At 61.7% G+C, this 68739-nt stretch overlaps 1 protein-coding gene and 1 pseudogene across 1 annotated transcript; both read left to right on the plus strand.

The window, feature by feature from the left end:
* Positions 1 to 19389: 19389 nt before the first annotated feature.
* TRIM29 (tripartite motif containing 29) lies at positions 19390 to 45972 on the plus strand. The gene is made up of 10 exons (XM_008150069.3): positions 19390 to 19532; positions 19964 to 20869; positions 28655 to 28750; positions 29451 to 29684; positions 31180 to 31378; positions 34157 to 34258; positions 36951 to 37043; positions 39014 to 39115; positions 42334 to 42410; positions 45016 to 45972. The coding sequence occupies exons 2-10, from the start codon at positions 20069 to 20071 to the stop codon at positions 45076 to 45078; spliced, it is 1767 nt and encodes a 588-aa protein (XP_008148291.2). The 5' UTR covers positions 19390 to 19532; positions 19964 to 20068; the 3' UTR covers positions 45079 to 45972.
* On the plus strand, positions 26491 to 26573 carry LOC114234638 (U6 spliceosomal RNA; annotated as a pseudogene).
* Positions 45973 to 68739: the final 22767 nt, after the last annotated feature.

Here is a 68739-nt window from a genome sequence, read left to right on the forward strand (position 1 = left end):
GCCCCATGCCCTGTGCCCACTGCTGGCTCGGAATCAGCGGGTCAGCAGCAGGAGGCTGGGGGCTGGGGGGCTCTGGGGGGGGGCATTGTCTTGAAGCTGTGACCACACAGCAGCACTGCTTTGGAGGGGCCTGGGAAGGCTCTGCTTCTGGCCTTTGTCCTCGTCTGGGCGCCCCAGCTCTGGGCGCCGCCTCCCTCGCCCCGGAGGCGGGCCGCTGCTGGCGAGGGCCAGCTCTGCGCTCCTGCCCTGACATGTCTCCCCGGCTGGCTGCCCTGGAAATGCCGATTGCAGGAAAGTGAGGCAGGGCCCAGCCCTGCACCAAACCCTCCTTGTTGGCGCCGTCCTGCCCACCTCCCTCCATCTGGGTGTCGTCAGCCTCGCAGCCCTTGAACCCTGACCTGTTCTTGCCAAGACCGAGCTGGGCACCTGACAGTGTCTGGGAACCCTGGGCTTGGGGGCAGGACCCACGAGATGCCAACAGCCCCCTCTTTTGTTCTGTTGTGACCATCCATCCACTCAACAGATATTCATCGAGCACCCACTGTGTGCCTGGCATGACCCGGCACGCTGTGGCCACAGAGAGGAGCAGACATGTGGGCTCGGGTGGGTGTGGAGTAACAGGCAGCTATGACGCAGTGCGACCAGGGCCCAGGGGACCTGGGAAGGATGGGTGGGGGCAGGGAGGGCCACCCAGCCTGGATTGATTCTTGGAAGAAGTGCCAACTACGCTGAGACCCACGGTGGGTGGGGTGGCGAAGGCGCAGCCTGTGAACAGCCCGGGGCGGGCAGCGCTGGCAGGCCCGCTGGGAGCGGCAGGCCGCACTGGCTGGGCTCTGGGCGTGAGGGCGAGTCTGGCCAGGAGGTGAGGCCCGGAGAGCCCACGCTCCCTGCCCGGCTGCCATGCCCAGTCTCCCGCCCACCCCCCGGGCGCTGCTCCTCGGAGCCTCGGGTGCGCTTGCCAATCAGGGTGACCCCAGTGTGGGTGCCCCTCCTCCTGGAGCAGCAGGGCCCGGCCCCTCGTTGCCCCGGTCCTCCTTCCTAAAGCCCTCGGGCGGGCAGTGACTCAGGCAGGACTGGCCTCCTCTCCTTCCCTGTGACCCACTCTGCCTCCGTGGGCGGGCAGCATCCGGCCCCTCGGCCTTTCAGGGTGCTCTGGGTCTGGCTCTGGCTCTGGGTCTGGCTCTGGGTCTGGCTCTGGCTCTGGCTCTGGCTCTGGGTCTGGCTCTGGCTCTGGATCTGGCTCTGGCTCTGGGTCTGGCTCTGGCTCTGGGTCTGGCTCTGGGTCTGGGTCTGGGACTGGGTCTGGGTCTGGGTCTGGGTCTGGTTCGTGGTCTGGCTCTGGGTCTGGCTCTGGGTCTGGGTCTGGCTCGTGGTCTGGCTCTGGCTCTGGCTCTGGCTCTGGGTCTGACTCTGGTTCTGGTTTGTGGTCTGGCTCTGCCTGTGGCTGTGAGTGTGTCTCTGATCCAGGTTTTGGGCTCAGCTGTGCTCACAGGTGAGACCACACACCTGGGAAGCCGGGGTGGGGGCGGGGGGGTGGCCTTCGCAGCCTCCTCCGGGAGGGCCTCGCCGTCCGCGCTGGGATGGGGTGAGGCAGTCATGGGGGGAGGGGGAGACAGGCTGGGATGAAATTCCCGGGATAGAGACAGGAACACATGGAAGCATTTGTAGAGGTCACAAAGGTCACTGTCAGGCTATGAAGTCAGCATGCTTGACTCTGAGTTTAAGAAACTAGGAGACTTCGTTTTCTTTTTCCAATTTTTATTTATTTATGTTAAAAATATTTTTTATTGCTTTCAGAGAGGAAGGGAGAGGGGGACAGAGATAGAAACATCAGTGATGAGAGAGAATCATTGACCGGCTGCCTCCTGCACGCCCCCCACTGGGGATGGAGCCTGCAACCCGGGGCTGTGCCCTGACCGGGAATCAAACCGTGACCTCCTGCTTCGTAGGTCGACACTCAGCCCCTGAGCCACATCGGCTGGGCTTCTTTAAAAAACCCAACGTATTTATTGAATGATTTTAGAGAGAGTGAGGGGCTGGAGAGAGGAGCCTCGATTTGCTGTTGCACTTTTTTATGCATCCGTTGGTTACTTCTTGCATGCACCCTGACCAGGGTCGAACCCGCAACCTTGGCGTACTGGGACAACGCTCTCACCGCCAGAATTACCGCCAGGGCTGGAAGGAGACTTCTTGAGTCTGGTTATGTCGTGTTCAAAACCCCAGGTGCTGCTTACTAATCCTGTGACCTCGGGCCCGCCACGCAGCCTCTGTGCCTCGGGTTCTCCTCTGAAACGCGGGAGGGGAGCACTTGCCTCCTAGGACCTGGGAGGGCTGAGGGGTCGCCCGGGCCTGGCAGTGCGAACCGAAGGCACCTCTGTCCTGTCCCTGCGTTGCGGGCCGAGTGGCTCTTCACAGGGACCTCTTCCTTCCCAGGGAGCGCTGTGGGAGGAGGGGGCACCCTCCGTCGCTCTCGCTCTCATTCTGGGGACGTGTTGAGACTTGGGAGCGGGCATAGCTGCCTCACTGGCTAGTAGTTGAGTGACTGGGCGTGTTGCCCAATGCAGTCTTCATTTCCTCATCAGTGAGATGGAAGTGGTGCTACCTCGTTGGTTAGTGGTGCGGCGTGCCCGGCACAGATGGAGCCCCAGGTCTGCTGTGTGGCCTGGGACAGTGGCTTCCCTCTCTGGGCCTCTTGTCCTGTTTGCCCAGCTGTGCACGTTCCGGGAAGAGCTGTGGATTTAGGTGTCAGCTATGTATGGTGTGGGGCGGAGGCTCTACCCTCAGTGCCAAACAGTGGTTGCTATTGTTATCCGATGAGGACGGTGATGATGAGGATGGTGTGATGAGGATGGTGTGATGAGGATGGTGTGATGAGGACGGTGATGGTGAGGATGGTGTGGTGAGGACGGTGATGATGAGGATGGTGTGATGAGGACGGTGATGATGAGGATGGTGTGATGAGGACGGTGATGGTGAGGATGGTGTGGTGAGGATGGTGATGTTGAGGATGGTGTGATGAGGACGGTGTGGTGAGGACGGTGATGATGAGGACGGTGATGATGAGGATGGTGTGATGAGGACGGTGTGGTGAGGACGGTGTGGTGAGGACGGTGTGGTGAGGACGGTGATGATGAGGATGGTGTGATGAGGACGGTGATGGTGAGGACGGTGATGATGAGGACGGTGATGATGAGGACGGTGTGGTGAGGACGGTGTGGTGAGGACGGTGTGATGAGGACGGTGTGGTGAGGACGGTGTGATGAGGACGGTGTGGTGAGGACGGTAATGATGAGGACGGTGGTGGTGAGGATGGTGTGGTGAGGATGGTGTGATGAGGACGGTGATGGTGAGGATGGTGTGGTGAGGACGGTGATGGTGAGGATGGTGTGGTGAGGACGGTGATGGTGAGGATGGTGTGGTGAGGACGGTGATGATGAGGATGGTGTGATGAGGACGGTGTGGTGAGGATGGTGTGATGAGGACGGTGTGGTGAGGACGGTGATGGTGAGGATGGTGATGGTGAGGACGGTGTGGTGAGGATGCTGTGATGAGGACGGTGATGGTGAGGATGGTGATGGTGAGGACGGTGATGGTGAGGACAGTGTGATGAGGACGGTGATGGTGAGGACAGTGTGGTGAGGACGGTGTGGTGAGGACGGTGATGGTGAGGATGGTGTGATGAGGACGGTGTGGTGAGGACGGTGATGGTGAGGATGGTGTGATGAGGACGGTGTGGTGAGGACGGTGATGGTGAGGACAGTGTGGTGAGGACGGTGTGGTGAGGATGGTGATGGTGAGGACGGTGTGGTGAGGATGGTGTGATGAGGACGGTGTGGTGAGGACGGTGATGGTGAGGATGGTGTGATGAGGACGGTGTGGTGAGGACGGTGATGGTGAGGATGGTGTGATGAGGACGGTGTGGTGAGGACGGTGATGGTGAGGACAGTGTGGTGAGGACGGTGTGGTGAGGACGGTGATGGTGAGGACAGTGTGGTGAGGACGGTGTGGTGAGGATGGTGTGGTGAGGATGGTGTGATGAGGACGGTGTGGTGAGGACGGTGATGGTGAGGATGGTGATGGTGAGGACGGTGTGGTGAGGACGGTGTGATGAGGACGGTGTGGTGAGGACGGTGATGGTGAGGATGGTGTGGTGAGGACGGTGATGATGAGGATGGTGTGATAAGGACGGTGTGATGAGGACGGTGTGGTGAGGACGGTGTGATGAGGACGGTGTGATGAGGACGGTGATGGTGAGGATGGTGTGATGAGGATGGTGATGGTGAGGACGGTGATGATGAGGATGGTGTGATGAGGACGGTGTGGTGAGGACGGTTGGTGAGGACGGTGATGGTGAGGACGGTGTGATGAGGACGGTGATGGTGAGGACGGTGTGATGAGGATGGTGTGATGAGGACGGTGTGGTGAGGATGGTGTGATGAGGACGGTGTGGTGAGGACGGTGATGGTGAGGACGGTGATGATGAGGACGGTGTGGTGAGGATGGTGTGATGAGGACGGTGATGGTGAGGACGGTGTGATGAGGATGGTGTGATGAGGACGGTGATGATGAGGATGGTGTGATGAGGACGGTGTGCTGAGGACGGTGATGGTGAGGACGGTGATGATGAGGACTGTGTGGTGAGGATGGTGTGATGAGGACGGTGATGGTGAGGATGGTGTAGTGAGGATGGTGTGATGAGGACGGTGATGGTGAGGACGGTGTGATGAGGATGGTGTGATGAGGACGGTGATGATGATGATGGTGTGGTGAGGATGGTGTGATGAGGACGGTGATGGTGAGGACGGTGTGATGAGGATGGTGTGATGAGGACGGTGTGGTGAGGACGGTGTGATTAGGACGGTGTGGTGAGGACGATGATGATGAGGACGGTGTGATGAGGACGGTGTGATGAGGATGGTGTGATGAGGACGGTGATGATGAGGACGGTGTGATGAGGACGGTGTGATGAGGATGGTGTGATGAGGACGGTGTGATTAGGACGGTGTGGTGAGGACGATGATGATGAGGACGGTGTGATGAGGACGGTGTGATGAGGATGGTGTGATGAGGACGGTGATGATGAGGACGGTGTGATGAGGATGGTGTGATGAGGACGGTGATGATGAGGATGGTGTGATGAGGACGGTGATGGTGAGGACGGTGATGGTGAGGACGGTGATGGTGAGGACGGTGTGATGAGGATGGTGTGATGAGGATGGTGTGATGAGGACGGTGATGGTGAGGACGGTGATGATGAGGACGGTGTGATGAGGATGGTGTGATGAGGACGGTGTGATGAGGATGGTGTGATGAGGACGGTGTGATTAGGACGGTGTGGTGAGGACGATGATGATGAGGATGGTGTGATGAGGACGGTGTGATGAGGACGGTGTGATGAGGATGGTGTGATGAGGACGGTGATGATGAGGACGGTGTGATGAGGACGGTGTGATGAGGATGGTGTGATGAGGACGGTGATGGTGAGGACGGTGATGGTGAGGACGGTGATGGTGAGGACGGTGTGATGAGGATGGTGTGATGAGGATGGTGATGGTGAGGACGGTGATGGTGAGGACGGTGATGATGAGGACGGTGATGATGAGGACGGTGTGATGAGGACGGTGTGGTGAGGACAGGAAGCTGGTCAGGAGTCCGAGAGAGACGGGCCCTCTGCCTGTTCCTGGGAGAGAGCTTCCCGCCGCCGCCTCTGGACGTGACACCATCTTCTTTGTCCTAGCGTCTCCCTGAGCGGCTAGCACCGCCAGATCTGGCCGAGTTCCTGGCCTGTCTGGGGGGCGGGGAGGTGCCTGCTGAGGCTTTAGGAGCAAGGGCTGCTCTCCACAGTGCACCCCCCACACCTGCTCCCCGTGGCTCGAGCTCACTGACCCCTCAGGCCCCTGCTGACCTCCGCTGGGCTGGGGCAGGCCTGGAGCCTGCCGGGCCGCCCGCCACCCTGTCCATCTGCTCTCCATGTCTTTCCCTTCCCTCCTATTTTTTAAAATATATTTTTAAAATAGATTTCAGAGAGGAAGGGAGAGGGAGAGAGAGAGAAACATCAGTGATGAGAGAATCACTGACCGGCTGCTTCCTGCACGCCCCACGCAACCCGGGCCTGTGCCCTGACCGGGAATCGAACCTTGACCTCCTGGTTCATAGGCCACTGAGCCACACTGCCAGGCGCTTTCCTCCTATTTTCATAGTCCTGGGGAAAATTGGGCTCTAGAATTCGAACAGCGAGAGGAAGCCGGGGTGGCCTAGTCCACACCCTACCGCTGGCGGGCCGTGACCCCGCATGCTCTCTGAAGGAGGGGCGTTCTCAGACGAGGCCCACGCTGGCCGCTCTGGGCCTGGGCCTCTCGCTGGGCCTCCCTCCCGCTTTGCCCTGGAGGGAGGGGGAGAAGCAGGCAGCCTTCCCTGCAATAGGGTGCCATTGAGCCGCCCTGCCCCAGGCCAAGCAATCCCAGGCTCCAGCTCCTCCCGGAGGTTTGTGTCCGAGCCTCTAACGGCGATGCCCGGCTTCTCCGGGGCTGCAGCCTCTGGTCAGGGTGTGTCCGCGCTGGAGGCACTGGGAGGGCGGAGGTGCAGGGTACAGCCCAGCCCACCAGCCCGAGGGGGCAGCCCTGTTCCCCTTCGGCACTCACACCCTCCCAGGAGGAGAGCCTGCTTATCCTTCTTAATAAGGTGACCGGATTTTAACATTGGTAAAGCGGGACACCATTGACCACGGGGGGGGGGGGGGGGGGGGGTGGTTCTTGATTAAAAATTTGGTCTATATTGTAATCGCTTTTGGTTTTTTTAATAAAAGGAAATTCACTTCTTAGATCATCGCTGAATTTGCATCCTCTTTTCTTACTCATTATGAAGAGTTGTAAAATCATAAAAGCCAGCATTTCAGTAAGGGCCTGAGGTCAGTTGAAGACAAGGTCAGTTGAAGACAATTAGAATAAGTCAGCCAAGAACTTTGAGATAGAAACCAGATAGCCATCTATGGCTGGGGGGAACCCGATACCAAGAGCTTGTGTATACCTAAAGAAAAATGTTTGTATGTCAACAGACTTAATTGTCTTAATTGTTCCAGGAAGCAGAAAACCACAGTGGAAAGTTACCGGGTTGTAAAATGGAAAGACCCTACCCCCTAAAGTGTATTTAACCTGTGTTCAAACCCTGCTTCGGGGCCCACAACCTCTGCTCTGTATTCAGAGTATGTTGTGGGACCGGGCATGCCTGTACCAATAAACCCTTTGCTTTTTGCATGAGAGGCGTCTCTTGGTGCTTTGTGAGTGCGGCCAGCGTTCCGGGCGTTACATTTATGTTAAAAATCTAAAAAAATAATTTAAAATTATATTATAGCCGAAACCTGTTTGGCTCAGTGGATAGAGCGTTGGCCTGCGGACTCAGGGGTCCCGGGTTCGATTCTGGTCAAGGGCATCTGCCTTGGTTGTGGGCACGTCCCCAGTGGGGGGTGTGCAGGAGGCGACTGGTCGATGTTTCTCTCTCATCGATGTTTCTAACTCTCTATCCCTCTCTCTTCCTCTCTGTAAAAAATCAATAAAATATATTACAAAAAAATTAAAAATTAAAATAAAATAAAATTATATTATAAATTATTATATACGTATTGCTTAAAAACACAGTAAGTAGGTACATAATTGCATGAACATATTTTATTGTTAGTTTATAAATTAAATTAATTTGATTGTTATAAAGTAACTATATTTTAAAAATTATTTTAATTTTAATCCTATATTTCTTTTTAAATAATAACAATACTAACTTGTATTATTTTTCCTCTGAATTTGCCGTAACGTAAGTCGTAAGTGTCACTTTCAAGGCCGGCGCTACACTTTTTGCCGCCACTATAAAATATAAATAATATGAGTACACTCTGCTAAATTCAAGAAAATGTATGTATTTATGAAATAAATAAATAAATCACTTACCTAAATTATCTGAACAGCTGATTTGTAATGACATCACTTGTTTAACTAGCTCACTAGCACGCAGTACGATGTGTATCGTCTGAGAGACAGTGACAAAATGTTTTCGTCGTTGCCAATCCCCAAAAATGCCATTGTTCATTCAGTCCAAACAATGGTGGTCGAATTCTAACAACTGATCAACAATGCGAACTTTGATAAGCAGTTCTCGATAATCAGTTCTCAACAATTATTGGTTATTATTAAAGTTTAACATGATAAAATTAACAAAAATAATATAAAACTCATATCCTGGCTAAATAGCCACATGGCCGCCGAAAACCGTCTATTCCCTTCCCATTCTCCCGCCGTTCCCTAGCTTGTCGTGCATTCTTTCCAAAAATCGGGACTTTTTTAAAACACCGCGGGCCCGGGACAAATTGTTAAAAATCGGGACGTCTGGTCGCCTTATTCTTAAAGGACACAGACAAACCCTCCCGGGCAGGTCCTGGGCCACGGCTGTCTGTCTCGGTGAATGCTATGGGCTGTGGCTCAGCTCCTCTTGGGCGAGGAAGCGGGGCCCAGCGATGGAACTTGCCCCAATTCACACACCAAGCAAGCTCCCCTCGCTGCTGCTCTCACCCGCCTCCAGCGGCCCCCCCGGAGCCCAGAGCCTGCGGGGCTGTTGGCCCTCCCGGCGGGCGGGGGCTGGGGAGCAGTCAGGGTGCCGAGCAGTAGCCCGATTTTTTACAGAGAGGAAGAGAGAGGGATAGAGAGTTAGAAACATCGATGAGAGAGAGGCGGCTGTCACGTCCAGGGTCCGCCCCGGAAGCGCTCCGTGGTGCAGCTGGCGCTGGAACTGGGGCCCGGCTGGGTGGGGGTTCAGGCAGGAGGGGCTGGTACAGTTTGAGGCAGATTTTCCTTTCTCCAGGAAAACTCCGGGTTTCCTCTTCAGGCCTTTCCACGGACCCGACGGGCCCAGCCGCCTGGAGGAGGTGCCTCCTTCACTCACCGACCCGCCACACCTTCCACTGGCCCCGGCCCGGCCCGCCCGTCTGTGTGCGTCCATGCTGAGGGGCGGGCGCCCTCCTCATGGGGCCCGGCCCTGGGTCAGAGGCCTCGGTCAGGGTCAGGAAAGTGCCAACAGGGGGCAGGGCCCGGGCTGGCCGTGGCTGCCTCTGGGGGAGGCTGTGCTGCCACCTGGGTGGCTGCCACGCTTGCCAGGCGTGGGACCCTTAGCAAAAGGTGTAGAGCACCACGGCCACTGTGTGTCTGGTGTCTGTGGGCCACGGAGAGGGTAGGAAGACCACAGTGCAGGCAAGGCCGGCGGGGCAGCCGCTGGAACACGGGCCAGGCAGGCGAACGGGGTGGGGCCGGTCTCAGGCAGCCCACAGGGAGCCCCAGATTTGGTGCCTGCACTGTGGGGGAGGGCTGTGTGGGGGAGGGCTGTGGGAGGAGGGCTGTGTGGGGGAGGGCTGTGTGGGAGGAGGGCTGTGTGGGGGAGGGCTGTGGGAGGAGGGCTGTGTGGGGGAGGGCTGTGTGGGGGGAGGGCAGTGTGGGGAAGGGCTGTGGGAGAGGAGGGCTGTGTGGGGGAGGGCTGTGTTTGGGAGGGCTGTGTGTGGGGAGGGCTGTGAGGGGAGGGCTGTGTGGGGGAGGGGGAGGGCTGTGGGAGGAGGGCTGTGTGGGGGAGGGCTGTGGGAGGAGGGCTGTGTGTGGGAGGGCTGTGTGGGGGAGGGCTGTGTGGGGGGAGGGCTGTGTGGGGAAGGGCTGTGTGGGGGAGGGCTGTGTGGGGGAGGGCTGTGTGTGGGAGGGCTGTGTGGGGGAGGGCTGTGTGGGGGAGGGCTGTGGGGGGGGAGGGCTGTGTGTGGGAGGGCTGTGTGGGGGAGGGCTGTGTGTGGGAGGGCTGTGTGGGGGAGGGCTGTGTGGGGGGAGGGCTGTGTGGGGGAGGGCTGTGTGTGGGAGGGCTGTGTGGGGGAGGGCTGTGTGGGGGAGGGCTGTGGGGGGGAGGGCTGTGTGTGGGAGGGCTGTGTGGGGGAGGGCTGTGTGTGGGAGGGCTGTGGGAGGAGGGCTGTGTGGGGGGAGGGCTGTGTGGGGGAGGGCTGTGTGGGGGAGGGCTGTGTGGGGGAGGGCTGTGTGTGGGAGGGCTGTGGGGGAGGGCTGTGTGGGGGAGGGCTGTGTGGGGGGAGGGCTGTGTGAGGGAGGGCTGTGGGAGGAGGGCTGTGGGGGAGGGCTGTGTTGGGGAGGGCTGTGTGGAGGAGGGCTATGTGAGGGAGGGCTGTGGGAGGAGGGCTGTGTGGGAGGAGGGCTGTGGGAGGGCTGTGGGAGGAGGGCTGTGTGGGGGAGGGCTGTGTGTGGGAGGGCTGTGTGGGAGGGCTGTGTGAGGGAGGGCTGTGGGAGGAGGGCTGTGGGGGAGGGCTGTGTGGGGGAGGGCTATGTGAGGGAGGGCTGTGGGAGGAGGGCTGTGTGTGGGAGGGCTGTGTGTGGGAGGGCTGTGTGGGGGAGGGCTATGTGAGGGAGGGCTGTGGGAGGAGGGCTGTGGGGGAGGGCTGTGTGGGGGAGGGCTATGTGGGGGAGGGCTGTGGGGGAGGGCTGTGTGTGGGAGGGCTGTGTGGGGGAGGGCTATGTGAGGGAGGGCTGTGGGAGGAGGGCTGTGGGGGGAGGGCTGTGTGGGGGAGGGCTATGTGAGGGAGGGCTGTGGGAGGAGGGCTGTGGGGGAGGGCTGTGTGGGGGGAGGGCTATGTGAGGGAGGGCTGTGGGGGAGGGCTGTGTGGGGGAGGGCTATGTGAGGGAGGGCTGTGGGAGGAGGGCTGTGGGGGAGGGCTGTGTGGGGGAGGGCTATGTGAGGGAGGGCTGTGGGGGAGGGCTGTGTGTGGGAGGGCTGTGTGTGGGAGGGCTGTGTGTGGGAGGGCTGTGTGGGAGGGCTATGTGAGGGAGGGCTGTGGGAGGAGGGCTGTGGGGGAGGGCTGTGTGGGGGAGGGCTATGTGAGGGAGGGCTGTGGGAGGAGGGCTGTGGGGGAGGGCTGTGTTGGGGAGGGCTGTGTGGGGGAGGGCTGTGGGAGGAGGGCTGTGGGAGGGCTGTGGGAGGAGGGCTGTGGGAGGGCTGTGGGAGGAGGGCTGTGGGAGGGAGGGCTATGTGAGGGAGGGCTGTGGGGGAGGGCTGTGTGTGGGAGGGCTGTGGGAGGAGGGCTGTGTGTGGGAGGGCTGTGTGTGGGAGGGCTGTGTGGGGGAGGGCTGTGGGAGGAGGGCTGTGGGGGAGGGCTGTGTGTGGGAGGGCTATGTGAGGGAGGGCTGTGGGAGGAGGGCTGTGGGGGAGGGCTGTGTGGGGGAGGGCTATGTGAGGGAGGGCTGTGGGAGGAGGGCTGTGGGGGAGGGCTGTGTGGGGGAGGGCTATGTGAGGGAGGGCTGTGGGGGAGGGCTGTGTGTGGGAGGGCTGTGGGAGGAGGGCTGTGTGTGGGAGGGCTGTGTGTGGGAGGGCTGTGGGAGGAGGGCTGTGTGTGGGAGGGCTGTGTGTGGGAGGGCTGTGTGGGGGAGGGCTATGTGAGGGAGGGCTATGTGAGGGAGGGCTGTGGGAGGAGGGCTGTGGGGGAGGGCTGTGTGGGGGAGGGCTATGTGAGGGAGGGCTGTGGGGGAGGGCTGTGTGTGGGAGGGCTATGTGAGGGAGGGCTGTGGGAGGAGGGCTGTGGGGGAGGGCTGTGTGGGGGAGGGCTATGTGAGGGAGGGCTGTGGGAGGAGGGCTGTGGGGGAGGGCTGTGTGGGGGAGGGCTATGTGAGGGAGGGCTGTGGGAGGAGGGCTGTGGGGGAGGGCTGTGTGGGGGAGGGCTATGTGAGGGAGGGCTGTGGGGGAGGGCTGTGTGTGGGAGGGCTGTGGGAGGAGGGCTGTGTGTGGGAGGGCTGTGTGTGGGAGGGCTGTGTGGGGGAGGGCTATGTGAGGGAGGGCTGTGGGAGGAGGGCTGTGGGGGAGGGCTGTGTGGGGGAGGGCTATGTGAGGGAGGGCTGTGGGAGGAGGGCTGTGGGGGAGGGCTGTGTGGGGGAGGGCTATGTGAGGGAGGGCTGTGGGGGAGGGCTGTGGGGGAGGGCTGTGTTGGGGAGGGCTGTGTGGGGGAGGGCTGTGGGAGGAGGGCTGTGGGAGGGCTGTGGGAGGAGGGCTGTGGGAGGGCTGTGGGAGGAGGGCTGTGGGAGGAGGGCTTGTGGGAGGAGGGCTGTGGGAGGGCTGTGGGAGGAGGGCTGTGGGAGGGCTGTGGGAGGAGGGCTGTGGGAGGAGGGCTGTGTGGGGGGAGGGCTGTGTGGGGGAGGGCTGTGTGGGGGAGGGCTGTGGGAGGAGGGCTGTGTGGGGGGGAGGGCTGTGTGGGGGAGGGCTGTGGGAGGAGGGCTGTGGGGGGAGGGCTGTGTGGGGGGAGGGCTATGTGAGGGAGGGCTGTGGGAGGAGGGCTGTGGGGGGAGGGCTGTGTGGGGGGAGGGCTGTGTGGGGGAGGGCTGTGGGAGGAGGGCTGTGTTGGGGAGGGCTGTGGGAGGGCTGTGGGAGGAGGGCTGTGGGAGGAGGGCTGTGGGGGAGGGCTGTGTGGGGGAGGGCTATGTGAGGGAGGGCTGTGGGGGAGGGCTGTGTGGGGGAGGGCTGTGTGTGGGAGGGCTGTGTGTGGGAGGGCTGTGTGGGAGGGCTATGTGAGGGAGGGCTGTGGGAGGAGGGCTGTGGGGGAGGGCTGTGTGGGGGAGGGCTATGTGAGGGAGGGCTGTGGGGGAGGGCTGTGTGGGGGAGGGCTATGTGAGGGAGGGCTGTGGGAGGAGGGCTGTGGGGGAGGGCTGTGTTGGGGAGGGCTGTGTGGGGGAGGGCTGTGGGAGGAGGGCTGTGGGAGGGCTGTGGGAGGAGGGCTGTGGGAGGGCTGTGGGAGGAGGGCTGTGGGAGGGCTGTGGGAGGAGGGCTGTGGGAGGAGGGCTGTGGGAGGAGGGCTGTGGGAGGGCTGTGGGAGGAGGGCTGTGGGAGGGCTGTGGGAGGAGGGCTGTGGGAGGAGGGCTGTGTGGGGGAGTGCTGTGTGGGGGAGGGCTGTGTGGGGGAGGGCTGTGGGAGGAGGGCTCTGTGGGGGGAGGGCTGTGTGGGGGAGGGCTGTGTGGGGGAGGGCTGTGTGGGGGAAGGCTGTGTGGGGGAGGGCTGTGGGAGGAGGGCTGTGTGGGGGGAGGGCTGTGTGGGGGAGGGCTGTGGGAGGAGGGCTGTGGGAGGGCTGTGGGAGGAGGGCTGTGGGAGGAGGGCTGTGGGAGGAGGGCTGTGGGAGGAGGGTTGTGTGGGGGGAGGGCTGTGTGGGGGAGGGCTGTGGGAGGAGGGCTGTGGGAGGGCTGTGGGAGGAGGGCTGTGGGAGGAGGGCTGTGGGAGGAGGGCTGTGGGAGGAGGGCTGTGGGGGAGGGCTGTGTTGGGGAGGGCTGTGTGGGGGAGGGCTGTGGGAGGAGGGCTGTGGGAGGAGGGCTGTGGGAGGGCTGTGGGAGGAGGGCTGTGTGTGGGAGGGCTGTGGGAGGAGGGCTGTGGGAGGAGGGCTGTGGGGGAGGGCTGTGTTGGGGAGGGCTGTGTGGGGGAGGGCTGTGGGAGGAGGGCTGTGGGAGGAGGGCTGTGGGAGGGCTGTGGGGGGAGGGCTGTGTGTGGGAGGGCTGTGGGAGGAGGGCTGTGGGAGGAGGGCTGTGGGGGAGGGCTGTGTGGGGGAGGGCTGTGTGGGGGAGGGCTGTGGGAGGATGGCTGTGTGGGAGGGCTGTGTGGGGGAGGGCTGTGTGGGGGAGGGCTGTGGGAGGAGGGCTGTGGGAGGGCTGTGGGAGGAGGGCTGTGGGAGGAGGGCTGTGGGGAGGAGGGGCTGTGGGAGGAGGGCTGTGGGGGAGGGCTGTGTTGGGGAGGGCTGTGTGGGGGAGGGCTGTGGGAGGAGGGCTGTGGGAGGAGGGCTGTGGGAGGGCTGTGGGAGGAGGGCTGTGTGTGGGAGGGCTGTGGGAGGAGGGCTGTGGGAGGAGGGCTGTGGGGGAGGGCTGTGTGGGGGAGGGCTGTGGGAGGAGGGCTGTGGGAGGAGGGCTGTGGGAGGAGGGCTGTGGGAGGAGGGCTGTGTGGGAGGAGGGCTGTGGGAGGGCTGTGGGAGGAGGGCTGTGGGAGGAGGGCTGTGGGAGGAGGGCTGTGGGAGGAGGGCTGTGGGGGAGGGCTGTGTGGGGGAGGGCTGTGTGGGGGAGGGCTGTGTGGGGGAGGGCTGTGGGAGGAGGGCTGTGGGAGGAGGGCTGTGGGGGAGGGCTGTGTTGGGGAGGGCTGTGTGGGGGAGGGCTGTGTGGGGGAGGGCTGTGGGAGGAGGGCTGTGGGGGAGGGCTGTGTGGAGGAGGGCTGTGTGGGGGAGGGCTGTGGGAGGAGGGCTGTGTTGGGGAGGGCTGTGTGGAGGAGGGCTGTGTGGGGGAGGGCTGTGTGGGGGAGGGCTGTGGGAGGAGGGCTGTGTTGGGGAGGGCTGTGGGAGGGCTGTGGGAGGAGGGCTGTGGGAGGAGGGCTGTGGGAGGAGGGCTGTGGGAGGAGGGCTGTGGGAGGGCTGTGGGAGGAGGGCTGTGGGAGGAGGGCTGTGGGAGGAGGGTTGTGGGGGAGGGCTGTGTTGGGGAGGGCTGTGTGGGGGAGGGCTGTGGGAGGAGGGCTGTGGGAGGAGGGCTGTGGGAGGAGGGCTGTGGGAGGGCTGTGGGAGGAGGGCTGTGGGAGGAGGGCTGTGGGAGGAGGGCTGTGGGAGGAGGGCTGTGGGAGGGCTGTGGGAGGAGGGCTGTGGGAGGAGGGCTGTGGGAGGAGGGCTGTGGGAGGAGGGCTGTGGGGGAGGGTTGTGTGGGGGGAGGGCTGTGTGGGGGGAGGGCTGTGTGGGGGAAGGCTGTGTGTGGGAGGGCTATGTGGGGGGAGGGCTCTGTGAGGGGAGGTCTGTGTGGGGGGAAGGCTGTGTGTGGGAGGGCTGTGTGGGAGGAGGGCTGTGTGGGAGGCGGGCTGTGTGGGGGGAAGGCTGTGTGGGGGGAAGGCTGTGTGTGGGAGGGCTGTGGGAGGAGGGCTGTGGGAGGATGGCTGTGTGGGAGGAGGGCTGTGTGTGGGAGGGCTATGTGTGGGAGGGCTCTGTGGGGGGAGGGCTGTGGGAGCAGGGCTGTGTGGGGGGAGGGCTGTGTGAGGGTGGGATGTACACGAGCCCAGGAGAAGCAGGCCCCACGGGGTTACACCATACAAGCCCCACCGGCTGGCTCTGCGGTGGAACATCGACCAGCAGGCCACAGTTCGATTCCCGTCAGGGCTCAGTGGGGGCGGCAGGAGGCAGCTGACCCATGATTCTCTCATCACTGATGCTTCTCTCTCTCCCTCTCCCCTCCTCTCTGGAATCAGTAAAATCACTTTAAAAGCTGAAGAGGTTTCTCTGTCCCCGGCCTCAGCGGGGGGGCGGGGAGGCCTTTGGGTCCTTTCTGCCAGTTGGCGTGTGGCACAGTCTGCGGAGCATCAGGGATGGATTGTCTGCTGGTGGAGCCAGTGCCACGGGGTGTGGGTGGAGGGGCAGGCCCAAGGGATGGACTGAGTGTAGTTGGGCCCTGGATGGCACCGGGCGGGGCTGGTGAGGGCCTGGGGCAGCTCCCAGCCGTCGCTTTCCCACGGATGGCGCTCAGTGCCAGCTCAGCCCTCATCTCTGAGCAGACAGAATCCTGGCTCTTTGACGTGGCTGGGCCACAGGAGGGTGGGGTGTGAGGCTCCATCCGTCCAGGAAGAGCAGGCCTTCCCCAACCCGGTCTCTTCAGGCCTTGGGGTCCCGGGAGCCTCCACCTCCCACCAGGCATTTGGAACGATTGGGTCCCCGAGGGAGGAAGGGGTGGGGGGCCCTGCCCAGGAGGATCAAAGACCAGTCAACCAGCATCCAACCACATACATTTGCTGAGTGAAACCCAAGTCCCCTCTGTCTGGCTGGGGGACACGACTGTGCTGGGAAGTGAGCACCCCCCAGCCTGGTGGGAGGCCTCTTAGCGTCTCCGTTTTCCCTCCTCCTCCCCCTCCTCCTCCGCCTCCTCCCCCTCCTCCTCCCTCCTCCTCCTTCACCTCCTCCTCCTCCTCCCCCTTCTCCTCCTCCCCCTCCTCCTACCCCTTCCCCTTCTCCCCTCCTTCCCTCCTTCCCCTCCTTCCCTCCTCCTCCCCCTTCTCCTCCTCCCCCTCCTCCGACCCCCTCCCCCTCCGACCCCTCCTCCCTCCTCCTTCCCCCTCCTCCTCCCTCCCTCTTCTCCTCCTCCCCTTTCTCCTCCTCCCCCTCCTCCTACCCCTCCCCCTCCTCCCCTCCTTCCTCCTCCTCCCCCTCCTCCTCCCTCCTCACCCTCCTCCTCCCCACTCCTCCTCCTCCACCTGCCCCCTCCTTCTCTTCCTTCTCCTCCCCCCTCCTCCTCCCCCTCCTCCGTCCCCTCCTCCTCCCCCTCCTCCTACCCCTTCCCCTCCTCCCCTTCCTCCTTCCTCTCCCCTTCCTCCTTCCCCTCCCCCTCCTCCTACTCCTCCCCCCTCCTCCTCTCCCACCTACCCCTCCACCCTTCCCCCTCCACCCTTCCCCCTCCTCCCCCTCCTCCTCCTCCCCTTCCTCCTTACCCTCCCCCTCCTCCTACTCCTCCCCCTCCTCCTCCCCCACCTCCCCCTCCCCCTCCTCCCCCTCCTCCTCCACCCTTTTCTCCCTCTCCTTTCCCTTCCCTTCCTCCCCCTCCTCCCCCTCCTCCACCTCCACCTCCTCCTCCCCCTCCTCCTCCTCCTCTCTGAGCCCAGCCCTCCAGAATGCCCTCCTTCCCGTTTACTCCAGAGTCAAATAATTGGCTCACTGGTTTGTTTTCCTGCTGGAGTGTGAGCTCTCTGACTCATTCATGCCCGTGTGATCAGCCCCTCGGTTAGGGCCTGGCACATAGTAAGATGCTCGAGAAATCTGTGTCCACGAGTCAATCACAACAGTATTGCGTGGTCTGATCTGAATGCCTCAGAGTGGGACAGACAGGGTCACTGATGGCCTGGGCAGAGGGAACGCTGTGGGAGACAGAAATCAGACTTGATTTTAACGGCCTGAGTCACTTGAACCTGGTTTCCCTCCTCAGGACAACTGAGGGTGGCATTCTCCAGAATCCACATCTTTGTCTCCCTCCTACGATCGATCCGTCTCCCTCAGTTACCACCACTCTTCTGTGATAGGCTGGAGCTGGCTCCCAGTAGCTCGGGAGAGCCCATCAAGTGCCTCTCTTCCCCACACATCTCGCATTGCAGGCTGGAGGCTGGTCCCGGCAGGAGAAATGAGCACACTACAGACCAGCCTTTCAGCCTGGAAGAGCCAGCTGCTACCTGTTACCAGCACTCGCCGCCTTCTACCTGTCCATCTTCCTCCATCCTTCCTCTTCCCGCGCATAACGCTCCTTCCCACCCAGCTTCCTTTCTCTCTCCGTTCCTTTTTCCTTCCTTTTTCTCCATTACCTTATCCAATTTGCCAACTATGTATCCATCCATCCATCCATCCATCCATCCATCCATCCATCCATTTTTTGTCCACCCATCATTCTTCACATATATTACCCATCTATTTTTCCACTCAGACTCATCTAACTTTTATTTCTTCCATCCATCCACCCACTCATCCATTCATCCACCCATCCACCCATCCATGCATGCATCCATCCATCCACCCACCCACCCACCCATCCATCCACCCACCCAACCACCCACCCACCCACCCACCCATCCATCCACCCACCCACTCACTCATCCATTCATCCATGCCTCTATCCATCCACCCACTCACCCACCCATCCATTCATCCATCCACCAACTCATCCATCCATCCATGCATCCACCCATCCACTCACCCATCCATTCATCCATTCATCCATCCACGCACCCATCCATCCATCCACCAATGTTCTCTGAGCATCTACTCTGTGTCAGCTACTCCCAAGGCTCAGACTCATCCCCCAGACTCGGGATGAAGGTGCATGAGCTCCGAGGACTAACAGAGCCTCCTAGCGCAGCCCCCAGGCTCAGCCCATTAATGGCGGGTCCATAACCAGAACCCCTTGTGTTTTCTCTTCTTCTTGGCTCCCCTGCTCTTTTCTCCCTGTGGCCTATTCTCACAGGGTTGGGGAGACACTGTCAGATGATGGGCCTCTCCCTCCACACCTCCGGCAAAAGCCCAGTGGAATGGGGACTGAGTTTTTGAGGAAGGGTTCCCCACCCTCGAAGACCCCATAAGCTCTTAGCCAACTTCCTAGTAAGTTCAAACAAGAGGTGGCTCCTGGGGGGCCTGAGAACAGAGGGAATTCCCTTCATGGAGCCAGCTCTACACCTCAACACCACCCCACACCTCCCCCTCCTCCCCCTCCTCCCTCTCCCCTCCTCCCCTGAGAACAGAGGGAATTCCCTTCATGGAGCCAGCTCTACACCTCAACACCACCCCACACCTCCCCCTCCTCCCCCTCCTCCCTCTCCCCTCCTCCCCTGAGAACAGAGGGAATTCCCTTCATGGAGCCAGCTCTACACCTCAACACCACCCCACACCTCCCCCTCCTCCCCCTCCTCCCTCTCCCCTCCTCCCCTGAGAACAGAGGGAATTCCCTTCATGGAGCCAGCTCTACACCTCAACACCACCCCACACCTCCCCCTCCTCCCCCTCCTCCCCTGAGAACAGAGGGAATTCCCTTCATGGAGCCAGCTCTACACCTCAACACCACCCCACACCTCCCCCTCCTCCCTCTCCCCTCCTCCCCTGAGAACAGAGGGAATTCCCTTCATGGAGCCAGCTCTACACCTCAACACCACCCCACACCTCTTAAAACTCCAGCTGGCTTGTGAACCAAGCTCGTCTCGGCTCTTATTCCCAGGGATATTATTGCAAAGGATTAGCTGCTCAGCCTGGTGAGCCAACGGGGCAGGACTCCTGAGCTTGACCTGGATTCAAGGGGAGGGAGGGAAACCCACTCCCCTGCATGCACACCGCCCAGAAAATGCCACCCAGCCGCACCCACCCTCTGTTCTGTCCCTCCAGCCCCGCCAGGGAGAGGCACAGTTATGCACTCGCTCGGAGGCTGCCCGGGACCAGCCCAGGTGGGGACCAGGTGATGGGAGAGGGCCTCTGCCGGTGTAGGCTCCCTCACGTTGGTCCTGAGCTCTGTGCTGGGGGACAGTCACACCGGAACAGCTCCTTCGGAAAGATCCTGGGGTCCACCCTTCACGGCTTCTCCTAGGCGGCCTGGCTCAGAGGGTGGGCGGATGCTTTCTGAGTCACTCAGCACACCTGCTGTGGAGAGGGCTGAGAGCTCAGTGTTGGGCCCCAGGACGCAGCCACCTGGCCTGGCATTGCTTGAATTCTCCTCATTGCTGTGTCTCTGTCTCTTAGAGCCAAGCAAGTCCTGGCCTGCTCTGACAGGAGTGGCCGCCGCCGGTATGCGCCTTGTCAGGGCTGCCGGGCACGGCGTTCCGAGGCCGCCTGACGGGGGTGCTCAGGTGGCGCTGGGCACTGGGCTGAGGACAGACCCGAGCACCTCTAGGCCTTGGGCTCACATGCCGGTTCTCCCAGGTGACAGGCCAGTGCCTTCTCGTCCTAGAGCTTCCGTTTTCTCGTCTGTTAAGCGGCATCACTGAGCAGGTTGTTGGATTGTAAGGTACGGAGGACGGTGGCTGGGCGTTGGCAAGGGGAGTTAAATAATTGGCAGCCATTTCATTCCAAACCTAAAATCCCTAGCGCCCATCCTTTCCCCTCCCCCACCCCCGCGGCGGGCAGGGAGCCTCCCCTCTGGAACCCAGGCCCGCACGTCACACGTGTTCCCAGCCCTCTGCCCCCGGGGCCGCTCGGCTCAGCAAAGCTGGCCCCCTGTCAGAGAGGCGCCCCTTTAAAAGGTGCGTCGGAACGAAGCAGCCGGACTGGTCGCTGAGCTGGGGAAAACAATTTCACTGGGGGAGGAGAACCCTCCTTTCCGAGATCGGGCGGGTCTGACTGTGCAGGGTGTGGCCTGGGAGATGAGCTGCCCTGCCTGGAGGCAGCCCTGCGTGGGCTCGCCCAGCCCGCCCTCCCGCCTCCTCCCTCTCCCTCCAGGTGTGTCTCCGGGCTCCGCCGCTGCCGGTCCCACTGCCCAGCAGACGCCGCCGAGAGGCCACCGCCGCAGCCCCTGACCCGAGACAGACCCGCCAAGCGCCTGCCATGGACGCCGACGCCGCCCGGAGCAACGGGGCCAGCCCGGAGGCCAGGGAAGCCCGCAGCCTGCCGGGCCCCGCGGGCAGCCCTGAGACCGGGGCCAAGGTGGACGGTAAAGACGCCAAGACCACCAACGGGCACGGCGCGGAGGCGGCTGAGGGCAAGAGCCCGGGCAGCGCCCCAAAGCCAGGGGAGGGGAAGAGCTCCCTGTTCCTGGGGAGCGAGTGGCGGCGGCCCATCATCCAGTTCGTGGAGTCGGTGGACGACAAGGGCCCCAACTACTTCAGCATGGACTCCGGGGACGGCCAGCGGTCCCCCTACGCGGGGCTGCAGCTGGGGGCCGCCAAGAAGCCCCCGGTCACCTTCGCCGAGAAGGGGGAGCTGCGCAAGTCCATCTTCTCGGAGCCCCGCAAGCCCGCCCTGCCCGCCGGGGAGCCCGGGGGCGCCCGGAGGCACAGCTCCCCCCGGGCGGGCCTGGGCGGCCTGCCGCGCGCCAAGCCGGGCGCCGAGGAGGTCCTGTGCGACTCCTGCATCGGCAACAAGCAGAAGGCCGTCAAGTCCTGCCTGGTGTGCCAGGCCTCCTTCTGCGAGCTGCACCTCAAGCCGCACCTGGAGGGCGCCGCCTTCCGCGACCACCCGCTGCTGGAGCCCATCGGCGACTTCGAGGCCCGCAAGTGCCCGCTGCACGGCAAGACCATGGAGCTCTTCTGCCAGACGGACCAGACCTGCATCTGCTACCTGTGCATGTTCCAGGAGCACAAGAGCCACAACACCGTGACCGTGGAGGAGGCCAAGGCCGAGAAGGAGGTAACCGCCCCGCCCGGCCCGGCCGCCCTCCCTCTCCGCAGGCTCTGCCGCCTGCTCTCCTCCACGGGGCCTAAGCTTTGGGGCTGCCGCCTCCTCTGTCCCCGGCTCACCCCCGGCTGAGGGTCGGGAGCAGCCCCGGGCCTTAGGAGACAGGCCTGCCCCTGGAGGAGCAGGCAGAGGCTCAGGGAAGATGGGGGCCAGGCCAAGAGCTCAGGGCCAACCCGCCAGACCCGAGAGTCGGCTCTCAGGCCTGCTCTGAGCCGGGCTGGCCGCTCCTCCTTTATATTTAAGGGAGAGTCTCCATTCGCTCTGAGCAGGGCCGGCCCCGGGAAAGGGTCAGGGGTGTAGAGGGAATTTGACCTTTAAACGTCCTTCATCTCTGGCTTTAGAGTTTGCATTTAGAGGACAGCGACTCCCGCTCTATCTGACCCCCCCCCCCCCAGCCTGACCCCTCTGGCCGCCTTTACCTCCCCGCCGGCCCGTGTGCTTTGCGTGTGGGTGCGTGCAGAACCTGCCTAGGCCTGTGGGCGGACACCATTAGTAAGGTCGGCATTTGTGTGTGGGTGGGGTATATACATATGTGTGTGTGTTTCTAGGCGTGCGGGTGTTTATGTGCACACATGGATGTCTGCATGTGTTTGTATGGTTGGCAGGTGCGTGTGTTGCATGAATTCCGTGTATGTGGCCCTGCCTGTGCTGCTGTGGGGAGGAGCAGGGGCGTGTGGACTGGGAAACCTGGACAAGGTCCTGCTTTAAGGGCTCAGCTTCGGCCGAGGCTCCTTCCACAGGGGAGCTGGGCCGGTGCTCCCACGTGACTCGGCCTCGCCCGGCAGCCCCCGGGGACCCTGAGGACGGCCATGCCCGGCCCCCTGACCAGGAGCTGTGGGCGGCTCTCTCCCTGGGCAGGGGGGTCATGTGGAGATGGAAAAATACCTCATTCGGCCCAGGAAGGAGGTGCTCCCAGTTCCCCCCACTTTCCCACTCCAGCCTGGCTCCTACCTTCCTACTGGGCGGCCGAGATGTGGGGGGCACAGAGCCCCTCCCCCAGGAGCTGACTTGGGAAATCACCCAGAATGAGGGGCAATCGTCAGCAGCCACAGCAGCCACAGCAGCCAGGCCACGGCAGCGCCTCTGCCTGGGCTCCAGGCCCCGCCCCGGTCTGTTCCTGGGTGTGACTCTAACCTTCGTGCACGGGGTCTTGGTTTCCCGGTGAAACCGAGGGCTGGACGGATTGGTTCCCACGTTGCCCTCCTGGAACCCGAGGGGCTTTGAAAATGTCGTCAAAGCCTCAGGGACGAGGAGGGAGGACAACGGAGCCAAGAGCCGCCTGGGGCTCCCGCGTCTGTGACCGGCAGCAGCCCTCCGTCCGGCTCATCGGTAGGGCTGGGCCAACTTCATCTGAAACAAGGGTGTCCCCACCTAGGAAAGCGCAGGCGCCCTGAGGTCAGAGGGGCCTGGGCAGCTCTCCCCGAAGGCACAGCTGGTCGGGGGCCCCAGGCGCAGGCGCAGGCCGGAGGCAGAGCGCACAGCAGCTCCTGGGGCTCCGCCCGACACCAACCGCAGGTGAACAGTCACCAGGACGAAGGCTCCTCCCGCTTCACTGGGGGGGGGACAGGCCCGGGAGGAGGGCCCGTCCCGCTGCAGGGTCTGAGGGACCATCTCCCCGAGTTCTTGTCCAGCATCGGGAGCAGCTCAGGAGAACGGCCTTGAAGGGGCAGGACTCAGCGGCGCGCTCTACGGGCCTCCGGGAGAGGGTCTGACCCACAGACGTGACTTTGATGGTGGGAGCTTCATGCAGCGTGCGTGCGCCTGTGTGTGCGTGTGGTGTGTGCATGCATGTGTGTGCGTGCATCTGTGTATGTGTGTGCGGTGCCGGCCCGGGACGGAGGGAGAGCAGACAGCCTGCCTGGGCCGGGCTCTGCGGGAGCACCAGCCGTGGCACCAAGCAGAGTGCGTGGGTTAATGGGTCCGAATGAACACGCACATCAATCCGGCACCTTTCTGACGCATCCCCTCGGACCCAGCACCGGCCCACACTCTGCCAGGGAGCTCTGCCCAGACCTGTCGGACAGGCTGGCGGTGAGAGCCCGGGTGAGATCATCGCAGACACGTTGCTTCACTGCAGGTGCCATGAGCTGAGGGTGTCCGTCTCCCTCCCTCCTCCCCTCCCTCCCTCCTAGGCTCCGAGCAGAGGCAGCGCGGGGGCAGGGCACCTGGTGGCTACATGACGGCCCTTCTGGGGCGGCCGGGGTCAGAACGTTGTCCCTTTCTGTGAATGCCACAGGGGTCCCCCAGGTGTCTACCACCTCGGCCTCGGGTGCTCCCCTGGCTGGATCGGCTGACGAGGTAACAAGGAACACACGCACCCCTGTGCCCACGCCACCCACCCCTGCCCCCCTCCTCCGTCTGCCCAGGCCTTCCTGCTGCTGAGCGAGGGCGGCTCCTCCCAGCAAAGGGCCGCCTGCTCCCAGGAGGCGTTGGGCCCCGTGTGCTGCTCTGACTTCAGAGCCCTGCCTCTCCCCTCGGTGCCCGGCTCCCCACGGAGGCCGAGCTGCCGGCTGCGGGGCCGGGCAGTCATGACCCCTCAGCCCTGAACGCTGGGCTGGTGCGCGCAAGAGCTCTGTGGAGAGAGCAGGGGTGGGTTTAGGAAGAGAAGCCAGCTCAAGGCCTGGCCGTGACCGAGGTCTGGGGGGAGAGCTGCTCTGGGAGCGGGCGGATAGGAAAGGAGGTGGGGTGACCTCTGTGGGTGCTGAGGGGGAAGCTGGAGACAGGACGGCGGGAGAGTGACAGGCAAACGGGCAAGAGGCACACCAGGCTTCGGGGACACACCCTGGTGTTCCGTGGTTATTCCCACAACAGTCTCACCAGTGGGGCTACTGCACTGACTTGGTAGATGAAGAAATAGGCTCGCCATGGCCAGTGTGCTCAGTGGGTAGAGCGGCAGCCTGCACACCAGAAGGTGGCAGGTTTGATTCCAGGCCCAGTTGGGGCGCGTGCAGGAGGCAACCAATCGATGTGTCTCTCTCACATCTTTCTCCCTCCTTCCCTTCCTCTCTCCCTTTCACTCTCTCTAAAAATCTATGGGAAAAATATTCTTGGGTGAGGAAGAAAGAGAAAGAAAGAAAGAAAGAAAGAAAGAAAGAAAGAAAGAAAGAAAGAAAGAGAGGAAGGAAGGAAGGAAGGAAGGAAGGAAGGAAGGAAGGGAGATTCAAAGATGTCAGAGACTGACCTGAAGTTCATCACAGCCCGGGGAGAGGCAGTGCTGGCTCAGTCCTTAGTGGGGCCGTAGCCAGGCTGTCCTATCTCCCCCACTTGCAGGCTCTCCTTGGACTCCCTGAGTCCAGTGGCTTCCAACAGTCGACCTCTGACACGATGGCCTGATGAATTGTTAGGACACAGATGCCCGGGGTGTCCCCCCGAGGTGCTGGGTCAAGGGCTCAGAGCCTGGGATCTTTGCTAACGTGCTGCCGGGTTGGGAATCCCAGATCTAGTTCAATGTTACCAGGAGGAAACCGAGGCCCGGAAAGTGGGGTGACTTCCCCGAGGGCCACAGCCGTGGCGCTGGCCTGGTGATGCTCTCCCACCCGTCTTAGCCCCCCCCCCCCCGCCCGCCTGACCCCTGAGGAAGCAGGAGGGGGAGCCGCCAGGCAGACGGACCGTGGCCATGGGCACCGAGAGGAAACGGGGAGCTTGAGCATCTCAGATTGTCGTCCAGATAATCACCACTTGTCGGAGAGTACAAATTTGGCAATTAACTGGTTCGTTTGGCAAATGCCTCAGCCAGTGGCCCGTGTGGTTGATGCGGCCAGCGGGAGATCATGGCCTGATCTCAGTCGCCCCTCCCCGAGGGCAGTGGGAGTGTCCAGGTGTGTCTGCAGCTGGAGGCCTCCCCCAGGCTGGGGCACATGCTGAGCCGCTCTCTGCTCTCAAGGAAACCTCTGCTCCCCCGAGGCCTCAGAGCCAGAGGTGGAAGCGGAACAAAGGAGGCGCTTAGGGACAGGCCTGGGCAGGTGAAGAGGATGAAATGGGGAGGAGGAGGAAGTCAGGAGGGGGGGAACGGGGAGCTGAGGCCCCATCGGACACCACTTTCATCACCTTCCAAGGGAGAGGAGAGAGAGCTGGGGCCCAAGGGCAATAAGGAGGGTATGGGGGGGCACCAAGAGGAAGGGGTGGGATCACCAAACTGCCCCCTGCGAGGGGGGAAGCCTGTGAGCTGAAGCAGCGCGGGAGGGAGGGGTGTCCGGGGAGATACAGGGACAGCCCAGAGGCCAGGCGGCCGCACGGCAGAACCGAGGGTTGCTGCCTCCTGGTCTCACCACTTTCTAGCTGTGAGGGCTCAGGCGAGCTTGGCCAGATTTCCAGGCCTTGGTTTCTGCATCTTTGTTTATTTTTTTTAAGTTAGAAAACTCATAAACATACATTTATTCAGGAAATATAATTACTCAAGTTCTTGATATTTCAATGACCATTCCACCTTATAAGATAGTCACAACATGTTCTCTTTTAAGTCTACACCAAGTCATGCTGCCATTCTTCTCAGGTAAACCAGAGCCATTTCTTCCGTTAAATGCTAAAATATCCATTTAAATTTTAAAAGTACTTGAGCCAAACTACATTAAGTACTTGGACAAAATAACTTCCAAACATTTAGAAGACAATAATTTTAAAAACAACAACAACACACTTAGATCTCAAGAGCTAAGGCTCTGAAACCTGGCAGATTGTTGGTCGGTGTCCGCGTTAGGACAGCTCGTGGTCATCAGTGATGTATTTCTCACCTGCCATTTTAAACGGGCGTGGTTTCTGATCGGTACAACCCGCACTCCGCAGGGTGCCGGTGAGAGGAGCGATGGCGGGCACACAGTAGGTGCTCAGTGATTCCAGCAGTGCCCCTCTCCCCTCGTGCGGCCGGAGAGCCCGGGCCCCGAGCGCGGTGTCCCGGTTCGGTCTGTCCCGCCTTTCCCCGCAGGGGTGTCGACAAGGGGCACACAGAGGCTGAGTACCCCGCTAGGGTCTCCCCTAAACCCTTCACCCAGAGCTGAGAAGGGGCCGTGCTAGCAGCACAGCCTCCGTCCAGGTTCCCTCCCGAGCGCCGCGGGGCTCTGCGGGGCTGGTCCTGGATGTGCTGCGGAGCCGCGCACAGGGGACAGCAGGCGACACGGGCCCAGGAAACAAGGTGTGAGTGGATGTGGCCGCAAACAAACAAAAGCTTCCATTTCCATAGAAACGTAGGTTTATTTCGGGAGAGACGTGCTGACTACAAAGGGCTGAAATAAATGAGTCATCGTTAACATAAAATAATAGAACATTTTAATAAACATTAAGATTTTTCCTTGAACATTAACTTACCAGACACTGAATACCTGCACAAATTAATAAGCGTAACGCAAATAAACCTATTTTTCTTGTTCTCCGAAAGCGAAATATTTCCTGTTGCGCACACCAAACAAGTCAGTCCAAGACTAAGGACGTGGCCATCGGCTGCTAAAGTATTCGCTGCTGGTGTTAGTGGAGAGAGATGGTGCGCCTGCGCGTAAGGACCATAAGGGAAATGAATGCAGCACGATTGTAGTCATCAGCCATTAGCGAACGCTGTGGTTCGTTGTTAATAATTATGTACCGTGCTCGCTTCGGCAGCACATCTGCTAAAACATGGCCCCTGTGCAAGGATGACACGCAAATTCGTGAAGCGTTCCATATTTTTAAAAAAGAATAATAATAATAATTTTGTATAACAGGATATTGTAAAATGTAAGTTATGAAATTGTTATTCATACCATTATATTGGCTGGGCCGCGTGTGGCCCGTGGGCCGCGAGTTGGACACGCTTGGTGTGCAGCTTCCTCGTGTCCCAGAGAGATGAGACTGGCCTCGCCCAGCTGACCTCCCACCCACGGCTGCGGGCAGCGCATCTCCACTCCGGTCCCTGCCCCCCCCGTGGTGCACGGCCAGCCACCCGTTCCTCCCGGGGCTGGACCCCTCCCCCTCAGCGAGCCCACAGTCCTCTCCCTCGGAGCAGGATGGGCTCCCGGGCGGGGCTGGCTCCCTTGCCCTTGGCCCAGGCTTTTTTATTATTTTTAAATGGTTTTTTATTGATTTCAGAGCAGAAGGGAGAGGGAGAGAGAGAAACATCAGTGAGGAGAGACAATCATGGGTCGGCTGCCTCCTGCACGCCCCACGCTGGGGTCGAGCCCGCAGCCCGGGCCTGTGCCCTGACCGGGAATCGAACCCTGACCTCCTGGTTCGTAGGCCGAGGCTCCAGCCCTGAGCCGCACGGCCGGGCGGCCTGGCTTGTTGAAACATTTCTAACCTCATCGGACCCTCTTCCTCTGTGGGCAGAGCCTCTTCCTGCTCTTGGCCAGTGAGTGCACGCTGTCCTTGTCCCGCCCGCAGCCTCGACATGGCCTCGTCCGCTCCCCGCCCCCGAGCCCCGCACCACTGCTCCCTCCAGACACTGGGCTCCTCTGGCCTCTGCCTTCTCTGGTCAAATCGTCCCCCACTCACCCCCTTTTCCCACCTCCATTCTGGGTGCCCCGTGTCCTCCAAACCTCCGGGATCTATTTTGCATCTTTAATCTAAAGCAGCGGTCGCCAACCGGTGGTCCGTGGGCCACGGAGGTCCGCGAGGTCCGGAAGGTTGGCGACCGCTGCCCCAAAGCGCCCTCCCCGGCCTCTCTGCGCACACGTCCCTCTGTGCCGGCGTGTCCGCCTCACACCGCTCACGTGCACCACCCAGGCCGTGCTCCCGGCTTCACCTGCCCGCCTGCCCACTGCCCTCGCTCGCGGTGCCCTGTGCCAGGCACCTGCTGAGAGCGTCCCTTTCCTGGTCCCAGGGAACCCCACAGCTCCCTGGAGGCAGCCCCCTGCCCACCTCCGTGACAGGTGAGGCGTGTGCACAGGGGGCTGTGAAGGCCCCCTGCCCGGAGGGGAAGTACCGGAGTTAAGCCTTCGGATGCCCAGTCCTGTGCTCTGGGCGGGTCCCTCCTGGATGCCCCAGGCCTGAGGTGGGAGCGCACCCTGCACGCACTTTTATTCTCTGCTCTCCCGTCTGCCAGACCTTGTGTGTGTGTGGGGGGGGGGTGAGGGGTGGGGGGAGAAACTCAAGGCCAGCTCCTCCATTCCTGAGCCAGCAACGACGCCCCCCTCCGCCTGCCCCTTCAGCCTGGGACAGGCCCACTGTCCAACCTCGTGTCCCTTCCTCCCAGCGCCATCTGCCTACCAGGCCCAGACTCCACGGGCCTCCAGGCCAGGGCTCGGCCGGCTCCACCCCTGCGAGCATGCGGGCTGAGCTGCGTCCACGGCCCGGCCTCTGCGCGCTGTCTTCCTGCCCGTGTCTGTGGCAGTGGCTTCTCCCCAGCCTTCCTCCAGAGCCCAGGCCAAACCCCGCCCTCACCTCTCCCGAGAGGAACCAGTCTCAGCGGGGAAGCCCGGGGCATGCTTTCCAGACCGCCCCCCCCCCCCCCACCATGGGAGCTCTCTTCACCTCGCGCCCCCAGCCCCCCCCCTCCCCTGTCTGCTGTGGTTCCCGCAGCCTCCATGCCTGGCGTGTGGAGGTCCGTGGCGGCTGCTCAGACTCTAGCGATGGAGACACATTCCCGGCAGTTGTGGATACTTCATGTTCCTCAGGGAGACGCTGCGGAAGGGGGGGCTCTGCATGTAACGCCCAGGGGGCAAGGGGGGACCTGGTGCACCCCAGGCTCCCAGGTGCCTGTGCCTTCTGTCAGGTGGGGACCGCTCCCCACTCCTCCCACCCCCCTGACGTCTCCTCCCACCCCCCTCCCCGCAGACGGAGCTGTCCCTGCAGAAGGAGCAGCTGCAGCTCAAGATCATCGAGCTCGAGGACGAAGCAGACAAGTGGCAGAAGGAGAAGGACCGCATCAAGGTGCACAGCCGCCCCCGCTGCCCGCCCCTCCGGGCAGAGGCGGGCCTCCTGCTGGAGGTCTCGGGCCCACGTTGACCCCCACACTGGTTTTCTCCCGGTTCTCCCACTCGCGTTGGCGTTCTGGCCAATCCCTCGTCTCATTCGGGGCCAGGGGTACAAGTGGGATCCTACCCATCACCCGACACTCACGTGACATCGTTCCAGGACAGACAGACTCTAGAGCCACCACCTTCCGGTGCCCCCATTGTCCGCGCAGGCCACCAGCTGCCACAGGCTTGCCGTTGCTCGCTCCCTGTGCCAGGAGGTTAGGTGTGCGTGTGCCACGGTCTGAGTAATTGCAAACCACATCTGACTCGTGGCCCGGCCGCATGTGCATCCATCAGTCCACTTCCCGGTGGCGTTGGGGCCTGGCTGAGGTTCCAGGGAGCACAGCCGGACTCCCGGGCCCTCTTGGGCCACAGCGTTGCCCACGGGGCGGGGAGGTGTGGTGGCGGCGGTGGGGCCACCGGGGGATGAGGAACGGCGGGCTGTACACACCTGGCCGCTCCATCAGAGCTGCCTTCTCCTGAGGCCTCGAGTGAGCTTCTTGGCCCACCGGGCTCTGGGTGGGAAAGACCCGCCGGTGGGAATGGAACGGCTCGCTGCGGCCGGACGCCCAGTGACCGACCCGCCTCCCTCGGTGCCCTCGCTCCGCACCCAGAGCTTCACCACCAGTGAGAAGGCCGTCTTGGAGCAGAGCTTCCGGGAGCTGGTGCGGGACCTGGAGAAGCAGAAGGAGGAGGTGAGGGCGGCGCTGGAGCAGCGGGAGCAGGACGCCGTGGGCCAGGTGAAGGTGATCGTGGACGCCCTGGACCAGCGGGCCCAGGTGCTGCAGGAGGACAAGCAGACGCGGGAGCAGCTGCACAGCATCAGCGACTCGGTGCTGTTCCTGCAGGTGAGCCCCCCCCCCCCCCGGCCACCCCGCCTTCCCGGCATCGCTGTCGCCCACCTCCCATGCACCCACCACTCACCACCCACGCCCCGGCCCACCTCTCCCCTTAATTCTTCTACCCGAGCCGTTTCCCTGCCTGATGGAGGATGGCGCCCAGGGCCACCTGGCCCTCGGGCAGTGCTGTCGCCGCGCAGGAAGGAGTCTGTGACGGTCAGTGACGCCTGCTCGGGTGTGGGATTGTGGCCGAGAAGCGCTGCATATTTGTTGTCCTGGATCTTTTTTTTGATTTTTATTATGACATATTTTTTATTGATTTCAGAGAGGAAGAGAGAGATAGAAACATCAATGATGAGAGAGAATCATGAATAGGCTGCCTCCTGCACACTCCCTACTGGGGATCGTGCCCACAACTCGGGCATGTGCCCTTGACCGGAATCAAACCTGGGACCCTTTAGTCCACAGACCGACGCTCTATCCACTGAGCCACACCAGCTAGGGCTGTCGTCCTTGATCTTGGCTGTTGGTAAGGTCATCCATCTGTCCTCCTGTCTGCTGGAGGGCTTTGGATACTCCTGCCTGCCTAGTCCTCTCACTAGGGGTTATGGTTTTGGTCCCCAAGGAGCTGCATCCAGACAATCGGAGAGCAACGTATATGCATGTGGAAGTCACTGCTAGACCAGGTGGTTCAGGAGGGGGGTCCCGGAGGCCCTGGGAGGGGCGCGCAGGCGGAGGGAGCTGGGGCGGCGTGCGGAGGAGGTGGGACTGAGCTGGGTCTTGCAGGCCCCTTAGGATTTGGAAAATAAAGGGGTTCTCCGGTGAGAGGGGAGGGAGAGGAGTTCAAAGGTGAGGCGGCGGGACCGAGCGGCCTGGACGGAGGTGCTGCCCTGACTGGCACAGACGCTCTAAAATTCCGCCTTTTTTAGGGCTCTCACCCCCACGCCTGCCAGGGTGCCGCCGCCTCCCCCCACGGACAGGCGTGGCGCACGGTGTGGCGGTGGGAGCCACCGAGTCCCACGGCTGCCGCCGTGCTGTCAGGGCATTGCCATCCGTGGGTTTTAGTCAAACTCTTTCCTATTTCATTTCATTTCATTTCATTAAAAATGTTTTCATCCTCACCCGAGGATATTTTTCCATTGAGTTTTAGAGAGAGTGGAAGGGAGAGGGAGAGACAGAGAGAAACATCGATGTGAGAGAGACAAATCCATTGTTGCCTCCCTCATGTGCCCCAACCGGAACTCACAACCCGGGCACATGCCCTCGACCGGAATTGAATCCAGGACTCTTCCATCCACAGGCCGACGCTCTACCCACTGAACCAAACAGGCCAGGGCCAAACGCTTCCATTTTACGGAGAGAAATGGGCTCGTTAACAGCAGAGCTGGGTCCAACCCCGGCTCTTCCGGCTCCAGTGTGGAGACTGCCAACTGCCCGTGGCAGCCCCTGCCGAGGGTTCCAAGACCACCCCTCCCAGACTAAGGGCCGCTTTCCCTCCTTGCAGGAATTTGGCGCGTTGATGAGCAATTACTCCCTGCCCCCACCCCTGCCCAGCTACCGAGTGCTGCTGGAGGGGGAGGGCCTGGGGCAGGCGCTGGGCAACTGCCGGGACGACCTGCTGAACGTGTGCATGCGCCACGTGGAGAAGGTGTGCAAGGCTGACCTGAGCCGCGGCTTCATCGAGAGGAGCCCCGCGGAGAACGGTGGGTCCTCGCCGGCGCCGTGGCCGCGGCACGCTCCTCCCGGTCAGGCCCGGCGGCCCCCACGGCCGGCCCGTGTCCCCGCCGCCATCGCACCTGTGGCGGTGGTACTAGGGCTGCTGGAGCGCGGCCCCACTGGACGTGCTGCCGAAGGCAGGCAGCCCTGCAGGGGCCTCGGGCAGGGGCCGCCGGGCCGCCGGCGCCCACATGTCTCTCTTCTGTGGTCGCCCGTCAGGCTCAGGGGCTGCGTCTGATGCCAGGCCCAGTCCAGCAGCTGGGTGGACGCCGCCACTTCTTTTTAAAAAATATTTTATTGATCAATGATGAGAGGGAATCATGGATCGGCCGCCTCCTGCATATCCCTCACTGGGGATCGAGCCCACAACCCGGGCATGAGCCCTGACTGGAATCAAACCGTGACCTCCGGGTTCATAGGTCCATGCTCAACCCCTGAGCCACGCCGGCCGGGCTGTGCTGCCGCTTGTAAGGGCTTTGCCGGCCTCGGGAGGTGGGCCTAGAACTGCACCTGGCCTGGAGAGGGAGCTTGCCCGTCACCTGTGCTGAGTCCTCTGAGCTCAGAGGCCGGCCTGGGGGGGGGCCAGGCGGGGCCGGTGGGACACCTGTGAGCTCAGAGGCCGGGCCTGGGGAGCCAGGCCTGTCCTGGTGACTCCCCAGCTCCCCTGAAGGCAGCGTCTCTTCTGAATCCTGCTCCTGCTCCACCCACAGAGGCCACTGAAGAGCCTCCCGGAAACCCTCCGACCCTGGGGCCTACCCTGCCCCGTCCCAGCCCCTTCCGTCCCTTAGGGCAGACGCCTGGGCACTCTCCCCAGAGCCCGCCTGGTCCTGGGCCGGCCCAGGCCGGGGACACCGCCTGACTAACGTCTTCTGGCCCCAGACACCCGAGGAGGCGGGCAGGCGCAGCGTGTGCCGTTTTGGGGTGCAGAAGTGCCAGGCCCAGCGGGGCCCCTGCATGTCTGGGTGGTGGTGGCATCACACGGTGTCTCTGAGGACGGGTCAGCCCCGGCAGTGAGACGAGCATTTGGCTTCAGCGGCACTCGGCTCCCGAAACCCTCCTGCTAATGACGGTGCGATGACAACAGGGGTGAGGCCGGCAGTCAGAGGCCGCCCGCTCTCCACGCCAGCATCTGAGCTCTCGGCTGTAGCGTGTCTCCCGGGCCAGGGCCGAGGCTCCGAGGAACAGCTTTTCAGGCGCCCGCCCAGCAGGCCCCGGCAGCTCTCACGCTCTGCGACCCTCTCCCATCTCATCCCGTCCAAGGGGCGGCTGGCGCCACGCGGAGGGCGGGAGCGTGTGGTGGCCACAGCCCCCGGGCGCCCACCTGGGGGAGGTGAGGGCTGGCCAGACCCGTGAGGATGGCCCGACGGGCCCAGGTGGCCTGCCCCACCACTGGCCATTTCTGGGTCACGGTTGTCGGCCACGGCCTCCGTCGGGTGTGGAGGGCGGCGGCTCCGGGAGCAGGGGTGCCTCTGACGTCGGCAGCCCGCACCTGCGCCCGGGGCCCGGCCTCCGGGTTGGTTCTTGTTGCGGCCACAGTGTGGCTGGGAACGTGTTTGGCTGTGGGAACGGGGAGACCCTACTGACCGTCCTCCCCCCTAGGCGGCCGCCCACAGGCCAGGGCCTCATTCTGCCGGCAGAGGCCTGCACCAGCCGCCTTCCTCCGGGCGGGGCCGGGAAGGGCTGAGCCACAGCCAGGGCTCTCAGGGATGCCTCCTGCGTGCCAGGGCTGCTGGGCACAGGGACAGGTGCAGCATGAGGGACCAGCCACTCTTCCCTCCCCTGGCCTACGTGGAGGGAGGGGCGGGCAGGGGAGGGGAGCATAGGAGAGGGAAGGAGTGAGGAGAGGGAGTGAGGAGGAGGGCTGGGGGCAGCAGGGAGCCACACTGGGTTTTGAGGAGTGAGGGGCGGGCGGGGGAGGAGTCGTGCCCATTCTGAGAGCTCACTCCTCTGCACACCTCTCCAGCCCAGCCTGGGGGCCAGCCTGGGCATCAGCCCGCCCGAGGGATGCAGCAGTGGGGGGCTGGGCTCACCCCGGGTCCTCGCTGGCCCAGCCACATCGGGCCAGTGGCTTCCTGAGCCCAGGCTCCTCGCCCATGCCCTGGGCTGCGTCTTGGGGGCACAGGGGCTGCGTGCCTGTCAGATGGGGAGGGGAGTCAGCAGCGTCTGGCAGATGCAGGTCTGTGCACACGGCTCCCCGGTCTGTGCACACGGCTCCCCGGTCTGTGCACACGGCTCCCCGGTCTGTGCACACGGCTCCCAGGTCTGTGCACACGGCTCCCGGTCTGTGCACACGGCTCCCAGGTCTGTGCACACGGCTCCCCGGTCTGTGCACACGGCTCCCGGTCTGTGCACACGGCTCCCGGTCTGTGCACACGGCTCCCCGGTCTGTGCACACGGCTCCCGGTCTGTGCACACGGCTCCCCGGTCTGTGCACACGGCTCCCGGTCTGTGCACACGGCTCCCGGTCTGTGCACACGGCTCCCCGGTCTGTGCACACGGCTCCCGGTCTGTGCGCACGGCTCCCCGGTCTGTGCACACGGCTCCCGGTCTGTGCACACGCTCCCAGGTCTGTGCAGGGCAGGCAGAGCCCCCTGCGCCCCGGGGCCCCAAGCAGAGGGGGTGCGGCCGGTGTTGCCTTCTCTGAGGCTGGGGAGCCGCACCTCTCCGGAAACAGCGGGTGGGGCACCGCCTCAGCGAGGCCGGGGTGCCCCGGGGCAGCTGCTCCCCTCAGCCCCTCCGCTGACCGCCTGGCTCCTTCCTCCCAGGGGGTGACCATCGCTACATGAGCAACTACACTGGCAGCTACGCCAGCGACTGGGGCGCGCCCGACACCATGAAGAGATATTCCATGTACCTCACGCCCAAGGGTAAGGCGCCCTCTTCGCGGAGAGACTCGCCAGGCGCCCTGGGTGGGCGAGGGCACTGTCCTGTTCGCCTGGGACCATCTCGGCATGTGCCTGTTCGGATGACCTATGACCTGGCACCCTGCTCCTCAGGGGCTTCCCTCCTCACGACCCAGGGGTCCCCACCTTCCCTCGCCTCCAGCCCCACCCTTCCTTCCCACTCCTCCCCGCCCGGCCCCGCTGGGTCTGGCTGCCGCCTCGGTGTCCGCATCGTCCTGCTCCTCAGGCCATGGCGGCGGGCGGCTCTCCCCCGCTGTGGGCCCGCCTTCCCCGCCCGAGAGGGTGCCGTGGGGTGGGGTGCAGGCCAGTGCCTGCCTGTCCTGCCTGTGGGAGCCTGTCCCATTCTTTGGCACAACAACAATGCCCCTTACGTAAGGCGGGTGTGGCCCGCCAGCCGCAGGGGGAGGGGTGCAGGCATGTGGGGGGAGGGGTGCAGGCATGTGGGGGGAGAGGTGCAGGCATGTGTGGGGAGGGGTGCAGGCATGTGTGGGGAGAGGTGCAGGCATGTGGGGGGAGGGGTGCAGGCATGTGGGGGGAGGGGTGCAGGCATGTGTGGGGAAGGGGTGCAGGCATGTGGGGGGAGGGGTGCAGGCATGTGTGGGGGAGTGGTGCAGGCATGTGTGGGGAGGGGTGCAGGCATGTGTGGGGAGGGATGCAGGCATGTGTGGGGAGAGGTGCAGGCATGTGGGGGGAGAGGTGCAGGCATGTGGGGGGAGTGGTGCAGGCATGTGGGGGGAGGGGTGCAGGCATGTGTGGGGAGGGGTGCAGGCATGTGTGGGGAGAGGTGCAGGCATTGTGGGCAGGGGTGCAGGCATGTGTGGGGAAGGGGTGCAGGCATGTGGGGGGAGGGGTGCAGGCATTGTGGGCAGGGGTGCAGGCATGTGTGGGGAAGGGGTGCAGGCATGTGGGGGGAGGGGTGCAGGCATGTGTGGGGAAGGGGTGCAGGCATGTGGGGGGAGGGGTGCAGGCATGTGGGGGAAGGGGTGCAGGCACGTTTGGGGGGAGAATACGTGTGGGGAGAGGCGAGGGAAGGTGGGGACCCCTGGGTCGCGTGGAGGAGGCCTCAGTCCTGCACTGACTCACCCGGGACACACAGTGGGTGGGGTGCACACAGTGGGTGGGGTGCAGGGGTGGGAGGGATGAGCTCAGTTCGGAGGAGCTGCCCCACCCAATGAGAAAACGGCACCTGGACTTCAGGTGGAGGCCTGGCGAGGCGGCAGCACCTGACCCCGCCCCACAGTCCCGGTGTGGACGGCGAGTCCTGCCCTTCGGACGCAGTTCTGGGAGATCCCAGCTCCCCACCAGGCCCTCTCTCCTCGCTCCCCAGGCCTCTGGGCCAGACCCTGCTGGGCATCAAGCCCCGAGTTGCCCCTGCTCTGCCCCCCATTCTGAGGACAGTGGTGGGAGGGCAGCTCCCCTGCAGACTGTGAGGAGCAGGGCAGGGGTGGGGAGGGCAGAGCACCCCGCCGTGGCCCCTGAGAGCCGGCCTGTCACGGCCCCGCTGTCCCTGTCTGAGAAGAGGATGCCCTGTGCGTGAGGCTGGGCATCTGCAGGGGAGACGCAGGGCCCCCCGACCCCGTGCCCCGGCCCCGCCTGCCCTGGAGCAGGAGGAGATGTGCCCTCTGGGGGCTCCTGGGCTGGAGGCAGAGACCAGCGAAGGCCAAGGAGATCAGAGACTCAGGAAGCGAGGCCCCTGGAGGGCCGGCCGCTGGGGCCTGGGGCTCCGGGCAGTGGGCTGGTCAGCCAGGCTCCCAGGAGGGCCCGGCAAGAGACAGCGACTCAGTGCAGAGGCCCCGGGGAGGGTGCGAGCACTGCGGGGGGAGGGGCGGAGCAAGGACCAGCAGGGGCTGGGCAGGGGCTGGGGCCCGACGGGCTGGCTCTGCGGAGGGAGGGGCCCCCAGAAGGACCTGGGTGTGCGTTCTTTTTAACAATATGTTTTATTGATTTCCGAGAGGAAGCGGGAGAGAGAAACACCAATGAGAGGGAATCACTGACCGGCTGCCTCCTGCACGCCCCACACGGGGGATGGAGCCCACCGCCCAGGCGTGTGCCCTGACCGGGAATCGAACCCTGACCTCCTGGTTCCTAGGCCGACAGTCAACCCCCGAGCCACGCCGTCTAGTGCAGGAGTGTGTTTTCTCGTCTATAAAGGGGGGTGTATCCCAGTCCGCTGCCATCTCAAGACTGATGTCAGAGGCCACACTGGGATGGTGGGCGTGGGGGGGGGGGGCGAGGACCCTCTCCCGGGGAAGCACCTGTCATGTCCATGGGCTCCTCAGCCCTTCAGGGCCCAGGGCCTCCATCCAGCGCCTCACGGTCCCCGTGGCCACCCGTCCTCACAGGAGCCCGTGTCCCGGCCGCGGGGGTGCAGCCACAGGGCTCTGGCCTCTCCAGCCTCTGGTGCCCTCAGTGCCGAGCAGGGGACCAGCTGCCTCTGCCCAGGCTGTCCAGGCCGCACCTGGTGCTCTTGGCCGGAACAGAATGTGTCCGACGGGGACTTGGGGGTAAATGAAACGGTCGCCTTACCCCAGACCCCAGTGAGCTGTCGCAGTGGCATCTGGTCCTTGGGACAGGCACTGGGCCTGCAGGTCCCGGGCACCAGCCCCGGGTAAGCCAGCCACCTTCTGCGGGACAGCCCTTCCCCTTTGCTTCCCAGTGGGGGCCAGGACGTCGTACCAGCCCGTGTCCCCCAGCCGCCTCCCCAAGGACATCAGCCAGAAGAACTTCAACAATCTCTATGGCACCAAAGGTAGGGGGGGCTCAGGGCGAGGGGGGCGGGGCGAGGGGGGAGCGGGGAGGGCCGTGGGCGGGGCTTCCAGTCCTAGGTGAAGGGGGCTTTGGAGGGGTTGTGAGCTCAGAAGTGGACGGAAGGGCCCTGCTGAGTGTAAAGGGCGAGTGTGCCTGTGTGTGCGGGTGTGAGCCACTGCCTCAGGCCGCGGGAGCAGGGCCCCCTGGGAGCCCGAGTCTGGGGACCTTCTGCTTGGGGACAAGCAGGGGAACTGGGGCCTGGGTGGATTTGGGGGCGCCCCTCAGCATGTGTCGGGGCAGGAGGGACCTTGCAGATTTGCGTGCTTACACCTTGCAAAGCCGACAGCGGTGAAGCCAGACTCCTGTTGCCGTAAGGGGCAGGGTGGCACGGTGAGGATGGGCCCGCCCTGGGCGTCAGGGGGGTGCCCTGCCATGAGAGGGGAGGGTGACATGCCCTTGGGCCCAGGAGAGATGAGATGGGAACAGAGCCCTGGCCTCCCGGGGACGGCCAGCTGCCCAGCCTCTGCCAGGTGCTGCGGTGGACCTCACGCCGAGGGCAGGCGGTGGGCTTGGGAGCCCAGCTGGGGGCCTGGCCCCTCCCGGGGCCCCTGGTGCTGCCCAGCCCCGTGCAGAGGGAGGGGGGGAGACTGAGCCAGCTCCCAGCCCCCCTGGCACAGAGCCAGTCTGCAGAGGCCAGTCTGGGCCTCTTCAGAAGAAACGAAGTCCTGGAGATCTGGAGGCAGGACCCCTGGACGGGGCAGCGCCCGGCCTCATGTCCAGGACTGGGCTGTGCACCATCACGGGCATGGCAGACTGTGAGGGCCAAGCTGGGTCTGTCCTCACAGCCGCCACCTCGGGCCCGAAGGGACTCAGGAGACACTTGTGAGAGAGAGAGAGAGAGAGAGAGAGAGAGAGAGAACAGACGAATGAGGGAATGACAGGCCCATGGCCCATGGACGTGCTGGCTGAGGTCCAGGCTGCAGAGACTTCCTGGGGACCCTGTGGGCGGGGCTCACCTGCAGCAGGTGGACAACCAGCCCTCGGACTGCTGAGCCCCGGACCGCCCGTCAGGCAGCGGTGGGAGGTCTCAGGACTGGGACCCTGCGGCTGGACGGACAGGAGGCGTCAGAGGAGGGGCCTTTTCCAGAGGGGCCCTGAGGACCCCCACTGTCCTGTATGCCCCCACCCCCCCGCCAGCTGCCTCCTTCCCTCCAGGCCACAGGGACATGCTTGCAAATAGACACGTGTCAGCTGCCCCGCCCGGTGAGCAGAGTGCCAGGAGGTGTCGCAGCTTCCCTGTCTAACGTTTAGCCTGTGTTTGCATTTCTTTGTTCATTTGCTCACTCGTCCATCTGTCAGCCATCCGAGGACCCCCTTCTGGGCCGGGCTGTGGGCCGGGCACGGGTGCCTGCTGCCCTCGGAGCCCAGCAGGGAGACAGACCGCTGAACACGCACCTGCACCGCGGGGGCAGGCGTGTGGTGAGGGGGCGTGGTGAGCTCACACAGATTTGGGGAGGTGACGTGGACGCTGACACTGAAGACCAACGCATGGATTTGCTGAGAGTGGGGGTGCACAGGGAGTACCCCAGGCCTGGTCTGTGCAAAAAGCCAGGGCAGGAGGGAGCCTGCGGTGTGCGAGGAACCCCAAGTGCAGCGGTGGGGTGATGAGCGATGGAGAGGGCACGCGGGGGAGTCGGGGGGGGGGGCTGTGGGGAGAGGCGGGCCGTGCGGTGTGGGCTTTGAGCCTTCATGGACGGCGGTGGGCCTGCGGGGCGGGCCGGGCGCAGCACTTCCTGGTCCGGAAGGACAGCTTTGATTGGCAGGAGGTGAGTGGGCCCAGCGTCCTCCTGGCTTGAGACCTGGTGAGGACTGGACAGTCCCAGGAATGGCCTCGTCCTGGCCCCTGCCTCTGGCCCCTGCCTCTGGCCTCTGGCCGGCCGCTGTGGCCTGACCCTCTCCTTCGCCTCGCAGGTAACTACACGTCGCGCGTCTGGGAGTACTCCTCCACCACGCACAGCCCCGAGGACCTGCCCCTGCCCGGGGTCCCAGGCAGCTCCTCCTTTTCCCTGAAAGGTGAGCTCTGAGCCTGCTCCCTGCAGCCCTGCCCCTGGCCTGCTCCTCACTCGCCAGGCCCTGGCCTCCCAGGGCCCGAGCCCTGGGCTGGGAGCCGGGCCACGCTCCCTCCCCAGGGCGGCAGCGGCAGGCGGCAGCGTTCTTGGGACTGTTGAATCGCACTGTCCCCTGTGGGCGCCGGGGCACGGCCACACCCTCTACACCCCCTCCTCCCCACATCCCCAGGTGCTTGGGGGCTGAGCCCCGAGTCTCCCCACCGCAGAGAGCTCCCTTCCCTGTGCTCACCCCGTCGCCCTGCTGGGTGAGCTGAACCCTGTGGCCAGGTGGCACCTGTCAGCGGCCCGCAGAGCCAAAGCCCTCCAGCTGCTTTGGGGAAAGGGGCGCCAGGACCTCCAGGGCCTCCACGTCTGATCCACTCCCGGGCTCTACGTGGCTGAGTAGTCAGCCCTCGGGCCCTGGAGGTGGGTCGCTTTGAGGGGAGGCTCGCGCCAAACCCCTCACAGGGGGTCCCAGGCCCTCACGTCTCTTTGGAGATGTCCAGGCTTGGTGAGCCATGGGGCAGGGAGCCCGCCCGTGTTCCGGCACCGAAGATGCCTGGCCTGAAAGACAGGATGGCGGATGGGGGGAGGGGGAGGCTCCGGGGGAGGGCAGGGCTCGCAGGGCCGGCTTTCCAGAGCGGCCCGTCATCAGAGGTGCCGCCCTGTCAGAGCTCCGGACACCTGTCTGCACGGGCACAGGCTCAGCGGAAAGGAGATCCAGAGCTCCGTGTGCTGATTTCAGCCTACGCTGTTGGCATTTTTTAGCCAGTACATTCTGGTAGCAACCTGCCTGCGGCCTCTGAAGGTGGCTTCATCCTCAGCCCCCTCTTCCCGGCTGGGACCCAGCCTGTGCCCAGGGCAGAGGTTTGGAAAGATCAGCCAGGTGAAGAGGGTGCCCTCGGGCAGGAGCTAGGGAACGGGGTCCCCGTGGCCTGTCTGGCTTCTAACGGATCCCTCAACGGATCCCTCAATGGATCCCTCCCTGCTCTGTGGTCAGGCCCAGGCAAAGGCCGCCTGGCAGGGGTGAGGCGGGGATGCCTGCTCCCTGTGTCCTCACCTGGCCTTAGGCGGGCCCCCTCCACGCACCATGTCCTCCAGGAATAGCTGGGACACCTGCGGCCACCCCCACAGATCAGCTCACCAGTCCCGGGGAAGGGCCCTGGAGGGAGGCAGGGCCGGTGCAGCAAGGAGACGCCCCAGGACCAGCCCCTCCCGCCCGCCCGCAGCTCAGGAGGCAGAGAGCACGCTCCCAGCACTGGCTGCGGGAAGGCAGCCCCGAACTCCCGCCGCTAACGCCTCTCTCTCCCAGCAGGCCCTGGGAGGCCCCCCGACCACTTCCCCCCCTGGGGACAGGCCACCACAGAGTTTTCCAGGCCCTTGGACACCCATGAGCTGTTTAAAATTAGCCCTGGTACCTGTCCGTCCCCGCCCCTTTCTCTCCCACACGGGACGGTGGCAGCTTGTGGGCTCTCGCCTCTTCTACGTCCTGGTCCCTCCTCCGGGAGAGGGTGGGTGCCCACTGTCACCCTGGCTGCCCTACCCCTCCTGCGGCCCCACCCCCTCTCCGGCTGGTGTGGGGTTTTCCTCCTGGACACGGAGAAGTGGGACTCTCGGCCCCCGTCAGGGGCAGTGGGCCTCTTTCCAAGGCCCCCGGTGCAGGCAGAGCCGGGCTCTGCGTGTCTCCGCCCCCGCCCGGTGCTGCTGGCTGCTGGGTCTGAGCAGCGTTGGTCCCCAAGGGCTCTCGTTGGCCCTCGCCAGGGACAAACCTGTTGATTTCTTTTTTAATTTTTAATGTTTTGTGTTTTTTATTGATTTCAGAGAGGAAGGGAGAGGGAGAGAGAGAGACATCAATGATGAGAATATTGATCAGCTGCCTCCTGCACGCCTCACACTGGGGATCGAGCCGGCAACCCGGGCGTGTGCCCTGAGGGGGAATCAAACCCTGACCTCCTGGTTCATAGGTCGACGCTCAACCACTGAGCCACACCGGCCGGGCTTTCTTTCTTTTTTAATTGTTTGACCTCATGAATCCCACACTATAAACATCATGCAAAGACATGTTTATTGATTTTTAGAGAGAAGGGGAGAGAGAGCAAGAAAGAGAAGCGTCGATGTGAGAGAAACATTGGTCAGCTGCCTGCCACACATGCCCTGACCAGGGGTGGAACCTGCAGCCTAGGCGTGTGCCCCAACGAGGAACCGAACCCGCAACCCTGTGGTGCACGGGACGAGGCTCCAACCTGCTGAGCACCGGCCAGGGCAGGGCCTGCTGACTTCCCGAGTCCCTCTGCTTCCGGGCCTTTCCCGGGCTCCGCTCCTGCCCAGAGGGTCTAGCCTGGCTGGCACTGAGGGCCTCTCCCAGTCCTGTGGCCACAGCTCTCCCAGACTCCCAGGGGACCCCCAGGACCCCTGCTGCAGGCCCCGGCCTGGGCTCAACCCTGGACACAGCACAGGGCGATAGCTGCCCCTCCTGGGCCGTCCTCCTGCTTCGACGCAGGAGGGGCTGCAGAGCCCGAGGGCGGGGCTGGTGTCCAGCAAACCTGGGTTCGCATCGGCTCGGCTCGTCCGCGGGGCTCGCAGAGATGGGGCGGGGCTCCGGGAGACACGCAGGGTCCCAGCGGGAGCCCCCAAGTGGGCCGGCAGGGAGGGCACAGCGTGCAGCAGGGCGCGGGGCCTCCTGGTGGAGCGGCAGGCTGTGCTGTGAAGAGGCTTTCCTGGGCTCTGGGAGGGGTGAGGCTTCAGGAGGGGGTGGGGCGGTTGTGGGGGACAGGGAGGAAATTTCCAGAGTGGAGTGACCCTGACCTGGATTGGGGGACACGCCGCTGCTGCTGGCCCAGCCCGTCTGGCCCGCTCCTCCTCTCTGTCTGCCTCGGGCCCTCCCTTTGGCTAGCTTCCCACGTTTCCCCAGTGGGACCCTGGGGGCTGCACACCTCCTCGGGGGCTCTCCTTGGGAACGGGCTGGATGGAGCTTGGCGGTCACTTTGGAGATGGGTCCGCGCCCTGGGGGCTCCCTGCGGGTCACTTTGGAGATGGGTCCGCGCCCTGGGGCCTCCCCGCGGGTCACTTTGGAGATGGGTCCGCGCCCTGGGGGCTCCCCGCGGGTCACTTTGGAGATGGGTCCGCGCCCTGGGGCCTCCCTGCGCTCAGGGCCTCCTCTGACCACAGCTTCTGTCTCCCCAGGCTACCCCTCCCTCGTGCGGAGCCAGAGCCCCAAGGTCCAGCCCCAGACTTGGAAATCTGGCAAGCAGACTTTGCTGGTGAGTGCGGAGCCGTGCGAGAGTCTGCCCAGGCCAGGCGTGGCCAGACGGGCGCTAAATGGGGCTCCCCGGTGACAGCCGTCATTGCCCGGGGCCTTGGGGGACGGGGACATCTGTGGGCCATGCACACAGCTAATGGCAGTAGGAATCCGGGGCTCACAGGCAGGGGGCGTAAGTCAGCAGGGACTTTCTGAGCCTCAGTTTTCTCATCTGTAAGCGGGCGGCCTGGGCTGTGATTGGCCGGTGGCTGCTGGGCACCTGTGCTTGCTGAATGACGGCTCTGCTGCAGCTGGGAGGGCGACACGCTCAGCCGGGGCCCGGCACCCGGCGAGGAGCCCTGTGCTGGGCAGCGTGGGGGAGGCGGTGGGAGTGCCGCGGCCGCGGTGCCAACAGGAGCAGATGTGTTTAGGTTTCGGTAGCTGACATGCCGGGCCCTGCACAGACCTCAGCCATCGGGGCCGCCCTCAGACGCTGTGTCACGGTCTCCGCAGGCTCCCCATGGAGGCCAGGCCCGGCCCTGCAGGGGTCAGCCCGCTGCCCAGGGAGGGGGCTCATGGCCACCTCGAGGTGCTGGCCGGGCCTGGTGCCTGCCGCCGCGCCCAGAGCCTGGAGAAGAGGCGGGTGATTCTATGCCAGGGGGCTGGGCGGCCTGGGGGCTGGCCCCAGGCCTCTCACCAACTTGCCATGTGACCTCACGGGAGCCATTCTTCCTCGGTGCCTCTGAGTCAGACGGCTGGGATGATTTCATAGCTCTTCCAACCCTCACAGGCGGTGACTGTGACCCACAGAGGGCCGGGGAGCGGGGGGGCTGCTCAGGTGCTCTGTGTCTCTGCCCGCCCACCGCTCGGGGCCTAAAGGCAGCGCTGCTCACTTGTTGCAGAAGACGGGAGAAAACCAAGCCACGCCTTAGAGAAAAGGAGTGACAGTTTATTACGCCGGCGGACTCAGCAGATCACTTCCCAAGTCTGAGCAAAGGAACATGCACGGGCCTCTCTTTTATATCTTCCCGTGTCTTTGTCCCGCACATATGGATTATGGATTATGCTTCCGGTCCTTTCTCGAGCTTTGCAAAAAGGGCCCAGGTGTTGGGGGTCTTGAGACCATATCTGATGGTCTGGCCTGGCACCAGCGCTAATAACACCCCCCACCCCCGCCATCCCCACCCCCCCACCCCCCCACCCCCGCCAGGCTGTGCACTGTTCATCGTTTATGCCTCTGTATTTAGGTAACAGGTCTTGCAAGGCCAGTTTCTGGGAAAGAGGCAGTGAGTTAGTTATAGGTTATCAAGAGTGCACACTGGGCTTGCTGGCACAGATTCAGATTGCTAGCCCCCCAAATACCAGGGTTACATTGGAATTAGCCTTTCAGCCTTCTCACACTGACCTGCGGCCCATCTTCCTGACCCGCCTCCCTGAAAGCAAGGTGCAGCCATGGCCAGGCCGTTCCCTTTGCTGCATTGAAGGCTTGGGGTCCAGCGGGCACGTGGGGTCCGGAGACCTGGTCCAGACGCTGCGGCTAGGTGGCTGTGTGCCTTGCCTGTCACCCTCTCCCTGGCCTCCGCCTCTTCCCTTGCTTATAGGTGGGGTCCCTGAGGCATGCGCTGAGGCCTCAGCCCCACATTCCCAGGCCCCAGGCCTGCTGGGGACTGGGCCCAGCCAGGAGTCCTAGGAAATATAGGGTCTAAGCTGGCAAGGCCAAGGGCAGGGCTGGAGGCGCCTGGTGTCTCCTGGGTCAGGGTCAGGAGGTCAGGGGGTCAGGGGGTGCTGCTGGGCTCCGCCTCTGACCAGCTCAGGGACGAGGCACAGTGCTCGCCAGGGGCCTAGGAAGCGAGGGGCGCGCCGAGTCTGTGACGTCGCTGCTGAATGCCACGCAGACCTGGCAGGGGCGGCGGCGGCGAGGGGCGGCGGCGCGGGCTCTGTCCTGAGAGGCTTCCTGAGTCCCGAGGAGGAGCCAGGGTGGAAGAGGAGACTGAGACGGGCCGTGGTCCCTGCTGGGCCGGGGCGGGCGCAGGCCTCTCCACCGCCTCTGTCAGGAGGTTCAGGCAAAGGGAGCAGCGAGCACGCAGAGCCCTCGAGACCCAGAGTGGTTTGGAGAATGGGCGGGGACGGTGGATGGAGTGGACCCAGCTGCTGGGCCTGGCGTCCGGCTCCTCTACTTACCAGCTGAGTGACCGGGGACAGATGGCTCAGCCTCTCGCGCCTCGGCTTGTTCTCTGTAAAGGGGTATGCGAGCAGGAACCGGGATTGGGTGGCTGTGGCGACCCCACAGTGAGCAGTGCTGTGTGGCCCTACCGAGCAGAGGGCCCTGCAGAGCGAGAGCTGCAGAGCTGGGAGGCCCGGGCCATGGCGGGAACCGGATGAGGGCCTGAGGGTCAAGCTCACCAACCAATGGCGGGAAATGGACTCTAATTAGGATTTGAACCTGGAAACTCTGTAGCATGGGGGCCCAGTCCTGATCACAGGATAGATCGAGCTTGCAGGGTAGGCCACAGCTCGTAGAATTGTTGGGGTTCAGACCACTGCTGCTTCCCGGGGGGTTAGGGTGGGGTGGGTCTGGCTAGTGGGATCCCCGCCGTCCGCACCGCTAACTACTCTTGTTCCCGCAGTCTCACCACCGGCCGTTCTACGTCAACAAAGGCAACGGGCTTGGCTCCAACGAGGCCCCGTGAGCTCCGGAGGGAATGAGGCACCCACTCCCGCTGACCCCGCTGACCCCGCTGCTCTCGCTCTGTCCTCGGGCTGCAGGAAGGCCGGTCCTGGGCCCGCCGTCCCCGCCCTCTGCCCGCCCCCATCGCCGCCTGGCCAGCCCCACCTTCCCCGTTGGCACACGCTACCCAGGCCGCTCTCCCGCGTGAGGCTTCTAACGGTCACGGTCTTCGTGCTCAGAAGCCGAGCATCACGGGGTGGGAGACAAGTGGGCTTCTCTCCCCGACCCCCACCTTTCTCTTCAGTGGGACTAGCGGTGGGTGCCACATGGTGCCGGCCTGCCTCCCTGCCCGGGCCCGGCTCTCAGGCCCGTGGCCCTGCCTCCAAGCTCTGGCCCCATGCAGCGAGCCGTGGCGCCTGACCCAGCCCTCACCTCCCACCCGCGTGGGCCCGTCCAGGGGAGACTGCTGCTTGTGCCCTGCCCTGGCCCTTCCTGCCCATGCCCAGCCTGGCAGACCTTCCGCCGTGGCCACGACAGAGGGAGGCTGCTCGGGGTCTGGGCATCACCCTGGGGCTCCCCACCCCTTTGGATGTGCAGTCCCTCAGGGCGGGCGGCGCCCGGCTGGTGCGACGTCAGCCTGAACGGCCCTCCCTCCGAGATGAGCCGCTCCCTGGACGGTGGAGCCCGGCCCAGCGGCCCTGCGGGGCTGTCACTGACCGGCAGGGCCCTCGGTTCCGTAACCGAATCCCCTGGCCATGGGCAGTCGGCGCCGCTCCCCCCGGCCACGCTACTCAATGAGGTGCCTCCCCGCTGCCCCTCCCCACCGCCCAGCGCAGTCTCCCCCTCCCCCGCTGCCCCTCCCCACCGCCCAGCGCAGTCTCCCTCTCCCCCGCTGCCCACCGCCCACCGCCCAGCGCAGTCTCCCTCTCCCCCGCTGCCCACCGCCCACCGCCCAGCGCAGTCTCCCTCTCCCCCGCTGCCCACCGCCCAGCGCAGTCTCCCCCTCCCCCACCGCCCGCTGCCCACCGCCCAGCGCCCAGCGCAGTCTCCCTGTCCTCCGCTGCCCACCGCCCACCGCCCACCGCCCAGCGCAGTCTCCCTCTCCCCCACCGCCCACCGCCCAGCGCAGTCTCCCTCTCCCCCGCTGCCCCTCCCCACCGCCCAGCGCAGTCTCCCTCTCCCCCGCTGCCCACCGCCCAGCGCAGTCTCCCTCTCCCCCACTGCCCACCGCCCAGCGCAGTCTCCCCCTCCCCCGCTGCCCCTCCCCACCGCCCAGCGCAGTCTCCCTCTCCCCCGCTGCCCCTCCCCACCGCCCAGCGCAGTCTCTCTCTCCCCTACTGCCCCTCCCCACCGCCCAGCGCCCAGCGCAGTCTCCCTCTCCCCCTCCCCCGCTGCCCACCGCCCAGCGCAGTCTCCCTCTCCCCCACCGCCCAGCGCAGTCTCCCCCTCCCCCGCTGCCCCTCCTCACCGCCCAGCGCAGTCTCCCCCTCCCCCGCTGCCCAGCGCAGTCTCCCTCTCCCCCGCTGCCCGCTGCCTGGAGAGAGACCAAACCGTGCAGCAAGCGGGGCCATTCTTCTCCCTCCCCTCCCTCCTCGGCCGGGAGGCTGGGCCGCTTGCAGGAGGAGGGCGGGCAGACATTCAGCTCAGGCCGCCCCTCAATAAACCACTGATGGCTGCTTCTTCCGTGTTGTGTTGAACAAGCGCATCCCTCAAGAGGAAGACAGGACCGGGCAGGCGCGCAGAGGAAGGTGAAGGGGCCTGACCCTGTGGAGGGCCCTGTGGCACCTGGAAGGAGCGGGCACAGGGGGGTGGGTGCTTTGCCCTCCGGCCTCCGGGCTCCGCACCCAGCAGCCCATCTCCCTGGGCCGCCCTGCAGGCCTGTGGCCCTGACGGTGAGGGCCGCGCTCCTGGCCTCCCGGACGCCCGGGTTCTCAGAGACGGGTCCTGGCTGCCATGCCCTGGGTCCTTCCCCGAGCCCTTCAGCCCCAGAGGAGGGGAGTGGACGGGGACCCAGGTCTGTCTGAGTTCCCCGGGCTGACAGCCATGGGGGCAGCTGCGTCCCTGCCTGTCCCGGGCCTGGGCCTCACCTGGAGGGTGAAGGCCTGGAGGTGAGAAGACGAAACAGCCACGTCGGCGGGACCCCCCAAGCATCGATCCCCCTTCATCCCTACCGGCTTGATCCGTGCTGGAGTTGTGGCGATACAGCAATCAGGGAGGGGAGGTGGGGCGAGGGGCATCTCCCCCGGATCGGGAGGCACGGAGAAGCAGACCCACTTCCATCCTCCTCCCTCAGGCCCAGCAAGTCCTGTCCATGCCGACCTGTGCCACGGCCCCCCGGCGGGGTGGGCGCTCCCCTCCTGGCTGGTCACGTGAGCTGTGTGAGCTGGGCAGGCTGCCCGCCCTCTCTGGCTTGCCCTTCCCTACGCACAACACGAGGCGCTTACGCTGGGTCATTACCAGGCCCCTCCCGGCTCGAATAGACTACAGTGAGGGTGGTTGGAAGGGACTGGAAAACGGAACATGGTCCCAGGCTGGGCACCCTGATCAGGACGGGGTGACCGCCAGATGGATGGGAGTCCCAAATCCCCAGGGTCCCACTGCCAGCCCACTCCTCCCCTGCCTTCAGACCGGTCAGGGCTCGGGCCCATCCAACTCTGCTCCCGCGCCGGGGCTGACACCGACCCTGAGCGCCGGATGAGTGAGGACTCTGACACACGTTCTGAGACAGAGGGCTCGGGCCGCCGGCTACAGAAACCGGACAGCCCGTTCGCCTGCCTCCTCAGGCTTTTACTGTAGCAACAGCTGAACTAAAACTAACCTCTAGCCCAGGCGTCCTCAAACCACGGCCCGCGGGCCACAGGCGGGTGTTTTTGCCGTTTTGTTTTTTTACTTCAAAATAAGCTATGTGCAGTGTGCATAGGACTTTGTTCATCGTTTTTTCTAAACTACAGTCCGGCCCTCCAACGGTCTGAGGGACAGTGAGCTGGCCCCGTGTAAACAGTGTGAGGACCCGGCCAGCACCTTGAGGAGACACATGTGTCCTTTAAGCTAGGGCGCTTTGGAGTCTAAATTTAAAGATTCTAGTAAAACACGGGGGACGGGGGGGTGCTCAGATTTGATTGGAAAAGTCAAGGCAGGGGCTGCTGCCTTCAGCAAGGTCCCCAGAGCCCCCCGACCCTTCGGAGATTCCTCCTTACTGACCTTCCCACCAGGTCCCCCCGGGCTTCCCACACGCGGGGCCTGGTCTTCCAGGCCCGCCCACCACCAGACCCTGTGTGGTAGTGGGGCTCCTGGGTCCAGTTTTCTTGGAATAGTGCAGGGGTGTGGGCAGGGCTCCTCGCCTCCACTTGGGGAAAGATGGTGGGGTGGAGGGTGAAGCAGACAAAAGGGGACGTGGGGAGACGCCCCGCCAGGGGCATCAGGGCATCTCGTCATGTGGGCTTCGGGGCGGGAGCGGCGTTTGGAGCTGGATGGCCTGAGTCAGAGCCCAATGGGGGCGCTCACCAGTGTGACCTTGGGCTCACCAGCGGCGTGACCTTGGGCCTAACAGCATCTGAAAGGATCTGGGAAAAGACCACACAGTGTGTGAAGCCCGGCATGGGAAGCACTCCCAGCTGAGACACGACAATATTATTACGGTTGTTGAATCATCAGCAGCAACAACGACAACATCTCACCTGGGGCCACGCTTGGTTTTTAAACTTCTGCACCTGGACACGGGGTCCAACCAGACAAACAACGGGTCTGAGCCAATTCGGCAGAGACGGGCGAATCATGAGCCTGTACTCCAATCCTGCCGCAGCGTGGAGAGCAGCGGGTCACCCCCAGAACTCTGCTCCCCCATAAGCCGCTATGTGGGTAGAAGGACGGAGATTACAGGGGAAGGAGGCAAAGGGTGTGCCAGATGGGCCGTTTGTACCGGTAAATTACACACACGTTTCCCCGGAAGGTTATCCTATGCCAAGGGCTGGGGTCTTCAGAGGGCTGCTGCTGGCTCCTGCCACAGGCTGTTCATCTTCCCGGGACAACCTGCAGCCCCACCAGGTCAGGCTGTCCTCTTAATCAGAGCAAGACACCCGGTTCCCAGGCAGGCTTCGTACGTCTTACATCCTAGCTGGTCCCCACCTTCTATTCCGCCCGTCGGGACTGACCCATTCACTCGTGCGCTCACCCAGGGCATTGCCGAGGCCGCCGCAGACGGGGACCAGGGCTGGCTCTCCTGTGGAACCTGCAGTCCAGCCGGGGAGACACTGCCTGCCTGTGAGCACGGGTGGAGGGCTGCTTGGGGAGAGGACACAAAGGACCCAGCCGGGTGCGGGGCTCAGAGTGGAGGTGCCTCTGCACAGGTGTGCGTTATTGTTACTGTTAACACAGCCCAGACATGGAAGCGGGAAACACCTTTTCTTCGGTGAAGTGATGCCCGGAAGAGGCTCCACACAGCATCACAGCCTTTAGTTGGCGAAGCGTCCATTCCGCCAAGTCCACACAGTCTCTAACCACTGCCCTCCCCGCTGGTGGGACCAGATGGTGACTGAACCACCGGGCTGCTCTCACCGGAGGAACGTTTCCTGACTGACACGTTGTCTGATGGCCTCACCCAAGACTGGTCACGACCTGTCCGTGGCCGAGGTGCTGTCTCCTTCACAACGAGCCTCCGGCCTGGTTCCACCTTCATTTTATGACAGTTAAACACGTGTGACGGAGCAGTGAACACACACGCACACGCACGCGCACACACGCACGCACACACACGCACGCACATGCAGAAGCCAAGCCAAGTCAGGATTATCTTTGCTGAGTTGGGACTGAGAGCCCAGACTTTGCATTTTGCCAACAGCTTTTACTTCTCAGCCAATTAGTGTTTTCCCAGAGCAGCAGCCAAAGAGCCGAAGGGCACAGTCTGAGTTGGTCACTTGCCTGCCAGCCACCAGGCCGGGCCCTGGCTGCGGGCACACAGCTCAGCTGACCACGGGGAGGAGCGCCAGCCACCTGGCCTGGAAGGTGCTGGCACTGCCCGGCCTGTGGGTGCTCCCAGGAGGAGGCAGCGGGTGCTGGGTGTGGGGAGCTTTACTGTGCAGACAGAATTGTGAGGAAGAACCTGCCCAGCAAGGCCAGTCTGCTCGTTGGCGCTGCCACGGAACACATTTCCTTCTCGGCGGAGCTTGTGGCACATCTCAGGGCAAATGTTAAAAAATCTATTTGTATTGACTTCAGAGAGGAAGGGAGAGGGGGAGAGACAGAACATCAGTGATGAGAGAGAATCACTGATCCGCTGCCTCCTGCACGCCCCACGCAGGGGATGGAGCCCGCAACCCGGGCCTGTGTCCTGACTGGGAATTGAACTGTGACCTCCTGGTTCAGAGGTCGATTCTCAGCTACTGAGCCCCGCGGCCGGGCTCAGAGGCAAATCCATGGGAAGTGGGGTGAGGAGAAGCCCTGCATGATGACGACCCCATCATCTGGGGGTTCCTTCCATCCCTTCTGCCTGCTGTGTGGGAACCACAGCTCCTGAGTGCTCGCTGCAGGCACAGTAATGCCACGTCGGGCTGTTGGCACCTGTAAGCTGGGCAAGTCCTGAGGGTTCTCTCCAGCTCTGTGAGCCTTGGCTCCCGCTTCCCCAAGCCCTGAGGAAGGCCCGGGCCTCTGGTTTCATCGTCTGAGACAGACTGCTGAGCCGGCACCTGTCCCATGGACCCTGACAGGTGGCCTAACTTCCTGGGGATCCGTTTGACAGGGGCAGAGATAGAATGTGGGGCCAGCTGTGACTGTGCGGAATGGGAGGCCTGCTCTGTGGCCGGATCGCTTTGTTCTGATCACAGAAGGCGCAGGCTAACCTGGCGGGAGCTGCAGTGGGACCTGGGAGCTCACCTGGAAATGCAGCCCATCCTCCCCATCTGGGAGCTCCTGTGATCATGGAGAGATTCGCAACCTCGCTGCAGAGCCCAGAGCCGCCAGCCCTTTGAAGGCCCCCAGCCTTTGCTTACCCACAGGCCTTTGCAAATCTCCAGCCCCCATTACCTGTGACCGGCCCATCTGGCACACCCTTCCCCTGTAATCTCCGTCCTTCCACCCAACATAGCAGCTGGCTGGGGGTAGGGGGAGAGCAGATGTCGGGGGGAGGGGGGGTGACCCGCTGCTCTCCCACGCTGCGGCAGGATTGGAATAAATGCTCATGTGATTCACCCCTGTCTCTGCCAAACAGGCGGCCCGGACCCCCTGGCTGTCCGGTTACAAATGCACAGCCCCTGTGGCATGCCACCCACCCCCACCTCTGCTGGCCTCAGACCCAGAGCCCCAACTCCAACCACACCCGCAGAGTGAGCACCAGGAAAGAGAGTGGCATATGCCCCAGGCCTCGCCGCAGCTTTAAACAACACTTGCTGTTATTTGTATGTAATAGCAGCTTCCAAAAAAGTTGCAAATCCTAGGGCACGGCAAACATGTAAATGATAACTGATTGTTATTCCTCCAGAAACTTAGAATTCAAAAGTTTAATCATCCTTATTAGCCTGATTTGGCGACCTCAGTCCATAACTTTGCCTTGGAGTTGATGATGTATGGTGTCCTGAACAGAAGCCAAAAATTAACTTGGATTTAACGTCACAATTCCAACCCCAATATAATTCATCATGCAGATACATTTGTCAAAAATAAATCCGTGAGCACACGATAAACAGATGATGGATTATAGGGTTGTACAGCTGAAACCTGTATAATTTTATTAACCAATGTCACCCCAATAAAGTCAATAAATACATTTTAAAAAATGAAAATAAATAAAGCAGGCTCATCTCAGAACAGACACCCAAGGAAGAAACACAGAGTCCCTGGTCTCGGGTTTCTGTTGTTAATTTAAAAACCATTGAAACCTGTAAAGAATTTTGTGAGTTTATTTGAGCCTGTTATCAAAACAAACTGTTTATTTCCCTCTGGTTTCTGCATGCGTTTTTAACTGCATGCTCCGGAGATTGGCGGGTTACATCTGTATTTATACATTGCAATCAAAGGAGGGACGTAGGTGGGTACATGAGATCCATTGGTGATAGACTAGAGAGGCGGGAGAAAGCAAAGCGGGGAAACCCCTGGGATTGGATAAAAAGTAAAATGACGGACACACACTTAGGTGGGTGCAGGAACAATTAACATAACAATGTGGGTGCAGGAACAATTAACATAACAATGAAGGAATTTGTGGTCTCTGTCCTGGCGCCCAGCACATTTGGTTGTGCCCCAGGGGCTCCAGAAAAAGGGAAGTTACAAGCTACCCAGACATTTCAAGGGTGTGTTACCATAGATGCAAAAAGACAGGTGGGCTCAGTTCAGGTAAAGGTTGACCTTGTCAGTGCAGATACCGGCCTAGGAGGTGACTGCCCACCATCACTGCTTTAGTTAAAGTTTAATTTCAGACCATCCTTTGTGGTGACTTTAGGTCTCTGAGTCTGCTAGACCGCCATGCAGGCCTCCCCTGAGCTGTCAGGTCAGCACGTGGCCCCTTCCGTCCACACTGTGGTTGGTCCCACTCTCCCTTCTTCTCAAGTTGCCACCCACCAGGGGACGACTGGCTGTGGAGCAGGCCAAGCGTGAGTGTCCGTGTGCAGGAGAGAGTGGGTCCCCCCAGCGCGGACCTCTTGCTTTTCCTGAGGGTTTTATCCAGGGAGGAGGGGAGTGTGGAGGTAGTCGCAGGGAGCAGCCTGGTGGAGGGCACAGCCCAGCGCCTGGCAGTGCTAGGGGTTCCTCGATTTTGTTTTCACCTGCAGGACTGCACTCAGTCCTCACCTCGGTAGGTGGGGCCATTGGAAACATGGAACCGGAAACCAGGGGTCCGGGCCGCCTGTCACCACCTGAGCCAATTCGGCAGAGACGGTGAATCACATGAGCGTTTATTACAATCCTGCCGCAGCGTGGAGAGCAGCGGGTCACCCACAGAACTCTGCTCCCCCCCCACCATAAGCCGCTGCTATGTTGGGTAGAAGGACGGAGATTACAGGGGAAGGAGGTAAAAAGGTGTGTCAAACGGGCAGTTCACAGGATGGAGATTTGCAAAGGCCTGTGGGTAAGCAAAGGCTGGGGGCCTTCAAAGGGCTGGCGGCTCTGGGCTCTGCAGCGAGGTTGCGAATCTCTCCATGATCACAGGAGCTCCCAGATGGGGAGGATGGGCTGCATTTCCAGGTGAGCTCCCAGGTCCCACTGCAGCTCCCGCCAGGTTAGCCTGCGCCTTCTGTGATCAGAACAAAGCGATCCGGCCACAGAGCAGGCCTCCCATTCCGCACAGTCACAGCTGGCCCCCACATTCTATCTCTGCCCCTGTCACATTTGCATTTGCCCTGGAAATGCAAACAGATTTTCAAGTTCTAACAAAGACAATTAACCAGTTTTGGTCTGACCCCTTTGGTGAATGCCAGGAAGCCCTGCTGAGCTTAGAAGTGTATGTCTCTGCCGAAACCGGTTTGGCTCAGTGGATAGAGCGTCGGCCTGCGGACTGAAGGGTCCCAGGTTCGATTCCGGTCAAGGGCATGTACCTTGGTTGCGGGCATATCCCCAGCAGGGGGTGTGCAGGAGGCAGCTGATCGATGTTTCTCTCTCATCGATGTTTCTAGCTATCTATCCCTCTTCCTTCCTCTCTGTAAAAAATCAATAAAAAAAAAAAATTAAAAAAAAAAAAAAGAAGTGTGTGTCTCCCGCTCCCCAGCAATGATTTCTGAGGAATTTGGGTTAGGGTTGGGTACCAGATCGTCACCTTTTCTGCTGCAAGCTTGGGGGGCTGAGTCCCTTGCACTACACCTCTGTGCTTTGCTGTCCCTCCATAGGCTCGGACCCTTTACCGCTGCCACTCGATCCCCTAGCTTAGCTCAAGAAGGGAGCGACCCAGCTGGTTTCCAGCTCTGTGGCCATGGATGAAAAAGGGCCACATGCCAACTGACTAACTCAGAAAGGCCTGGTGGTGGCCTTGCACACTCAGAGGCCTAAGCAACCCCAAAGTCTAAAATGAAAATTAAAACCTTTCATTACAAAGCAGCCCGGAGGTCATGGCCAGGAGGTCCTGGGCACATGCCCAGGGTTGCAGGCTCAATCCCCAGTGTGGGGTGTGCAGGAGGCAGCCAATAGATGATTCTCTCTCATCATTGATGTTTCTATCTCTCCCTCCCTCTCCCTTCCTCTCTGAAATCAATAAAAATGTATTTTTTTTAAAAAGCAGCTTTTAGTGGGTAGTCATGTCCTAGGCCAGTATCTTCCCTGACAAAGATCAACTTTGATCTTGACTGAGCCTATTGTCTTTTTGCATCTAAGATAACATCCCTGTGGAATGTCTGGGAAACTTATAACTTCCCCTTTTCTGGACCCCTGTGGGCACAACAAATTGGGCCCGGGGCTGACCACAGCTTCCCTCACATACATAGTTACCACGGTAACTGCTGACTGTTCACTGCCCTGCACCCACCTCAGTAAAAGAAGTATTGTTACAGAAGACCAGCGAGAAACCAAGCAACGCTTAGAGAAATGGAGTTACACTTTATCATTACATCGGTGGGCTCAGAGGAAAATGTCTCAAATTCTGGGCAAAAACATGGAGGAACTTTCCCTATTTATGTTTTTACCTTCTTTGCTTCCCCAATAAGGGTGTTTCCGGCCCCCTTTGCAAGTTCTTAAAGACCCATGTGCTGGGGCCTTGAGACCTCAACCAAAGGCCTGGCCTGGCGCCAGCACCGATAACTTCCTCGGGGGAAGGTTTAATGGCCTCTCTGAGGCGGGAGTAACCAGGTCTTGCAGGACCAGACAATTAGAGGGGCAGAGACTAGACTATAGGCTAATAAGGATGTGTATCAGGTTCATGGCACAGATTCAGATTGCTAGACCCCAGAAATGTCTCCTTTCCCCATCAGTATGTGTCCATCATTTTACTTTTTATCCAATCCCAGGGGTTTCCCGCTTTGCTTTCTCCCGCCTCTCTAATCTATCACCAATGGATCTCATGTACCCACCTCCGTCCCTCCTTTGATGGCAATGTATAAATACAGATGTAACCCGCCAATCTCCGGAGCATTACCTCAATCCGTTGGGGTTCCGCTTCCCGGCACATGTCGACAGTTTGGCTCAAATAAACTCACAAACATTCTTTCCAGGTTGGAATGTGTGTTTTTATGTGAACAGCTCCACGGTTAGCCACCTGCTACCAAAGCCGCCGAGGGCTGTACTGTACTCCCTGATGTCTGCGTGAGGCCCAGGCCGCCGGGGAATGACGGGCAGCGCCGAGGCTCCACTGCTGGCTGAGTGGCTGCTGTCTATCCCAGTTTCAACTTCATTGTCATGACAACCCACACACGGCTTTGTCCAAGCCAATGCCATGGTAATGGTGTGTGAGGAGCAGGCGGTCCTGGCTCACCTGCCTGACAGGCGGGGACACATCCCTGCTCCCTGTGCGCAGGGGCTCTTATTCTCTCCACCCCGTAGCCAGAAGTTGCCTCTGAAAAGGGTCTCCTTTCAGCGGATGTGGCCCAGGGTGACTGGGAGCATTGTGCAGCCAGGACTCGCTTCCCGGTCGGCATTCCTGCAGCCTCCTCACTCGGCGGGTTCTAGACCTGTCTGACCCCTGGCAGTCGATGGGGCTGGAGGCGGGGCGGGTGGGAAATCCACTTGCTTCTGTTAACACAAAACCATTGAAACCTGTAAAGAATTTTGTGAGTTTATTTGAGCCAAACTGTCGACATGTGCTGGGAAGCAGAACCTCAACGGATTGAGATAATGCTCCGGAGAATGGCGGGTTACCTCTGTATTTATACATTGCCATCAAAGGAGGGACGGAGGTGGGTACATGAGATCCATTGGTGATAGACTAGAGAGGCGGGAGAAAGCAAAGCGGGAAACCCCTGGGATTGGATAAAAACTAAAATGATGGACACATACTTAGGTGGGTGCAGGGACAATTAACATGATAATGAAGGAATTTGTGGTCTCTGTCCTGGCGCCCACCACATTTGGTTGTGCCCCAAGGGGTCCGGAAAAAGGGAAGTTACAAGCTACCCAGACATTTCAAGGGTGTGTTACCATAGATGCAAAAAGACAGGTGGGCTCAGTTCAGGTAAAGGTTGACCTTGTCAGTGCAGATACCGGCCTAGGAGGTGACTGCCCACCATCACTGCTTTAGTTAAAGTTCCATTTCAGACCATCCTTTGTGGTGACTTTAGGTCTCTGAGTCTGCAAGACCGCCATGCAGGCCTCCCCTGAGCTGTCAGGTCAGCACGTGGCCCCTTCCGTCCACACTTCACACTCCACACCCTGAGCGAGGCCCCTTGGAAGTCCGGCTCCCACGGCGGGGTGTGTTAGAACCAGAATTCTTTATTTCTTTACAAAGGTGATTGTGTTCATTTCCTAGCCGTAACGTATGCCACAAACTAGGTGCTTATGACAGAAATGCGTTCTCTCACAGACCCCGGGACCAGAGACCCAAGGCAGGCGTCAGCAGGACCCCGCCCCCGGCTCTAGCAGGGAGCCTCCCGAGCGCCTGCTGTTGAGAACTCACCAGGCGACTGGAAGACACACACTGAGCACCCGGAGGTACAGGCAAACCACTCATTTCCAGATGCACCAGCACCGTGACTCCGGGGAGCTGTGTCCAAACCCTGAGCCCCAATATGGAGGGGGAAGCTCTCCCTTTATCCCCTTTGGGCGCTTTGTCCCCAAATAAGGATCAGATTTCCGGACCTTTGGCGGGCTCTGCACAAAGCCCCGTGTGCTGGGATGGGGGCCGTGAGACCACACCTCAAGGCCTGGCCTGGCGCCGGCGCTGACAACCCCTCGGGGCCTGTGTACGGTTCACGGTTTAGGCCTCTGTGAAATGGGGCATTCAGGTCAACAGGTCTTGCAAGAGCAGATAACTAAGGAAGGGGCAGTGACTAGACCACAGGCTAACAGGAGTGTGCATTAGGGATACAGAGTCAGGCTGCTGGTCTCCCCAAAAATGTCTTATTTTCCTCATCACTGCTTTCCCTGACTCGGAGCGAGGAACCCCAACCTCTGCCTCCTTCCCCAGGTCTCTCCTTGGCATGTCCCTTGTAAGGACACTTGCCATTGAATTTGGGGCCCTCCCTCCCAGATAATCGAGGGTGATTTTGCTCGAGATCCCTCAACTTCATTCTTTCTCCAGACGAGGCCCCATCCCAGGCGCTGGTCTCCAGGACACAGACTGGCCCTTCGGCGCACCTGCTCAGACCCACCGCCATCCCACGGAAACCCGCCATGCTCCTCGGGGTCTGAAACAGCCAACAGCCAAGCATCGCCCCCTGTCCTCCCCCCAACCTTCTCCCCCCGCCCGTCACAGGGCCCTCCGAGGAAGATGCCCAGACCCCCTGCCACTGCCCGTGTGGCTGCACCCCATCTGCCGCCTCGCTCTCCACACAGCTCCGAAAGCCCCCAAAAGGCCAGGATTAAGCTCCGCTCACTGCTGCCTCCTGACACTGGCCACGACAGCTCCTGAGCTGGTTGGCATCTGCCCCTGAACCCCGTGTTGCTAAAGGAACCCCGCCCGGATGGCACACTCCCAGCCCTGCTTGCACCTGCCTCCTCACAGCAGGGTGTGGGGAGAGGGAGGGCGGGGGTGCAGGGGGCTGTCCCAGCACGCAGGCTGGTGCTCTGAGTCTGGGCAGAGCTTGGCAGGGGGTCCTGGGAGATGGAGGAGCCATGAGCTGTGGGTGTGTAAGGATGAGTCCCTATTGCAGACGCCAGTGGCCACATGGCCACCAGACAAAGCAGTCCTCCCCGTTAGCCTCCCGGGAGACGGCGCATCGCGGCTGCCAGTTTACCACGAGGAAGAGGAGGCTGGGGGCACCGGGCACAGCTGGGGGCGAGGACGCAGCATTCCGGGGCGCCCTGCGGGCTGCACGCTCCGTGCCTGGGAGCGGAGTGCGAGGCTGAGCGTGAGGCCCGGCTGGTGGGTGTGCAGGGCGGGGCAGGCTGGGGCACCAGGCAACGCTCTCCTCTGGGGGGGGGGGGGCAGGCTCCGCCCGGGGCCACGCCCGCTAAGGCCCCCACCTGGGGTGACAAGTCTCCTCCCAGCTATGCTTCCCCCCCCCCCCCAGCAACACTGGGCTCACCTCACCTCGCAACCACCTCCCCTTCCTGCCTGCTCCTTCCCAGTCCAGATCCAATCACTCATTTTCTCCTTTTGTTTAGGTTTTGGGGTGTTTTGTGTGTGTGTGTTTTCATTGGTTTGTTTTTGTTTTGCAAATAATGTGTCTTTACTGGGGTGATAGATTATACTCATGTAAGACAAAAAGGTGCTTTGTAAAAAAATCATCGTCATTGGTATGATTTACATAAAACAACACACACTCGTTGCATTTTAGGTGATGAGTTTTGACAAACAGACACGTGTGTAACCACCACGCACATGTTCCCCTCATACTCCTGTTCAGTCAGCCCCCACACTCCTCCCCACCTCCCACTGAGCAATCTGGTTTCTAGCTGCAGAAGTTTCTAGAATTTCATACAAACCCACACAGTACATGCTCATCAGTACTGGCTTCTTTCACTCAGAGCAGTATTTTCGGAGTTCACCCCATGCCTGGGTGCGCCGTGCGTGAAGCACACGTGCGGCGCCGGAGCGTGCTCCTGTGAGCGCCCCCCGGGACCCCGCCCGGCTGCTCCGAGGCTGCTCACCCAGCCCCCGGTGCTGGGCATCGGGGTTGTTTCCAGTTCGGGGCTGTCATCCATAAAGCTACTATGAACATTTCATACACACTGGTTTAGATACGCAAATGTCTATTCCTTTGGGGGAAATATGGCAATTGAGATAGAATTGCTAGATAAAGTAAGTACATGTCATGTTTACCGCCATAAGAAACTGCAAAACTGGTCGTGAGCATGAATTTGAAATTCTTTAGCCTGACCCTCCCCCGAGGCCCTGGCTCGTCCTTTCTTCTCAGCCACTGCCTGTCAGCCACACTCTGCTGCTGTTCCTTTCCAGGGCAGCTTCTGACCACCGGACCTATCAGGTGCTGGCTCCTCCCCTGGAACGCTTTCCCCACTTTTCTGTTCTACAACTCTCTTTTTTTTTTTTTTTTTTTTCAGAGCGAGGAAGGAAGAGAAATATCAATCAGCTGCCTCCTGCACACCCGCTACTGGGGATCGAGCCCGCAACCTGGGCATCAGCCCTGACCCGGAATCGAACCGGCAACCTTTAAGTGCATGGGATGACGCTCAGCCCACTGAGCCACACCCGCTGAGCTTCAGGTCTCATGGAATATTTACTCCTCGGGGGCTTCCCAACCACCCATTACCCCAACCTCTATGTGGCCTTTCTCATGCCTTCTCCAAGCTTCCTATAATTTTCTTTAAAACACACAGCACAGTGTTGCTTGCATATGGTCACGTGTCTGTCATATAGTTTTGTGTCTCATGTTCCCCTCCTCCTGTGAGGGCAGGAGTCATCCCTGTGTGCCCAGCCCGTGCCTGACTCTCAGGAGAGCCCCTGAAGGAGGCGGCTCCACAGGCCTCGGTGGGGCTTGCAGATCCTGCTGAGGAACCAGGAGCCCGACTCGCAGAGGCCACACCAGCCCCAGCGGAGGGCCAGGTGAGAAAGGGAGGGAGGGACAGGGAAGGCAGGGAGCCGATAGAACGACTCACCGTCAGAGCGGACAGTGCAAGTCAGAGCCTCGACCTTCCTGGTGCGGAGACAAACGCCAGCCCCGAGAAACACTCCTGGGCCTGTGAGCAATACGCAGCAGAGACTTCTCACGTTTGGAGAGAAGGCGGCGGCCCTTCCCTTCCCGCCCAGCCTCTGCCACTGCCCCTCGCCCCAGCTCCCCAGCAGTGGCTGCCTCCCCCACCCCGCACCCCAGAGGCGGTGCAGCTTGGAGGCTGGGAGAGAACACCCTGGAAAGAGTGGTTTCTCTCCCAGAAAGCCCTTCCTTTTCAGCAGGCAAAGGGGCTGCATGGCCAGGTCAGGGTCATGGACTCACTGGCTCAAGCCCCAAGAACCAGGGTGAGGCTGGGGCCCCAGCAGCACCTTGGACCTGTGAACACTGCGGAGGAAAAATAAAAAGACCCTGCCCTGGCCGGGGTGGCCTTGCGTTGGGGCGCTGTCCCGTGTGCTGAAAGGTTGCCAGTTGCATTCCCGTTCAGCCACACGCTGAGGTGCAGGTCCCATCCCTGGTCAGGGCTGCAGGAGGCAGCCAAGCGATGGTTCCCTCTCACATCGCTGCTTCTCTCTCCTTCTCCCTTCCTCTCTAATAGCAGTAAAACCTTCTTTAATTAAAGCACACACTCAGAAGAGCTCCTGGTGGCTAACTGGACCCAAACTTTAAAAAGCAGAGCCTAGGTCCCTTTTCTACAAGCGGCCTCTCACCCAAACCACACTTCACAGAGAAGCCCTCCTGCTCTGGCTTCCCACCCTCCTAGCCAGTCCTTACAAAGCAGCTCCCAGAATCCTATTTCAACCAATAGGACTGAGGCTTTCCTCATCCAATCAGAGCTGCACACCTCTGGCCAATCAGAACAGCTCTATTCTAACCAATCAGGACAGTGGCTTTGGACCAATCAAACTTAGAGAATTTGGAGTCCTCATTTGCTTAAGGACAGACCAATCAGGGACCAGGGGCGGGGACTTCTCTCTCTATAAGTCAGCTCCTCCCTGGCTCTCCGTGCTGCTCTGGGAGGGGGGTTGCTGGTCTTCCGGGCTGAGCAGCAGCAGCAAAGGCAACCCCACCCCTGCTCGGCCCAGCCTCCTGAAGAGTTAGGAGTGTGGCCTGCGGGATCTCACTCTGCCTTCCCAGTGTTGAGAGTCAAGGGTCCTGGAGACTAGATGCAGCAATGCCCATACCTTGATGGCCACCACATAGGTCTGCCATGTGCCCACCTGGGGGCGCTATAGGCTCCACCCTTGGTGTGGGCCCTGCTCTCTGGGTGAGAGGACAGGGTGCCTGCAGGGCAGCCAGAGGCAGGTGGGGACCCACATGTCCTCCTGTCACTGGGGAGCAGGTGGGCTCAGCCTGGCCTGTGGGGAGGGTGCAGGGCACTCCCCCGCATGGCAGGGCTAATGGCTGGTGGCTGATGGCCAGTAGCTGATGGCCGATGGCCACCTCTGAGAGAGGGGACGCTGAGAAAGCGCAGTAAGTAATGCAGAGACAATGGAAGGGGACGCGAGGGGGCTGCCTGCTCCTTGCGGGAGCGGGGGTTCCCTATTTAATGTCAGAGACAGAGACCATCCAGAAAGTGAAGAGGGGGCTCAGACTGGCCACAAGCCCAGGGACAAGGCCAGCAGCTGGGAAGGGGGAGGAAGACAGGGCACAGCGCTTGCTCTAAAGCTCTGGAGACCAGGCCCGGGCCCAGACACAGCTAATTAACATGCCAGGAATTAAAGACAGAGAACCCTAAAGGCAGCAAGAGAAAGGAAACTGTTACCTACAAAGGAGCTCCCATAGGCTGGCACGCGATTTCATCAGAAATACAGGCCAGAAGGGAATGGGCAGCAAGGATCTGAGACCAAGATTACTGTGTCCAGCAAGGCTGTCCTTCCAAACAGACGGTCAGAGAGCGGCTCCCCGACAACGAGCCAACGGAGTCCCTCACCTCCGAGCCAGCATTTTGAGGCCTGGAGAGCAGGTGCGCTCACAGACAGCAGGCCAGACCTCGCTGGGGTGAGGCCTGTGGCGACACAGCCTTCTAGAAAAGGCTTCTGGCAAAGGCGGGAAAGACTCAGACCACGAGGCCGCGGGGAGGGGTGTGAGCAGGCCTTGTTCTCGGCACCCACCCCTCCGCGTCCTCTCCCCGCCAGAGGCCCAGGGCACACTGTGGGCCAGGAGCTCCCCAGTGGAGAGACGCCATCCACACGGCCAACACGAGCACCCAGACCCTGCAAAGACCTGGACAGGCTGGGGCCAGCGGTCACCCCACAGGAGCAGGTGGAGGGAAGGGGCGGGTCTGTTTGCAGAGTTCGGCTGCAGAGTACAGGGTGGGGAGAAGCCATGTCTCAGCAGCCTGTGGAAAATAGACTCAGGGTTTAGCTAAAGCCCTGCTTGAAATATGACAAGAAGGTGATGCCCGGCCGGCCTGGCTCAGTGGCTGAGCATCGACCCATGAACCAGGAGATCACGGTTCAATTCCCGGTCAGGGGCACATGCCCGGGTTGTGGGCTCCATCCCCAGTGTGGGGCGTGCAGGAGGCAACCAATCATTGATGTTTCTATTTCCTTCTCCCTCTCCCTCCTCTCTGAAATCAATAAAAATATATCTTTAAAAAAAGATAAGAAGATGATGAGGCCACTGTAATATGTAAATGTCTGTACTGTGGGCCAGACTACTCCTAGAGCAGCAGGCAGAGGAGAGAGGTCGGATCCAGTTCTCCGGAGACTGTTCAGTCCTGGGTCTCCGTCGTGAAGGGCACGCTGACAACCACGGCCCCTCGAAGGAGGACAACCGGGGTGTGGGGAGCCATGCCGCGTATTTAACTTTACAAGTGCTCACAGCGCCGCGTCTGCAGCGCCCCCTCGGGGCCCAGCACCGCTCTCCGCTCCTTACACCTCATGAGGCCTCTGTGAGGTGGGTGCTTCTTTAAACCTATTTTTATTGATTTCAGAGAGGACGGGAGAGAACGAGAGAGATAGAATCATTAATGAGAGAGAATCATCGATCGGCTGCCTCCTGCACACCGAACACTGGGGAATGAGCCCGCAACCCGGGCCTGTGCCCTGACCAGGAATTGAACCGTGACCTCAACTGCTGGGCCACGCGGGTCTGTCGTACCTGCAGCGGGACCGTGTATGTCTCTTCAGAGCCTCCATTGTCTGCTTCCACTGCAGGTGCCGGTGGCATCGTGGAGCCTCAACGTGGGGCTGACGCCGGAGGCCCTCTGCTCCACTCCCCCTCACGCAGAACTCCCCGTCCCGGCCTCATCCCGCTGCAGGAGCACATTGGCCGTGGCCGCCTCTAGGGAAGGAGGGCCCTGCACCACGTGAGGCGCCAATGCCAGTGGGGAGACAGTCCCATTAACATGAGAGCTTCTTGCCCGGCCCATGTGGCTCAGTGGATGGAGCAGTGGCCTGCGGACTGAAGGGTCCTGGGTTCAATTCCCGTCAGGGCACATGCCCGGGTTGTGGGCTCGATTCCCAGTGTGGGGTGTGCAGGAGGCAGCTGATCCATGCTTCTCTCTCATCGTTGATGTTTCTCTCTCACTCTCACTCTCCCTTCCTCTCTGAAATCAATAAAAATATATTTTAAAAAATGAGAGCTTCTATATCTGGGACAGCCCGTGACGGTGTGTGAGAGGAGGGAAAGTGATGCAGAGTGGGACGTGGGGCCATACCGGCAGCGAGCTTCGCAAAGGAAACATAGCGCCTTCTATTTGTGGGCAGCCTGCGATAGCGGGTGGGAGCCTCTGTGCTCCTGAGAGGAAGCTGGAATGAGCCCGCGTTTCACAGGAGCAGGCGGGGGAGACAGAACCCGCCCCAGACGCAGTCACAGAGCGAGGGCGGGAGGGAGGGAGGGGGCAGGACCCACGGCTCTGGCTCTCGGGGCTCTCCCACCTGCTGACACTGGAGAGAAGGGAGAAGGCCGGCGCGATGCGCTGTGTGCCCCCAGGGACCGGGCGCAGCACCAGACTCCGCTTAACGTGCTGTGTCCCCCCCCCCCCACCCCCCTGCCCCACAGGGAGCCGCCGGGCACGGGCATGCCCTCTGTGGGAGGAGATGGGCTCAAAACACACCGTGGAGTTTTGAAAAGAAGAATGTGAAATACTTCATTCATATTTTTAAACATGCTAACATAATGCTGTTGGATCACATAAAATATATTAGTCATTTGTTTAACTTTTTAAATGATGACATCCCACTATGGACCCAAGACAAACATATGCAAAATGCAAAATCCTTGCCAGTGTGAGGGGGAGGGAGCGGTGACGGGCGGAGAATGTAGGTGGCGTGGGGGGAACTGGGGCCTGCGCGTGTAGAGAGAGCGTGTGGCCGGTGAGGTAGGTGTCAGCGATGGGTGAGGTGGGGCCTTGGGAAACGCATGGAGGGACGGAATAGAGGTGAGAAAGCAGCAAGAGAAAGGGGCACTGGGTGTAGAGCAGTGGGTGCCCAGAACACTGAGGGGGGGGGGCATGAACAGGGCCGGGAAGCCGCCTCCCCACAGAGGCTCACCCAGGGCCTCTCGGTTCCCAGCGAGCTCCCCCTCGCCTTCCCTCTGTGACCTTCCTCAGAGTTCCATCAAGAATTAATCATCAGCTGGGCTGGCGGGGCTCAGGGGCTGAGCATCGACCTATGAACCAGGAGGTCACAGTTTGATTCCCGGACAGGGCACATGCCCGGGTTGTGAGCTCGCTCTCCAGTGGGGGGCGTGCAGGAGGCAGCCGATCAATTATTCTCAACATGGACGTTTCTATCTCTCTCTTCCTCTCTGAAATCAATTTTTTTTTTTTTAAAAAAAGGCACCTACCCCGTGCCAGTCACTCTGTCAGCTGCCAGGGCACAGCCGTGAACAGATGTGCTCTGTGCCTGGCCTCCGGGCACGCAGGGCTGGGCCGTCACCGGGCGGGAGGTGACCATGCTGCCCGCTGGCCTCCTCCAGCTCAGCCCCAGCGACCCCGCAGTCCCGGCAGCAAGCCCTCCTCCTCCCGGACAGACAACCCAGCCCATGCCCCCGGGCCAGCCGGCCAGCCCTAGGCCTCTCCCAAGAGGCCGGTCATGCGAGCCCAGCCCACCCACCAGCTTGGGGCAGAGGTGGGTGCACCTGCACGCCCGCAGGCCTGGCGGGGGCGCCTAAAAGCAAGCAGAGCCCTCCTGCTAGTGCGGCCCTGGCCTGGCCCTGTCCCTGGTGCTGAACACGGAGCGGCCTGGCCTCCCCAAAAGGAGTGCCCAACCAGACGCTCCTTAAGAAAATGCCAAAACCACAAAACAGAAAACAAGCACAGTGCCCGTGGCTTTAGCCATGTCCCCAAGCCTCCAGGGAGGAGTGCTCAGTCCTGTCTCCAGGACCTAGTTTCTCCCTCAGCCAAGTTCACCCAAGGACCGAGCTGCAGGAAGCAGGACGATGAAAGGGCGCCAGCAGCCAGGGAGCAGCCTCGGTCCTCCTCGCTCCCCCCGGTGTAGTCCCCGGCCGTCCTCACACACCGGAGGCTGAGGACCCGTCACACAAACCCGAACCTCAGCCTACAGCTCTGTGTGCCTCGCTAAGTGAAGTCAGTCAGTCAGAGAACGACACGCATCACGTGACCTCACTCCTGTGAGGAATGCACGTAACAAAATAAACTGATGAACGGAGTGGACCCAGAGCCATGGGAGCATGGAGCAGAGTGCGGAGTCTCGGAGGGGAGATGGGGGAGGGTGAGTGGGTGGGAGGTGACCAACCAAAGACCCCGTATGCATCTATGCATAACCCATGGACACAGACAGTGGGGGGTGAGGGCCTGGGGCGGGGCGGGGCGGGCTGGAAGGGGCCAATGGGGAAAAAGGGGACATATGTAATTCCTTCAACAATAAAGGCCTATTTTTAAAAAGTCCTGTAACCTATTGGTATGAATATATATAAAAAAATAAAAAGGAAGGAAAAGAAAAAGTTCTGCATGCCTCACCATCTGCAGTGCCCCCCCCCCCCCCACACACACACAGACAGACAGACACACAGACAGAATGAAAAGAACGAGGGACACGGTCCACCGTGTGAGCTCCCTGTGCAGGCGGCTGTCCGTCCCACTCCAGTCGCTAGGAAACAAGGAAGGAGCTGGGCAGCTCTCGGAGGTGGGCGTTGGGAGAGGCCCCGAGCCGGGAGCTCCGTCACGAAGGAGGCTGCCCTTCCCTCCCCTGCAGCTGCGAGCCCCTCGCTGGCAGGTCCGCGGCTCCCGGGGAGGATAGAAGCGCGGCAGCGGGGATGGGAACTGGATGGGAGAACAAACTCCAATGGAACCGGGAGACCTCTTTCGTGTGACCGTGAGCGAGTCCTTTCCCTCTGGTCTCCCTCGCACCCTTCAGGGAGGAGTGATGGCTCAGGCACCGACAGCCTGGACCGGGACGGCTCCGGTTCACACGGCTTGTCCTCTGGCGCCGGGCACGCTGACCCACGCACAGCGGAGCCGACATGCGCAACATGTGGCCCAAGGACGGCATCTTGTGAGGCAGCATCCTGACCGTGACGGGGCCGCTGCCGGGCAGGGACAGTCCAGGCAGGATGCGGTTGCATGGGGGGCGGAGGCCGAGTTCTGCTTCAGGATTGCATCTCAGTTGGATACACACACGCACATGCATACACACATGCACGCGTGCACACGCACACACACACGTGCACGCACACGCACATGTGTGTGTGCAGGAACATTGCTACTCTGCCAGCTGCAGAGCCCCCTCCGCCTGCTGCCACCCCATCTGTGCTCAGGCTACAGCCCCCTTGTCTGCTCCCCACGGCCAAGCAGCACAAAGGAGGCAACTGCGGCCCCACCGGCTTGGCTCAGGGGTTAAGCATTGACCTATGAACCAGGAGGTCACGGTTCGAATCCAGGTCAGGGGACATGTCCGGGTTGTGGGCTCGATCCCCAGAGTGGATGTGCAGGAGGCTCTCTCATCATGGATGTTTCTCTCTCTCTCTCCCGCTCCCTTCCTCTCTGGAGTCAATTTAGAAAACGTAAAAAGGCCACTGCGACGTCATATCTCACACACTGCCAGTCTCAGCCACGTCCCAGCGTCGGGGGAAGCGGTAGAGGGGCGTGCATGGGATGGCCGGGACTCGCCTGCCCCTCCCGCCCCGCGCAGGACCCCGCGCCCAATGGGTCGGCCTTGCCAGTTCCTGGTAAGCCTGGCCACCGTGAGACTGGCTGCGTGACCTCGCACGGCACCACCTCCTCTCGAGGCCTCTGTTCGTCGTCTGGGCAATGACTCCTGGACTCACATGACCCCCAAAGCCCGCGCTGGCTCCTGCTGCCTGCGGCTCTCGGGCTGAGGAGGGAGAAGCCATGTGCAGGTCCTAGCAGGTGGCCGCAGCCACGGCATTGGCTGGGTTGCCCCCCCCCACCCCCCCCCCCCCCCCCCCGCCCCGTCAGAAACGAGCACAGCAAACGCTCTTTGGTTCCTCTCTCTCTCCCGCAACAGTCACTGCTCATCCTGAAGATGCTGAATTAACCCTTTCATCATCAGCCGGAAAGGGGAGCAGAGCAGAGGGGATTACAGGAGGGCTTTTAAAACTCTTGTTCTGTACTCACCAATCCCTCTTATCAAATCTCTCCCCGTCTCCTTCTTCTTCCTCTCTCCCTCCCTCCTTCTCTCTCTCCCTCCTTCTCTCTCTCTCCCTCTCCCTCTCTTTGAAATACTGTGATGGGCAGAAGTCTATGACAGTCCCTAAATTCTTGCCTCCTTGTCTGTACAACCTGCCCCCTTCTCCCTACAGTGTGGGAAGACTCCTGCATAGGATGGGGCGAGGCAATGAAGGTCCCCAATCAGTTGATGTGAATTAATGAAAAGGAAGACCATCTTGGTGGGCCTGACCTAATCAGGCAAAATCCCATAAAAGAGGGACTGGCCCTTGCTGGGAAAGGGAGATTCTTCCGGCGACTTTAGGGAAGTGAGTGAGCATCCGGCGGGGGCTCAGTTGGTTGGAGCATCGTCCCGTGCACCAAAAGGTTGCAGGTTTGGTTCCTGGTCGGGGCACACACCTAGGTTGTGGTTTGATCCCTGTCAGGAACATGCAGAAATCAACCAATCCATGTTTCTCTCTTTCTCTCTCTCTCCCTTCCTCTCTAAACTCAATAAAAACACATATTCAGGTGAGAATTAAAAGAAGAAGAAGAAGAGAGCGAGCCGATAAGAGTGCTATAGGGCAAGGCCCTGCATAGCTCCTGGAAGCCAAGAGGGGCCCTGGAGTGAAAACCCCAAAGAGAACGGGACTTCAGTCCCACCACCGCAAGGACCTGCATTCTGCCAGGAATCATGGGAGCTCGGATGAGGATTCCATGCTCCCAAAAGGAACACAGGCCAGCCCACAGCCAGATGTCACTGTATGTGACCCTGAGCAAGAGCCCACGGGGCTGGCTGGGCGGGGCTGAGCGCGCTCACAGGAACCAAGGAGAACAGAGTGATGTGTTTCAAGCTGGTCTGTTTGTGGTGCTTGGTTGCTCAGCAATAGAAAAGGAACAGGAGAGCGGCACCAGATGAAATATCACCCAATAGCACCTCCGAGGAGGATTTTGCCGGTACGCCATGCTAATGCCAGCTCGGTGGCCTGCCTTCTTCATTCACTGGGAACTGACCGAGACCCTCCCCCGACCCGGCCCCTGAGACCGGCCATAAAGACAAATGGCCCCTCCACCTTCTCCCGCATGAAGGCGATGACATCACCCAGCCCCGTGCCAACAGAGGATGCAGAGACCACCGGGACAAGTGCCCTCTGTTCCTCTCAGCCAATCAGGTAAGGGCATGCCAACGACTCTATTAGCTTCCAGGCCACTCGACAGCCATGCTGTGCGTGATGCAAAGGCCTCCGGAGGGAATCCTGGGCCCTGAGTGCAGACGCCGGCCTTCTGCCCTTCCTCCTCCGTGTGCCCTCCGCCCTCCGGCCTCTGCCTGCCACGTGGGCCTGCTGCCACGGAGCCTCGTGCAAGGTGGCCCGGGCAGGAGGACAGGGAGGCAGCCGGGGCTTTGGAATGTGCCATGCCAAGGCCCGGAGATGAGGGCAGAGCCTGGGCCCTGCCCCCTATCCCAGGACCCCTCCCA

Source organism: Eptesicus fuscus, chromosome 13, assembly GCF_027574615.1.
Source record: "Eptesicus fuscus isolate TK198812 chromosome 13, DD_ASM_mEF_20220401, whole genome shotgun sequence".
Taxonomy (NCBI): domain Eukaryota; kingdom Metazoa; phylum Chordata; class Mammalia; order Chiroptera; family Vespertilionidae; genus Eptesicus; species Eptesicus fuscus.

What these genes read in the sequence shown, in the direction of transcription:
- TRIM29 (XM_008150069.3), top strand. Translation starts at nt 20,069, where the DNA reads ATGGACGCCGACGCCGCCCGGAGCAACGGGGCCAGCCCGGAGGCCAGG. An exon ending in AGGCCAAGGCCGAGAAGGAG is followed by an intron (nt 20,870 to 28,654) that starts GTAACCGCCCCG and finishes CCCTCCCCGCAG; the next exon opens with ACGGAGCTGTCCCTGCAGAA. An exon ending in CTGGCAAGCAGACTTTGCTG is followed by an intron (nt 42,411 to 45,015) that starts GTGAGTGCGGAG and finishes TTGTTCCCGCAG; the next exon opens with TCTCACCACCGGCCGTTCTA.